The following is a 72,089-nucleotide window of genomic DNA, read 5'->3' as shown; positions in this document are numbered from 1 at the left end:
CAAATCTTTACCAACTTCAACTTTTGAGAAGATGGCATATAAGATTGGAATGCGGAGACTTAAATATTTGAAATAAGGTTTTCATCAGGGGGAGTAAAGTACGCGATGTACTCTTTTTTCCTTATTAAAGTTTTTTCCCACAGGGTTTTCCTTATAAGATTTTTAATGAAGCAGCTAGCAATGCGTATTACTAAATATGTGTACTCTTTTTCCTTCACTAGAATTTTTTTCCACGGGGTTTTTCCTAGTAAGGTTTTAACGAGGCACATTATCTTCTAATGAACATCCAAGGGGGAGTGTTATGAATATATTATATTATGGATGTTCATTTAGTACTCCGTTGTAAATAAGCTTCCTGAAGAAGTTTATCCATATGAGACTCCGCCATAAATATATTTATCTATTTAGTACTCTATTGGAAATAAGCCTCCTGAAGAAGCTTATCCTTTCGGTACTCCGTTATGGATAAATATTACCCATGATAGAAGATTATCTATATCTGGCACAAGCAGCTTACACAGCAGCTTACAAGCAGCTTGCAGAGCAGCTTACACAGCAGCTTGCAGAGCAGCTTACAAGTAGCTTACACAGCAGCTTACAAGCAGCTTGCAGTAGCAGCTTACACAGCAGCTTCTTTTCTTCTATAAATAGAGGAGAATTCAGTTCATTATGTACATAAGTTTGAAGTTTGAATAATATATCAGTTTCTCTATATACTTGTCTTTACTTTACAATCTTTATTTTATAACAAGAGTAACAATGATCGGGACATTTTAAATTTTGCTCTAATAGATAATTGGTTGAATGAGTTAAAAATAAAAAATTTGTTTTCTCACAAACATAAATACTAATGGCAATGGGCAAGTTATGTACAAAAAAAATAAAATTAGCTATGGAAATGGAATTGTCAGCCGCAATCCTAATGAGAGATGGACCCACTAAAAACTTATACGGTTGTCTCAAAATGCTAAAAAGTCTTCGCATTCGAACTCTACTATAGTTAGTGTAGTTATCAACTTATTGGACCAATCAAAGCTCACAACAACATTTAAATGATCAATGACTTAAAAAAGTTACGCATGAAATGACAGAAAGAGGCCTTGGTCGGCAAGCTGGCAAGACAACGCCTAGCTGCTTCCAAGCCTTTCTATATATTAGAAGGGAAAAAAAAAAGAATACTACTTCTAGTCATCATCATTTTGCCAAACTACTTAACTAGTTTCGGTAATATTAGTTATTTTTGTGTATACGGTCAAAATCGGGCTTGCCCCCTCGTATGACTAATCGAGACTAGAACTTGATAGACCAAGGTTCAAACTCGTGTCATATCGAACCATGGTGCGAAGTTAGATTGTCGAGCTCGTGACCTAGAGACCGATCAAGATCGAGATCGGCCAAGATCGAGACTGAGAAAGATTGAGATCGAGCGAGACGAAGGAAAGCTTACCGAGCCAAATAACGGAAAGCCAAAATATCCGCAATCGGACGAGAATCGCGGCGAAAATCCCGGCACATATCAAGAAGAGGCCGACTAATTAGCCTATCATAAGATTCCTTACTGTATTTAGAATTGTATCAAGAGTAGGACTCTCCTACTATATAAAGGGAGTGTGATCATTTGTAAGACACATCATATTTACGCAATACAAAGTAATATACTGCCTTCTTTTAGCTTTCAATATCTTGTTACTCTGTTCTTATATCAGTTGAATCTTCACTTTGTTTGAGGGTCATCAAACTCGAGGGCCAAGGCTATTCGATTCGTTTGGTTTGCATTCATTTCTTTTCACAGTGAATTTCAATATTAATATATATATTTTTTCTCAATTTATGCCAAGTTATATTATGTATCCTTAAAACTGCGTATAAATTCAATTGTTATCCATTTTTTGGGTAAACAGTTTGGCGCTCATCGTGGGGCTAAGGATAATAGTGATTGTCTGGTACTAACTTTCGTAACACACACTATTTTACACTTATTTTTGTGAGTATCTTTGATTCCAAGCTAAAAAACAAAAATGTCAAACTCTCAATCAGCGCCTCTACATATTGACAACGAGTCCGGTCACCAAGGTGAAAATAACAACGTAGTGCCCGGTAACGAGATATCGCCTACTGATCCCGCTGGAATTCCGATCGACGCTAATTCGCATGTGGCTATCGATGCAAATTTACCTACCGACCCCGAAAATAGCGTTCGTGGTGGAGCTCGGTCGGTGACTCGGAACGCACAAAATGTTGAAGGAGACAGGATGAACCTACGAATGATCTTCAAAATATTTCAGGCTCAACAGGCGGTGATAGCTCAGTTACAGAACCAAAACCGGGCACCAAGCAGGGCTGAGCCCGATCCTTCCCGGAAAGTCACCCGCAGGGATGAATCGGTCGTAGAAAGGTCAAACGAACATGAATCAGGGGCTAGCTCCGAAGTTATAAAGATGCTTGAGGAGCTGACGAAATGGATAGAATCAGGGGAGAAGAAGATCGAGGCTAACGATAAAAAGGTGGAAACTTATAATTCCAGGGTAGACCAAATCCCAGGAGCACCTCCGATATTGAAGGGCCTGTATTCCAGGAAGTTCGTACAAAAAATATTTCCTCCGAGTGCGGCTTCGAAGCCGATAGCCAAAAAATTTTGCATGCCTGAGATTCCTAAGTACAACGGAATGACTGACCCAAACGAGCATATCACCTTTTACACATATGCAATTAAAGGGAATGATCTAGAGGACGACGAAATCAAATCTGTGTTACTAAAGAAATTCGGGGAGACCCTGTCAAAGGGAGCTATGATATGGTACCACAATTTACAACCTAACTCTACTGATTCTTTTGCTATGCTTGCAGATTCTTTCATAAAGGCATACGCCGGAGCCATCAAGGTCGAAACTAGAAAATAGGATCTTTTCAAGGTAAGACAGAAGGACAACAAAATGCTCAGAGAATTCGTATCTCGATTCCAAATGGAACGAATGGACCTACCACCAGTTTCTGACGATTGGGCAGTTCAAGCTTTCACCCAAAGACTCAATGTTTGAAGCTCGGTGGCTTCGCAGCAGTTGAAGCAGAATTTGATAGAATACTCAGTTGTCACTTAGGACGATGTACATAATCAGTATCAATCGAAAATCAGGGTCGAAGATGACCAACTCGGGGCTCCTTCCGGGTCTGTTTATCCTATCAGACCCATCGACAAAATTAAGAGGAATATCGACCGAGAACCAAGGTCGAACAAGAATCGATACCAGCCGTATAATGGAGATCGTAGGGGCAACAGACCTGGGCGCGCCCCTGTATGAGGTGAAAGGAGAAATGATCGAGGCCAGAGCTATCGAGGGCTCATGAGCAAGAATGTTTTCGACAGGCATACCGTACCTAAAGAAGCACCACGATTGTCAGAATATAATTTCAATGTCGATGCATCCGCCATCGTATCGGCTATCAGACGCATCAAAGATACTATATGGCCTCGACCTATACAAACCGATTTAACACAAAGGGATCCCAACCAAATATGCAAATATCATGGCACACATGGCCACATGACGGAGGATTGTCGACAATTGAGAGAAGAAGTAGCTCGGTTATTCAATGACGGGCATCTTCGAGATTTTCTGAGCGATAGAGCTAAGAATCATTTAAGAAACAGGGATTCCAATAAACAAAATGAACAATACGAGACCCAACACATCATTCATATGACCATCTGAGGGGTCGATATTTCTCAAGGTCCGATGATAAAGTGCACCAAAGTATCAATCACAAGGGAAAAATGGACTAAAGATTATATACCAGAAGAAACTTTATCTTTCAACGACGAGGACGCAGAAGGAATCATACAACCCCATATTGATGCACTGGTAATTTCTGTACTCATGAATAAAACTTGAGTTAAACGTATGTTGATTGATCCAGGTAGTTCGGCCAACATCATTCGATCGAGGGTCGTAGAACAACTCGGCCTACAGGACCAAATAGTGCCTGCGGCCCGAGTGCTAAACGGATTCAATATGGCTTGTGAAACTACTAAGGGAGAAATAACGTTGCCGGTAAATGTAGCCGGTACCATCCAGGAGACCAAGTTTTATGCGGTCAAAGGAGACATGAGGTACAATTCCCTGTTCGGGAGACCATGGATCCACAACATAAGGGTTGTGCCCTAGACCCTTCACCAGGTATTAAAATTTCCGACACCAGAAGGGATAAAGACGGTTTATGGGGAGCAGCCCACTGCAAAGGAGATGTTTGCCGTCGATGAAGTAATTCCGATATCAACACTCTCATCAACAAAAGACTCAGGTTTGAAAGCAAAACAGAAAGCCAAATAGCAATCATCGATGCCAGCTTTGACCCAATCGGACAAGCAAGGGATTGACGAAGACAACGATTATGGGGTTCCTCGATCCTTCATAATCCCTAATGATTCTGATGCCACCAAATCGACGGTCGAAGAACTGGAGCAAGTCATACTGATCGAACATCTGCCCGAACGAAAGGTATACCTGGGCACGGGGTTAACTCCCGACCTCAGGAAAAAACTTATTCAATTTCTTATAGCTAACATGAATTGTTTCGCATGGTCCCATCTCGACATGATTGGGATCCCACCGAAAATCACCACCCATAAAGTAAGCTTGGACCCAAAGTTCCATCCGGTGAAGCAAAAAAGAAGACTCCAGTCCGAGATCAAGCATGCCTTCATCAAAGACGAGGTAACCAAGCTTCTTAAAATAGGGTCCATCCGGGAAGTAAAATATCCTGAATGGTTAGCAAACGTAGTGGTAGTCCCTAAAAAGGGAAACAAACTTAGAATGTGTGTAGATTACAAAGATATAAATAAAGCATTCCCCACATATTCTTTTCCTTTGCCTAATATCGATCGCATAATCGATGCCACGGCCGTCCACAAGATCCTCAGTTTTCTCGTTGCCTATTCCGGGTACAACCAAATACAAATGAACTCGGATGATCAGGAGAAGACCTCGTTCATCACTAAATATGGAACTTACTGCTATAACGTAATGCCATTTGCATTAAAAAATGCTGGTGCCACGTACCAACGCCTAGTAAACCGGATGTTCGAAGAACAAATAGGGAAATCTATGGAAGTGTACATAGATGATATGTTAGTTAAGTCCCTGTGAGCAGAGGACCATTTGAAGCATTTGCAGGAAACCTTCAGTATATTGAGGAAATACAACATGAAGCTGAACCTGAAAAAATGCGTGTTCGGGGTCGGGTCAGACAAATTTCTCGAATTCATGGTATCCAACCGAGGAATCGAGATCAACCCCAACAATATCAAAGCTATCGAGGACATCACAGTAGTAGACAATGTAAAAGCCGTGCAAAGGTTAACCGGGCGCATAGCCGCCCTGGGGCGATTCATCTCGAGGTCCTCCGATAAGAGCCATCGATTTTTCTCGATGTTGAAGAAGAAAAATAACTTCACATGGACCCCGAAATGCTAGAAGGCTTTGGAAGAGCTTAAAAGTTACTTATCGAGCCCGCCGCTGCTTCACACGACGAGGGCAGACGAAGAACTGTACTTATATTTGGCAGTATTGGAGATAGCAGTAAGTGGAGTCCTAGTCCGGGAAGAACATGGTACGCGATTTCCAGTTTATTATATTAGCCGGACCTTAGGTGAGGCCGAAACTAGGTATTCCCACCTAGAAAAGTTAACGCTCAATTTGATAAGCGCCTCTAGGAAACTAAAATCGTACTTCCAATGTCACCCCATATGTCTTGTAACAACTTATCCACTTCGAAATATTATGCATAAACCCGAGCTTTCAGGGCGGTTGGCCAAATGGGCTGTATAAATCAGCAGGTATGATATCGAATATCGACCCCAAACAACCATTAAGTCTCAAATTTTGACAGACTTTTTGGCTGACTTTACGTCGGCCCTAGTACCCGAGGTTGAAAGAGAGCTGTTGGTAAACTCGGGTACGTCCTCGGGAATCTGAACCCTCTTTATGGACGGTGCTTCAAACGCAAAAAGGGTCCGGACTCGGTATCGTACTAAAACCGCCCACAGGCAACGTGGTTAGACAATCTATTAAAACTGTGAAATTGACTAACAACAGGGCCGAATATAACGCCATGATTGCATGTCTTGAATTAGCCAAAGGCTTGGGAGCGGAGGTGATCGAAGCCAAATGCGACTCCTTCCTCGTGGTGAATCAGGTTAACGGAACCTTCGAAGTTAGGGAAGAACGAATGCAAAGATACCTAGATAAGTTACAAGTAACTTTGCACCGAGTTAAGGAGTGGACTTTACAACATGTGCCTCGAGATCAGAATAGTGAGGTTGATGACCTCGCAAACTTAGGGTCATCGGTCGAAGACAACGAGCTCAATTCGGGGTCGTCGTGTAACTCACGAGGTCAGTAGTCGAAGAAGGCCACACCGAAATAAATTCCACAAACTTGACCTAGGATTGGAGAAATAAATACATAGAGTATTTGAAAATCGTAAAGCTTCCCTCAGATCCAAAAGAATCGAGGGCCTTGCGCACGAAGGCAGCACGATTCACCTTATTCGAAGACGGAACCTTGTTCAGAAGAATGTTCGATGGTCTACTAGCAATATATCTGGGACCAGGAGACACCGAATATGTTCCGAGGGAAGTTCACGAGGGCACTTATGAAAATCATTCTGGTGCCGAATCATTGGTTTAAAAGGTAATCAGAGCCGGCTATTATTGGATAGACATGGAAAAAGATGCGAAAGAGTTCGTTCGAAAATGTGACAAATGCCAAAGACATGCACCGATGATTCACCAACCCGGGGAACTACTCAATTGGGTCTTGTCACCATGTCCATTCATGAAGTGGGGAATGGATATCGTTAGCCCTCTTTCATTGGCACCAGGTAAAGCTCAATTTATTTTGTTTATGACTGATAATTTTTATAAGTGGGTTGAAGCACAGTCCTTCGAGAAAGTTAGGGAAAAGGAAGTCATCGACTTCATTTAGGATCACATCATATGTCGATTTGGGATGCCGTCCGAAATTGTGTGTGATAACGGGAAATAGTTCATTGGCAACAAAGTAACCAAATTTCTCGAAGATCACAAGATCAAAAGAATCCTATCAACACCTTATCATCCTAGCGGGAACGGACAAGCTGAATCGACCAACAAAACCATCATCCAAAATCTTAAGAAGAGGCTAACCGACACCAAAGAAAAGTGGAAGGAAATTCTGCCCGAAGTTCTTTGGGCATACCACACAACCTTGAAGTCCAGTTCTGGGGCTACCCCATTCTCATTAGTTTATGGCGCCGAAGCTCTAATACCGGTCGAAATCGGAGAGCCGAGTATCCGTCTCTGATATGCAACAAAGGAATCAAACGATGAGGACATGAATACGAGCCTAGAACTATTGGATGAAAGGCGTGAAACCGCCCTCATCCGATTGGCCGCCCAAAAGTAACAGATCGAGAGATATTATAATCGAAGAGCCAATCTTCAATATTTTAACGCCGGGGACTTAGTGATAAGGAAAGTCACCCTCAACCCCTGAAATCCGAATGAAAGGAAATTGGGTCCGAATTGGGAAAGACCGTACCAAATTCTCGAGGTTACCGAAAAAGGGTCCTACAAGCTCGAAACGATGAATGGAGAACAACCACTGAGCAATTGGAACATATCTCATCTAAAACGGTATTACTGCTAAGGTACGACCCTTTTCCATTTCCTTTTTTATTTCATACTAACACTTGCAGGTGGTCAACAAGAAATGACGATGTATTTTTTCGGGGAACGGCACGAAGTATTTAGGTCTGAAAGTACGTTTTGCACTCTTTTTCCCTTAGACCGGTTTTATCCCAAATGGGTTTTTTGGCGAGGTTTTTAACGAGGCAACAATAAATCGTGCTAACTTAGAATCAAGACCGATTATGAATCGGCACCGAAGATCAATTCAACTATATCCGAGGTTTCTTTGTAATCAACCTCGAATACTGGGGCCTACCCTCGGATATGCATTGTCTTCGAGTATCAACTCTAGCGAGGAAACTACTTTATAAAGGGAGGGTCTCGAAAAAATGATTTATTGTAAGGGCCAAACGGTCAAAACGAACCGTGCCTATGTAGATTGCTTGAGCCCTGGCATACAACTTGTACGCATGTATGATTGTTTCGATCGAGAATAAAGAGAAGTACTTTCCTTAAAATCATCTCATGTTTTAAATTTTTTCCTCTTTACATCCCTTTAAAGAGCTTAGTACTTCTGAAAAATAACAAGCCCAAGGGCAATGCATAACCAGAATGCGAACGACCACCCCCTCACTCGGGGACTGTCGTCCAACTCAAACAACCCAAGTCATCGGGCCTCAGGGGAAAAAGACCTATTAGGCAACTCCCCGATTTCTAAAGGCCACAGCCACCCCACTCGAGGACTGTTATCTCGGGCAAGCCCGGATGACTCGGGAAAATAAGCCCAATAGGTAGTTCCCGAACTAAAAGGCTATGGCCAATTTAACATGGCTCGGAGACGTTCGAGACCTATAACAAAAACAAGCCTTCGAAAAAGAGAAATTTTCACAACCAGTGCTAAAGGCTGCCCTCGGCAAAGTCATAAACTCAAGATATTTTCGGGGTAAAATCTTCGGTAACATCGAACCCCTACAACGCCTTAACCCAGAAAGGAAATAAAATTAAGATTTGTTCAAACCCTCGAACACAACCTCATTGTTTCACGCTAAGGCATTTCGACCTTTGTGAATACAAGTAATAAAGCAAAGGAAACATTTGAGAGCCGAAAGGGGAAGAAAAGCCTTATATATATATAAAATAATTCCTACAAAGGCCAGATCGGCCTAATACAAAAATTTACAACGGCCAAAACAGCCTTAAAAAGATGCTAAAGAGAGCAAAAATATAAAGGCCTAAGTGGCCTGTCTTCATCGGGGGTAACATCTCCATCCCCGGGATCTTCCCCATCTTCGGATTCGCTTAAGTTGTCGGAGTCTTCCTCAGGAAAGGCCAGTTTCCGGGTCCTGGTTTCCTCTACTTTGGCATTCTCGATTTTGGCCATAATATCAGAGCCTTGAGCAAGAACTCCTTCGAGGGCTTCCCTTCGAGCTTGCCATTTTGCATGATCCACCATGCTCTTGGCCTTCGCCTGGATGGCCTCGACATCGACTTTAAATTGGGCCACTTAAGCATCAACTTTGGTGTTGGCTATGGCCACCTCAGATCTGTCCACTTCGAGTTCATTAGCCAAGTTTGCCTTATCAGAAATAGCAAAGTCCAACTAAAATTGAAGCTCCTTGATTTTCTCGACTTGCACCGAGGCCATCTCTTTTGCAGCTTGGAGTTGGGTCTCGGCTGACTTCAGTTGTGCTTGGATGGTTTCCTTTTGCGAGGCTAAGATGTCCATATTCTTCTTAAATTCTTCAGCCTCGGCTTGTATTTTATCTACTTGTTTCTGAATCTCCCCGATCTGTTCGAGCCTCTGCCAGACCTGTACGATCAAATCGTTAGTTACTATCTCTAATTCTTCTTTACTATCGTGAAGCACTCGGAATACCTGCTCGGCCATCTCGGCATGCTCTTCCCGAGCCGTTACTAAATCAGCCTGAAGCTTCTCACTGAGAAGCTTGTAGGTGTCACTTTTCTCAGAGAGGTTCCGGACCTCGGCTTCATAATGAGTTAATTCCTCCCGATATTGTAGGAAAGCCTCGTGATGCAGCACCGAAGCCTGCAAGCATAAGGGAAGATGTTGTGGTTATTTACAACTTTAAAAGTTAGAATATATGAGAAAGGAAAGACACATAAATTTACCTGATTTAATGCTTGTTGGGCTTCATTGAATAGGCAGGAGAACTAGGTGGCACCCGGCGACGGTTCCTTCCTTGGTACCGGCAGGTCATCGAGCCCAGTGACGTCTTCTAAAGCAGCAGACTCAACCCCATCCAAGAAGTCGTGGATATCGGTCACCCCCTGAGGACTCAACATACCGGCCTCACGGATCATGGCATCCGAAATCTGAGGAGACCTACTGATGTCGACCGCTCCACGTTCGTCAATTGGGGCACTTTCCACAGCTCGAGAACCATCGTCCCTAGTCTCTCTCTCAACCCCCCTAGCTTGGAACGGAATGGGCTCGAATGTTACACCTTATATTTTCGTACATAAAACTGCGTCGTGAGCAAACTAATGTAGGACCAAAAAAAATGTGATCATCTTTGAAAATATATAAAACAAGTTAATCATGTTACCTTGGAAGTTACAAATATTGAATATCATGAAAAACAAGTACAAAGAGGGTTGGAAGGTTCAGAAGCTAAAGGAATTGAAGAAAATAATGTTTCGTCGAAAGCCGACAAGTTGGGAATGTTATAACATGTACTTTTGGGGTGAGACCAGGGTGTTTAACATGATAAGGAGGTTATGTTATGATTTATGTTATTCGTATGATAGTTGTGTGTTATATTTTGAAGTCAAGCGAGTGGTGGAACAAAAGTCGATGAAAGTCATCACAAGTTACGTTCATAAGTTTTACTGAAACTTTGGGTCACATGTAACTGCGATTTTATCCATTATACTTAGAGTTATGGGGTTTTCCACTCATAAAATTAAAGATCTATGAGTCTATTTTCCAACGTATTAAACCGTTTGTCAATACTATGTTGGAGTAGAGAGATATGGGCATTTTTGCGAGACTGCGCATACTGTCACCTACTTGCTTAAACGAGAATCCAAAACTGGGCCAGTTCGGGTCGTCCAAAATTGGGCCAGTTCGGTTCGTTCAAAGAGTCCTTTTTAAAGGCCTATACCCTTCATATATTAGGATGATAATAGGGCAAAATAACCAGACTTAATCTGTGCAAAAATCCTTCCAAAAATTCCCCACAAACCCCAATTGATTTTCTCTCCCTTTCAAGTTCTAACCTAGAGTTTGAAGAACCAAGATAGGATATGAGTTATCCCACAAATAAGGTAAGTTTACTTCTCTCTTTAATCCATTATTTATAGTTGTAGATGCATGGTAAGTTGTTCTATATTTGTAAGAACTCACGGGACGGTGATCGGAAGCCGTGAGTTCGAGTTATTCACTTGTAGCAAACTGTTTGGTATTGCTGTTGGGCTGCGTGATTTACTATTGTTTTTTGGAGTTTTGAAGAATGAAGGGTGTGGAGAAACACCACATAAATACAGGATGTTGGTCTGGTCGTTTGTCGTAACAGTTTCGGGTTGTTGACACTACTACGGTGGTCGTTTTGTGTATGAAAAGATTGGGGTGTGTTGGGCTATTTTGTAGTATTGTGTGGTGTACATAAGGTTGGAAAATAATGTATATATGTTGTTATTGTTGTTTTAGGTGTTGTTGGTGTTATCTTGAATTTGGAGGAAGTAAGGATTATAGGGGAAATGCTGTCCGTTTTAATATAAAATAAGCATGTCGTTCGTTGTGGGATAGTTATACGTTTCGTAACTTAATGATAATATTATTATCGTTGTTGTAGATTAAGGTGAGAAGAGGCGAGTTCAACTTGGTGATTGGAAAGATTGTGATAAGGTATGTTAAGGCTAAGTCCTTCCTTCATTTGGCATGATCTCCTAGCTACGTGTGTTAATAATGAGACATAAAGAGAAGTTCGTATTCATGAATTTATTCACATTATTCTAGTCTCATAAGTTACAGTATTATTCATTATCAAGACTCTATATTCAATTTAGTATTGTCTTCTTCTAGTCAAGAGAGCAGAGGGCCTATACATATACAGTATTATAGTATTTTCACCACCATCGAGCTATAATCGGTAGGCAGGCCCCTATTGGGCAACCTCTGATCAGATGGTAAGTTATATATACCGAGCCTACTATGGCCGAGCACCTATGAGCGAGCCCAAGATGGCCGAGATACAGAGCCTAGTATGGTCGAGCGCCTATGAGCGAGCCTACTATGGCCGAGCAGTTATACGTACCGAGCCTTATAGGGCCGGACATTTATTTTACTTAATATATTGAAGGAGTTGAGTCAGTATCAGCAGGTAAGTATATCTCCAAATCAACTTTGACTCCCACTTACTTCCAATTATTATATTATCAGTTCAGTTTCAGTTTTCAGTTATGTTATTGCCTTACATACTCGATACATTATTTCGTACTGACGTCCCTTTTTGGGGACGCTGTATTTCATGCATGCGGGTTTAGATAGACAGACGGATAGACCTTCTCAGTAGGTGTTTCCAAAGTTCAGCTTGATCGGTAAGCTATACATCCTTCGGAGTTATCGGGTCTAGGTTTTTGTGTACATCTTCTGTATGTATGTATATATATTATGGGTAGGTCGGGGCCCTGTTCCAATCATAATATATCTATCAGTAGAGGCTTGTAGACATATCCTGTTTGTTAGTGCAGTATGTTGGGTTTGTAGGCCTGGTATGTATATTTTGGTGGTTTATCAGCTGTAGTAGTTATGACGGCCTTGTCGGCCTAGCTTTATATTGATGTTTAGTTAGCGCTAGTTTCCATTCAGTTTTATATTTTGCTTCGCAAATTATCTTGAAAGGTGGACCTATGTCCAAATTATGACATTATATGTTCAGAGTCCCTTAGTCGCAATTTGGTACACCAGGTTAGGTGAGGCACCGGGTGCTGGTCTCGCTCCCAGGTTTGGGGTGTGATAAACTTGGTATCAGAGCAGTTCTGTCCTTTGGAGTCTACAAGTCGTGTCTAGTAGGATCTTGTTTATAGATATGTTGTGCACCACATTATATAAGCAGGGAGCTACAGGGCATTTAGGAGTTGGTTGCCCTTCTTTCAAATCTAAATCGTGTTGTAGAACTGAGTTATAGGAAATTTGAGTTAAACTTACGTGGTTGTATTTGGATACATAGATGACGGTGACTAGGAAGACTACGGCTAGCCAGAGGGGATATACAACAACAGGTGAGGGGACCAGCAGGGTACCCCCCAGTAGATGGGTCCCAGTCTGAGACCCAAGGCGAGACCCCTACTCAGCCATTACCGGCTCCTCCACCACCTAAGGAGATTCCTAGGTATACCGCACATCCAGTTGCCCCTCTACTTCCACCAGATCAGGACTTGAGGAGTGCGGTGTATTTGTTGACACAATTGGTAGCTACCCAACAACAAGCTAGGGCATCAGCTAGTGCAGGATCTTCTGAGGGGTCTGGGAGTTCAAGGGTCCGAGAGTTTATTGCTTTGAGTCCCCCAGAGTTCACGCGGTCAGATCTGAGGAAGGACCCGCAGGATTTCATAGATCAGCTTCACAGGATCTTTCGGGTCAAAGGTAGCCAGATTTTATTTTTCGGGTGAGGCAGTCCTTGAATGGGTAGGTAATACAGCAATACCTAGAGGTAGGTTTATTTCCTATCTGAAGGCGAGGAAAATGATTGCAAAAGGGTGCATTTATCATATTGTGTGAGTTAGAGATGCAGATGCTGAGATACATACACTTCAGTCTATTCCCGTAGTCAAAGAGTATGCAGATGTGTTTCCAGATGAGCTTCCAGGTATTCCTCCAAAGCGAGAGATTGATTTTAGCATTGATTTGCTTCCAGGAACTCAACCAATATCCATCCCTCCGTATAGAATGGCACCTGCCGAATTAAAGGAGTTGAAGGAGCAGTTAAAAGATTTGCTAGAGAAAGGTTTCATCAGGCCCAGTACCTCAACTTGGGGTGCACCGGTACTCTTTGTGCGGAAAAAAGATAGCTCGTTGAGGATGTGTATCGATTATAAGCAGCTGAACAAGGTAACTATTAAGAATAAGAATCCACTTCCAAGGATCGATGACTTGTTTGATCAGTTGCAGGGGGGTAGATTCTTTTCAAAGATAGATTTGAGATTGGGATACCGCCATGTTAGAGTTCGGGAGAAAGATATTCCGAAGACAGTCTTCAGGACCCGATATGGCCACTTTGAGTTCCTTGTCATGTCCTTCGGGTTGACGAATGCTCCCGCCGTATTTATGGACTTGATGAATAGCCTATTCCGGCCATTTTTAGATCTGTTCGTGATAGTATTTATTGATGATATTCTGGTCTATTCAAGTTCAGAGGATGAGCATGTGGACCACTTGCGAGCGGTACTCCAAACCCTCCGTGATCGTAAGTTGTATGCTAAGTTTTCTAAATGTGAGTTCTGGTTGAAGTCTGTAGCATTCTTGGGGCATATTGTATCCGATGAAGGTATAAAGGTAGACACTCAGAAGATTGAGGCCGTGAAATCTTGGCCTAGACCTACCACTCCGATAGAGGTTCGTAGCTTTCTAGGCTTAGCAGGATACTACCGGAGGTTCGTAGAGGGTTTTTCTTCCCTTTCGGCACCATTGACGAAGTTGACGCAGAAATCAACTAAGTTTCAGTGGACGGAGGCTTGGGAGCGGAGTTTCCAAGAGCTTAAGAACAGGTTGACCTCAGCGCCAGTTATAACACTTCTAGAGGGTCCCGAGGGTTATGCCGTGTATTGTGATGCCTCAGGTGTCTGGTTAGGATGTGTCCCGATGCAACATGGGAAGGTAATTGCGTATGCTTCAAGGCAGTTAAGGAAGCACGAGAAGAATTATCCAACCCAAGATCTCGAGTTAGCTGTGGTTGTCCATGCACTTAAGATATGGCGGCATTATTTATATGGTGTTCATGTTGATGTATTTACCGATCATAAAAGTCTGCAATATATATTCAAGAAAAAAGAGTTGAATTTGCGACAGAGGTGATGGCTTGAGTTATTGAAAGATTACGATGTTAACATTCTCTACCATCCAGGGAAAGCTAATGTTGTAGCAAGCGCCTTAAGTCGCCGATCTATGGGTAGCTTAGCACATGTAAATGCCGAGAAAAGACAATTAACTAGAGAGATTCATCAATTGTCTTGTTTGGGGGTTTGGTTAGTAGATTCCAACAATGGTGGAGTTGTACTCCAAAACACTACAAAATCATCTCTCATAGCTGAAGTCAAGGAAAGGCAGTACGAGGACCCAGAGTTGGTCGAGTTGAGAGAGCGAGTTCCGCAGCAAAAGAATCCATTGTTAGAGCTCAAGGGAGATGGGGTTCTCAGATACAGGGGTCGTTTGTGTGTTCCAGATGTCAGAGGCACATTATTCGTGGTACTCTATTCATCCTGGGTCGACGAAGATGTATCATGACATTAAGGATGTGTACTGGTGGAACGATATGAAGAAGAATATTGCTGAGTTTGTCGCCCAGTGTCCTAGTTGCCAGCAGGTGAAAATAGAGCATCAGAAGCCTGGAGGGCTAATGCAGACTATAGAGATCCCGACATGGAAATAGGAGGCGATAAACATAGACTTTGTCACGGGTTTACCTCGTTCTCATCATAAGTTCGATTCTATATGGGTGATAGTCGATAGGCTTACTAAATCAGCCCATTTTCTACCAGTCAGATCTACATATACAGCAGAAGATTATGCAAAGTTATATTTTAAGGAGATAGTGCGGCTACACGGAGTATCAGTATCTATTATATCTGACAGTGGGGCCCAGTTTACAGCATATTTTTGGAGGTTATTTCAGAGAGGTCTAGGGACTCAAGTGAATCTCAACATAACTTTTCATCCACAGATTGATGGACAAGTCGAGCGCACAATTCAGACGCTCGAGGATATGTTACAAGCATATGTGTTGGATTTTAAAAGAAGTTGGGATGAACATCTACCTCTTGTTGAGTTTGCATATAATAACAGTTAGCACTCCAGTATCCATATGGCTCCGTACGAGGCTTTGTATGGGCGTAAGTGCATATCTCCTATAGGGTGGTTTGATGTTGGAGAATCTGGGTTACATGGGCCAGACCTAGTTCAGCAGGCGGTAGAGAAAGTAAAGCTTATTCGGGAGCGACTGTTGACAGCTCAGAGTCGCCAGAAGTCATATTCTGACATGCGGCGACGAGACTTAGAGTCTGAGGTTAATGACTGGGTATTCTTAAATATATCCCCTATGAAGGGCGTGATGAGGTTTGGCAAGAAAGGCAAGCTTAGCCCACAGTATATTGGGCCTTACAGGATTATTCGGAGAGTGGGCCAAGTAGCTTATGAGTTAGAATTTCCCTCAGAATTGGAGTCAGTCCATCCGGTTTTTCACGTATCTATGCTATGGAAGTGCATTAGCGATCCTACCAGAATGGTGTCCATAGATGATGTACAGATTACGGAGGACTTGTCATACAAGGAAATTCCAGTTGCCATCCTAGACCGACAAATTCGCAAGCTACGAAATAAGGAGGTAGCCTTAGTGAAGGTTTTATGGAGAAGCAATAATGTGGAAGAGATGACATGGGAAGCGGAGGAAGAAATGAAGTATAAATACCCCCACCTATTTCAAACTGAAGATATGACTCGAGATGGGATGCTACAGCACAACTCTATTCAGGCTAGTAGGTCATCATGTAAGCTCTAATTTCTTGACTTTCAGTATTTATGATTTACGACTGTTTGAGGCAAAGTGTTGTTATTTATAGACATTGACCATGTGTGGCATGCATAGTATGTTTTCTGGCTGCATGCAGGTTGGTTATAGTCTAGTGTACGGAGGAAACTCTGGCAAACTTTTTCCAAAGTCTCTAAAAGTAAACATTCAAGGACGAATGTTCCCAAGGGGGGAATGATGTTGCACCCTATATTTTCGTACATAAAACTGCGCCGTGAGCAAACTAATGTAGGACCCAAAAAAATGAGATCATCTTTAAAAATATATAAAACAAGTTAATCATGTTATCTTGGAAGTTAAAAATATTGAAGATCATGAACAACAAGTACAAAGAGGGTTGGAAGGTTCAGAAGCTAATGGGATTGAAGAAAATAATGTTTCGTCGAAAGCCGACAAGTTGGGAATGTCATAGCATGTACTTTTGGGATGAGACCAGGGTGTTTAACATGATAAGGAGGTTATGTTATGAGTTATGTTATTCGTATGATAGTCGCATGTTATATTTTGAAGTCAAGCGAGTGGTGGAACAAAAGTCGATGAAAGTCATCACAAGTTACGTTCATAAGTTTTACTGAAACTTTGGGTCAAATGTAACTGCAATTTTCTCCAAATATGCTTAGAGTTATGGGTTGTTCCACCCATAAAATTAAAGATCTATGAGTCTATTTTCCAACGCATTAAACCATTTGTCAATACGATGTCGGAGTAGAGAGATATGGGCATTTTTGCGAGACTGCGCAGACTGTCACCTACTTGCTTAAACGAGAATCCAAAACTGGGCCAGTTCGGGTCGTCCAAAATTGGGCCAGTTCGGGTCGTTCAAAGAGGCCTTTTTAAAGGCCTATCCCCTTCATATATTAGGATGATAATAGGGCAAAATAACCAGACTTAATCTCTACAAAAATCCTCCCAAAAATTCCCCATAAACCCCAATTGATTTTCTCTCCCTTTCAAGTTCTAATTGGAGGTAAAGCCTAGAGTTTGAAGAACCAAGATAGGATCTGAGTTATCCCACAAATAAGGTAAGTTTACTGCTCTCTTTCATCCATTATTTATATGCATGGTAAGTTGTTCTATATTTGTAAGAACTCACGGGACGGTGATCGGAAGTCGTGAGTTCGAGTTATTTACTTGTAGCGGACTGTTTTGTGGACTGTTTGGTATTGCTGTTGGGCTGCGTGATTTACTATTGTTTTTTGGAGTTTTGGAGGATGAAGGGTGTGGAGAAACACCACATAAATACAGGATGTTCGTCTGGTCGTTTGTCGTAATATTTTCGGGTTGTTGACACTACTACGGTGGTCATTTTGTGTATGAAAAGATTGGGGTGTGTTGGGCTGTTTTGTAGTATTGTGTGGTATACATAAGGTTGGAAAATAATGTATATATGTTGTTATTGTTGTTTTTTATGTTTTTGGTGTTATCTTAAATTTGGAGGAAGTAAGGATTATAGGGAAAATGTTGTCCGTTTTAATACAAAATAAGCATGTCGTTCGTTGTGGGATAGTTATACGTTTCGTAACTTAATGATAATATTATTATCGTTGTTGTAGATTAAGGTGAGAATAGGCGAGTTCAACTTGGTGATTGGAAAGATTATGATAAGGTATGTTAAGGCTAAGTCCTTCCTTCATTTTGGCATGATCTCGTAGCTACGTGTGTTAATAATGAGACATAAAGAGAAGTTCGTATTCATGAATTTATTCACATTATTCTAGTCTCATAAGTTACAGTATTATTCATTATCGAGACTCTATATTCAATTTAGTATTGTCTTCTTCCAGTCAAGAGAGAAGAGGGCCTATACATTGCGCAGTATTACAGTATTTTTACCACCATCGAGCTATAATCGGTGGGCAGGCCCCTATTGGGCAACCTCTGATCAGATGGTAAGTTATATATACCGAGCCTACTATGGACGAGCACCTATGAGCGAGCCCAGGATGGCCGAGATACAGAGCCTAGTATGGTCGAGCGCCTATAAGCGAGCCTACTATGGCCGAGCAGTTACACGTACAGAGCCTTATAGGGCCGGACATTTATTTTACTTAATATATTGAAGGAGTTGAGTCAGTATCAGCAAGTAAGTATATCTCCAGATCATCTTTAACTCCCAGTTACTTCCAATTATTATATTATCAGTTCAGTTTCAGTTTTCAGTTATGTTATTGCCTTACATACTAGATACATTATTTCGTACTGACATCCCTTTTTTGGGGACGTTGCATTTCATGCATGCAGGTTCAGATAGACAGACGGATAGACCTCCTCAGTAGGTATTTCCAGAGTTCAGCCTGATCGGTAAGCTACACATCCTTCGGAGTTATCAGGTCTAGGTTTTCATGTACATCTTCTGTATGTATGTATATATATTATGGGTAGGTCGGGGCCCTGTTCCGATCACAATATATCTATCAGTAGAGGCTTGTAGACATATCCTGTTGGTTAGTGCAGTATGTTGGGTTTGTAGGCCTAGTATGTATATTTTGGTGGTTTGTTAGCTGTAGTAGTTATGACGGCCTTGTCGGCCTAGCTTTATATTGATGTTTAGTTAGCGCTAGTTTCCATTTAGTTTTATATTTTGCTTCGCAAATTGTCTTGCAAGGTGGCCCCATGTCCAAATTATGACATTATATGTTCAGAGTCCCTTAGTCGCAATTTGGTACGCCAGGTTAGGTGAGGCACCGGGTGCTGGTCTCACTCCCAAGTTCGAGGTGTGACATCGACCTTTTCTGGCTTAGAAGCTTCAACTAGAGCTCTCTCACCGACCTCCTCAGGTCAGGATGTTTCAACCTGAGCGCTCTCCAGTTCAAGAACTTCTTGTACGGTGACACCTGCCTGCACGCGGGCCACCAGTTTGGAATTATCTTCCTTATCTTCTTCTTCGGACTTATCCCTTAATCGGCAGATTGAGTCCGAAGATATAGAACCGGTGTCCTCCCCTAGGCTTGCGAGACCTCCTCGTCGGTCTCTTCTTTTCCTAGCCCAGGGAAATCAGAGCCCCTTTCCTCTTCTTATCTTTGGCCCGCTTCGGAGCAGGTGTGGGGAAGGACTTCTTCGTCACCATATAGGGGCCTTATTGCAACATCTTTCCCGAGGCCTACAAAGGAAAAAAGATGAGTAAGCTCGAAAAGAAGCCTGAACGATCACTGTTCTAAGAAAGAAACTTACCATTATTGCACGCCTCCCATCGACCCTTCGATAACTCTATCCAAGCACGCTCTGAGTACGACCTATATAACACAAGGCCTTCGACCCATTCCTTAAGTTTCGGAACTGGGTCCGACATCTGGGCCACAACTGCGACGCCAAAAAACATCAATGAAGAAAGATATAAGAAGAAAAGCAACGAGATTAAACCTTCAAAGCGAAGTACTACTTACGTTTCATGTTCTATTTCTCGAGAAATGGCATGCCTTCAGCAGGGATCATGTCCGAAGTCCTTACTCGAACAAATAGGCCCATCCAACCTCGGTCCCGAACTTTATCTATGCTCGAGAACGGAGCCTTACTGGCTTGGCGAGCAAGCTTGATCAGCCCCCCTCGATAGAGTCGGGGACTGTAGAGGTGCATAAGGTGGTCGAGGGTAAAGGGACATCCCTCGATTTTGCTTACAAAAAATCGGAGGAGAATCACTATTCTCCGGAAGGAGGGGTGGATCTGGTCGAGGGTCACATCATACCTCTTGCAAAAGGCAATGATGATAGGGTCTAATGGACCCAACGTAAAGGGGTAAGTATAAATACTTAAAAACCCCTACACGTGGGTAGTGATCGATTCCTCGGACGAAGGAACCACTACAAGCTTATTAACCCAATTGCAGTCGTGTTTAACCCTAGTGAGGAGGCCTTCGGTGATTATGCATATGTACCTCGAGACCGGATCACATCGGCCCGATACCGAGGAGGCCTTCTCGACCCTAAAATTAGTAACAGTCGGGCACCCTACCGGAACGAATTCCTCAAGGTGAGGTTCCGTCGTAGCCTCACCGCGGCGGGCCGTGATGAAGAAGCAACCTCCTTTTGCGGTACTGTCTTAGAAGTTTTCGCCACTGAAGAACATGAGAAAAGAGAATTAAGATAGTATGCGGATTGATGAGAATTCAAGAAATTTGGGTGCAAAAGTTGTAAAGAAAAGGAATTTTTGAAGAAAAAGCAAGAGTAGGAAGGGCTTTGAACGTAAAAGTTTGAATGAGAAAAAAGCTAGGGTACTTATAGCTTGCTGGTGACGGTTCAGAACCGGTAGTGGCCGACCAGCGATTGAGAGGCATTTACTACCTTGATAACTGGACCGACGGGACGCTTTGAGTTGTTATTTACGTCATGATCAGGTGTATCAGTGGCGTTCGTCGCTTACGTCATTACCCATCGGGACAGAGCTTGGAAATTCATGTCGTTTCTCGTTTTCTTCTTTCCGAGAAACGAGGGGACTATCTGTATACGGTCAAAACCGGACTTGCCCTTCGTATGACTAATCGAAACTAGAACTTGATAGGCCAAGGTGCAAACTCGTGTTATATCGAACCATGATGCGAAGTTAGATTGCCGAGCTCGTGACCCAAAGACCGATCAAGATCGAGATCGGACAAGATCGAGACCGAGCAAGATTGAGATCGAGCAAGACCGAGGGAAGCTTCCCGAGCCAGATAACGAAAAGCCAAAATATCTGCAATCGGACGAGAATCGCGGTGGAAATCCCGGCACGTATCAAGAAGAAGCCGACTAATTAGCCTATCATGAGATTCCTTACTATATTTAGAATTGTATCAAGAGTAGGTCCCACCTACTATATATAGGGGGTCTGATCATTTGTAAGACACATCACATTTACGCAATACAAAGCAATATATTGTCTTCTTTTAGCTTTCAATATGTTGTTACTCTGTTCTTATATCAGTTGAATCTTCACTTGGTTTGTGGGTGATCGAACTCGAGGGCCGAGGCTATTCGATTCGTTTGGTTTGCATTCATTTCTTTCACAGTTAATTTCAATATATATATATATATGTGTGTGTGTGTATACTTTCTCAATTTGTGACAAGTTATATCACGTATCCTTAAAACTGCGCATAAATTCAATTGTTATCCGTTTTTTTGGGTAAACATTTTGCAATCTGCATACTACTACATTTTTACGGTTTCAAATATTACTAAATTTGCAAATTGTATTTACTTCAAAATATTTAAAATTGTAGAAAAACAATAACTCATTTATTACTGTTTTAAATAATAAATCACTAATGAAGTGAAAAGAGATAAAAAGTAATTTTATTAGACAAATATTCTTATGACTAAAGTCATTATATCTTTCTTTAATTACTGGACTTTTCTCAAATATTTTCTTTTCTTATTTCATCTACTATTACAAATTATGCTTTATATTACTTTTTAGTATTCAACATGTAAAGCTTTATTAAATTACATTTTTCTCCTGTTCTGGTAACAAAACGGTGAACTTCGAACTATAATAATGATATTGTTTTTGAACGATTGATACAACTCGTGAGCGGACCATACTTTCTCTATTATCTCCAGGCTTCAGAGCAAGTTGCTTGGGAATAATGATATCAGTGACGCAGAGGAAAAGATGCTCTGATCTATTACCGAGAGTAGTTTTGTTGTTGGCAGAAAGAATATATGTCTTTGAAACTTGGATGCAGAGGGTAACAAAATTAAGGACCCGTTTGACCATAATTTGTTTTTATGTCCAAATGCTTACTAAAGGTACTGCTGCGCCTTCAATTTCCTTACTGAAAGGATGGTATTAATTTCATTTGCAGTTGCAGAGAGGGTTTTTCATCCTCCTAATCAAAATGGGACTACGCCATTTCTTTTGCTACTCAACCGACCTAATAGTGAAGAGTTCAAATTTTGAATTTAATGCAAATGGTGCGAGAAATATTTTTTGACGAATTTGTTCCTCAAATTTTTGTCGTGTTTAATCAAAGAATAGTGGTCAATCAAACTCGTAATTACTCCATATTTTTGACTGTCGTCAAGCCATTAGGAATTAATTGTAATTATGTTTTTGACTTTCATCAAGATGTTGGGAATTAATTCTCACCAAAATGCGAGGATTGAAAGACTGACAGTTGAACAAGGGCTCTTAGGGAAAGCCAAAGACATGGTACATAAGATAGTACGTAGTATCTGCTATTCCATATACTAGTCTTAAGATACGTGCGTTGCGCGTGTATACCGTCTTAATAAGTACATAATTTTAAAAATTACGTTAATATTATATTAAAGAATAGTCTTTGAAATAGAAAATAGCTACATAAAAAAAAGTAAGTTCTTCAAAATGATTCTTGATCATATTTAGCTAACTCAATAAAGAAAAATGATGACACTAAAAAGTCCTCAATTATCTTAGTCTATATATTCAACTAAATATTTGTTTTATCTTTATATTTTATTATTATTTTTCAAGCTTTCATATTTTTTTTAGCAAGATCACGTAAACTCTTGAAGATTTAAGAATTTTTTCTAATATTTTTTGAATGATATATATTCTTAAGTTCATGACACAAACAATGTCAACTAATTAACAAATTTCTTTTCTCTAGAGCAAACTTCTTTTTGTTTGGTATTAGGAAAGCTAACAAAAAAATAGAGGATATATATATATATATATATATATATATATATATATATATATATATATATATATATATATATATATATATATAGTATTAGCTTCTTTTATAGAAGTTTTTAACTCCTTTTTCTACAAAAAAATTAGTTTTAAAATTCTAATTTAACAAGTTGACCTACAAACAAAATTGGTAGATGAAATCAGTGACCACCCAAAAAACTAAAAGAAAGTGTTCGTGGAAAATAAAAATTGGGATATTAACCGCTTTTTTTACACTCCTTAATTTTGATATTAAAGAATAAGTTTCCTACTTATTATCTATTCCTTTTTTCCTTTTTAACCTACAAACACGGGCGAAGCCACACTTAAGTTAGGGTGGTCAATTAACACCCTTTGTCGGAAAATTACATTACGTATATAAGTAAAATATTAGATTTTAGAGGTACATATCATATATTAAACTCCCTTTGTTGGATTTTGTTTTTACTTATTTCAAGTTTGAACACCCTTCCGGAAATTTATGGTTTCGCCACTGCCTACAAAATTTGACTTTTTTAATAGGGACATTAATTAATGAGTTTTCTACTTATTGTCTTGTTCTTTTTTCTTTATAAACTACGAAATTTTTGACTTTCGTAGTTATTGTCTTATTCTTTTAGCTTTTTTCCTTCGAAATTATTGACTTTCCCTGCAAGCTATCAAAGGACCGACTTTTACCTTCTCTGTCATTAGGGATATTAATTAAGAAGAAGTTTCCTACTTTCTATTCTTTTATTCTTCCTTTTTTATCTTACGGCAACTCTTTTCAAGAAAATATTTTATTTGTATTGACAATTTTATCCAACATATAATACAGTTAATAATAAATATTATATGAACTAATTAAATGATTAAAGTGATATTATAGAAAATAACCATTTTTTCAAGAGTAAAATGCAAATTATTTATTTTTTTAATTAATAATAAATATTATATGAATTATTTTCAATAGATTAGAAAAAGAATAAATTACTGTAGCTCGTTGTATAATCAAATTACATAATTATACGAAGAAAATGAGTTCTGAAAAAGAAAAAGAAAAAAAACACTACTAAACCTAAAACTTTTTAACCAAAAAAAAAAAAAAGAGCTCGTCAAGGACTCTTAAACTAAAATTTTTACAACAAAGAGATAATTATATGATTTTCCATATCAAAGTCCTAAATATTATGCAATTAATTAGATGATTGTCCCTACATATTAGAAAAATAATTAATGAATATTCCTACATATTAGAAAAATAACTAAAATTACTACTTTGTCTAATATAAAATATATTCTTAAAGGATAAAAAAGGCGAACGACATTTTGCTAAGATTTTTGGTACTTTTAATATAGTATAGATATAGATTATTATCTACTTAATTATATTTTAGATGTCAGTAGATGTTAAGGAATAAATAGGGGTTTCGAAACAATTTCCTACGGCTTCTCCAAATTTCTCCCTTCAAACTCGTGATATATGCAAGAAAATTCATAATCGTTCAGCTTATTACTTATAAATTAATAATTTTGATTAGAAAATGAAAATTTCCAACACAACTTGGAGTTCAAGATATCCTATATATAAGTATGTAAATAAAGTACCCTGTTTATGTTATTGACCTACATTTGTTATCAAGAAAGCTAAGATTTCTTATGAGTTGGTAGTCTTAGTAAGGGGCGGCCCAACCTCATCGGAGGCCTAAAGCAAAATCTTAATAAGAGGCTTTAATATATATATATATATATATATATATATATATATATATATATATATATATATATGCTAAGAGATTCTATTTATTTTGTCTTTATGAACAGGGGCAGCCCAACATCATCCGAGGCCTAAAGCAAAATTTTAATAAGAGGCTTTATATATATATATATATATATATATATATATATATATATAAAATTTAATGAACATCATTTTTAAAAAATTAGACAAGTGAGGATGTGGAATTAAAAAAATGAGAACTTAGTTTTATAAAGTACAGAAAATTAAATAAATTTAACGTTGATTGCATCACAACTGAAATGGGAGAACCCGGAAAACATACTTCCTCCGTCCCAACTTAAGTGACTCCTTTTTTTTTTAGTAAGTCCCTTTCTATATTTGGTAACAATTCAACTTTAGTTTTTTCTTTTTACCATTAATGAGATGATTTATAGCCCACAAATTTCTATGATTTATTTAAGATTACAAGTTTCAAAAGCCTTCCTTTATTTCATAAACGCCATGTCCACTCAAACACTTTTATATAAATTGGGACGGAGAGAGTATAATTTATGTAAGGAAAATAAATAATAAGTTAGATTATTAGATATAGTTACGTGACCAACTAATGAATAGAGAAATATAATTAAGTAAAAAAGTAAAATAAGATTGACAGATAACTATTTTAGTTATATTAATTAGAGGAATAAATCGAGTTATTAAAAATTAATATGAAAATAAAGAAATAAATTTATCAATAATAAGAGATAATTCTATAAATAATATGCTACTATATATAGAGAAATAGTAATTTTGGGGCCCTTAAAATTTTGGGGTCTAAAGCAAGTGAGGCGGCCCCTGTGTATATGTTATAAAAGGCACTTGTTAGAAATACACAAAAATTCCATGTCAATTTGGATGTATAAAACGTATTATTCTTTGGTAATTACTCGACGAATAGTGCTAGACTTTTGTCACCAACGAATGTTTATTAGATCCATAACACGAAATGACTAAACATTCGTTCAATTTGGATTGTGAATTCATTCTCATGATTGTCATTATATGCTTTAGTTTCATTGCTAAATGAATGTCGTTTTTTTCCCTGAATAAATAATACACATAAAAAACGCATAATCAAATCAGAAGCCAAAAATATTATGTCCAATTTTAACAAATTGAATCAGGATTATGACTGTCAACGTATTTTGTTGATCTTCCTATAATCTGCGAGTCCATTTCTCCAACCCAGAGCCAAACATAGTTGCTGCAAAGAAAATCAAGAAGACTCATGAGTTGCCTTGTGACTAGTGAGATAGCAGCTGATGTTAGATTATTTTTCGAATAGACGCTGCACAATTTAAATGGAATATTGCCATTTCTTCTTATTGAGAAAAATATCTAGTGTAGATTAGTTTTGCTACATTGTTGGTGTCTTGGTGAAGTTAAAGAAAGTTTGATGGTATTTGAAATCTTAGTCACAATAAATATATTTTTTGTCCTGGAGTTTTGAATCTCCTGTAATTGAGATCATTTGCTGCTTAAAAATTTCAACATCAGGTAGGCACACAAGATGTGGCACACAAATTTCAAAAGTAGGGTAATTTTCAAATAGAACATCAATCTTAACTTTGCCATGTTTATGCTTGGAGTTAAATCATTCAATCTACAAGTGTAAATTTTTAGTGAACATTATAAGGAAATAAATTAATATCTTTTTTGGTTTCCAACCTGATAGGTGGAACCTTTTTTGGGGTTCGATTAATCTGGATTCGTGGATCGAAATCTCATTTTGGATTTAAAATGCTCTTTGCTAAAGAAGACTTTTTTAAGACTTAGTTTGAACTCGTCAATTAAAAATGAAGGGATAATTACTATTTCACCACAATCTTTGATAATATAAACTACTATTTCCACAAAATAGATTCAACAAGATGAGACAAAAAAAGCATAAGAACGTTCATCTTCATCTTCCAAGATGGTATGTGTCTTGTAATTCTTTGTTATTAGAACAGTATAAACTAAACTTGAATGGAAGTTTTGTATTTGCGTATTTGCAATTGCAGAAATGTGGGGAAAGAAAATATTTTTAGTTCAAACAGAAAATGAATTTAGTTTGTTTGTCAAAAATTTAACGAACTATTCCAACACGGCTAAATTTTCTGACAGAATATTATTAGTGACCTTTTTACTTTAGTCCTTCCTGAATAAATAGAGGGAACATAAATTAACGCGTCGAAGTTTCGAAACGAAAAAAAGAAAGAAATACGAACATCAATTCAGGAAAATTAGGAAAAAGAAGTATAGCTCGTTCAACGGTCGACTCATCTATTGGGCCCACTATTACGTGTTTTATTAATCCGACGGCTAGTTATAGAAATAAACGACGCTACAATTGATCCTGACCGTAGATGGTCTTTACTCGGTAAGGGAGTAGCATTATACAAATACCGTATCCAACGAATTTCCAGCAAAATATCTCTGTCTCCAAACCCTAACTTCAACCAAATACAAGTAGGAAAGGTGATCGATCGAAGGTAAAAAGATCATCAAATTGCATCAATAATTCAGAAATTCGAAAGAGCTTATCGCCAGATCTAAGAGCCATGGGAAACACAGAGAAATTGATGAACCAGATCATGGAGCTCAAGTTCACATCAAAAAGTCTTCAACGCCAAGCTCGCAAATGCGAGAAAGACGAAAAATCCGAGAAGCTTAAGGTGAAAAAAGCAATCGAAAAAGGAAATATGGACGGCGCTAGAATTTACGCCGAGAACGCGATCCGCAAGCGCAGCGAACAGATGAATTATCTCCGTTTATCTTCACGGCTCGACGCCGTTGTGGCTCGACTCGATACACAGGCGAAAATGACCACAATTAGTAAGTCAATGGGCAATATTGTAAAATCACTTGAGTCTTCTCTTGCTACAGGTAATCTCCAGAAGATGTCTGAGACGATGGACAAGTTCGAGCAACAGTTCGTTAATATGGAAGTTCAAGCTGAGTTTATGGAGAGTTCTATGGCGGGAAGTACGTCGCTGTCGACTCCCGAGGACCAGGTTAACAGCCTTATGCACCAGGTGGCTGATGACTATGGCCTTGAGGTATCTGTTGGGCTTCCCCAAGCAGCCGGTCATGCGATTCCTACAAAGGACAGCGAGAAAGTGGACGAGGACGATCTTACCAGGCGCCTTGCTGAGCTGAAGGCGCGTGGGTAATTGAGAAATTTGTGATTTTTATGTTAATAATGAGGCTGCACAATTGGTATATTGTGACATAGTATGTGCAGTTCTCTCTATTTCCTACAGAAGAATGAGTTTAATGTGCATTTCAACTCTCTTTTGATTGGTGGAGTTATATTGCTCTACTTAATGGTTTGCAGAATTCGCGTGTTTATACTTTAATGTGCATGTTGGTAAATGGTAATTTGTACATTGTCTGGTAGTGTTGTAACTAAACCTACTTGTTGATATAGCTGCTCATAACTCGTAGTTAGTGGCAGAGCTAGAGGTATGGAAGGAAGTTCAAGTGAATCCCCTGTTTAGGGTTCCTAGTTCTGCCATCCCTCCTAGTATCGCATGACACCGTTTTACCTGTAAAGGCGAAGCTATCCGGTTGGTTTAGTTGATCTGTGTGAAACAGAGAAATTAAATTTGAATGAATTCATGCTCAGTTAAAAGAAACTAAATAGGGAGACGTTTCTTTTTGGAGAGGGAGGGCATAGGTTAATAAGAATGGTTGCACAAGCTTGATCTTTGTCGTGTCAAGCTAATTTTCAAACAGTTTTAATTGTTTTTACCATCTTTCTGGGTGTTGGTTACCAAAATGTCGTGTTCATGGACTTCAACTTTCTGCCATTCATGTTTGTATGATGATAAAGGAATAGACAAATGATGGATAATATGTTACTGAATATTATAACTGAATACTGAAGTTAAATGGATTGACTCCATTATTTTCTGCCAGAGGAACCATTGTTGTTGGTAAGAATCTGCAGTCTTAATGGCCATCCACCTTATTGTTTCACAAATTTAGTGTGCATAGCTTTGAAAGCATTTGTGAGCATGCATGACTCAGCTGTCATCGTTTTTGCAGCTTGACATATTGACAACAGTTCTAAAATTTTGCAGCTGGGAGTTGCAGATTTGTGTGTGGGGGGGTGTTTGGGGTGGGGGGTGGAAGGGGTGCTTATGGATATTGTCTTCACAAGTTTGTACGTGGCTAAAAATCCTGGTTAACTACAACCACACATCAATTTGATATGCTCTCATAGTTCTGGTTGTCCTAATGTATTATATTATTCTCACTATAAAAAATTAGATATACCTTTGCAGTTTTGTTATCTGCCACCTTATCAGTTTAAGCGCGTGAGAGAGAGAAGTGGATAAACATATTACATATATGCCATCTTTTAGTTGAGAGAGAGATGCATCTTATACAGATAACTTTGCTTGGTCGTTCTTTAGGTTGATTGATCTTTTGCAGATCAATTTTTGTTAATTCTACTAGTTAGAATATGTGTGTGAGGGGAGAAGAAGAGCATCTGTAGTTTGTTTCAATGTGTAACTAGGTCCAGAGTATCATCCAGGCAGATAGCCTTTTTAAGTGATAATAATTGCTATTGGAGGTGCTTTCCTTGTGGAAAGAAACTTCCAGGCTCCCTTTGCTATGCTAAGCTTCTGTAATAAAATTATGTTTTAGTGTTAAGGTAGAAAACTGTTTTCATGTAATTCTGCATAGACTGCAGCAGGTACGAAGCGGAGAAGTAAAACAGTGAAACTTTTGGTGCAGTTAGCCATAATAGTGTATAGGGTGAGAAAGGCTTGGAGATGGTTAGAATTTCTACTTGTCAGTGTGCATTTTATGTACATGTTGTATGAGAAATGATTTCATGTATATTTTTATGGCAATCTGTTATAGCTAATTGTTCTAGTATTTGCACATTTGCTTGTAATCCATTTCGAATAGTTCTTTGAGAAATAGGGGCTGCTGATGTGAATTCAATCCATGTTGTATGCCATTCTTGAAATCTTTATAATGTACTGGGTGGAGTCAAGTGTTCCTTAGGTTGGGTTTATCCTTGCACCACTAATTTGGAGTATTTCATGTTGCACAACCAAAACAGAAAGGGATATCGTGCCAAGCTAACTTATGCATAGTTTAATATGCTTGGGGTTGTTGAGCAAAGCTAATTTTTAAATAGGTTTAATTGTTTAGAGTTTTTTTGTTTTTGTTTCCATGTGGACAGTTAAAATTTCCTGTTAAATGACGTGAAGCATCTATCATGCATGAGGCTATGATGATAAAGGAATAGATAAAGCATAAGCATTATGGATATTGATTTTTATAAAATGGTTTTCTCCTGTCTAAGGACAAGAGTGGGTTGCTCTAGTGATAAGCACCCTCCACTTCCAACCAAGAGGTTGTGAGTTCGAGTCACCCCAAGAGCAAGGTGGGGAAGTTCTTGGAGGGAGGGAGCGAGGGTCTATCAGAAACAGCCTCTCTACCCCATGGTAGGGGTAAGGTCTGTGTACACACTACCCTTCCCAGACTTTACTAGTGAGATTATACTGGGTTGTTGTGGTTTTCTCCTGTACCATGCTGAACTCAGAAGTTTAGATGGACTGATTTCATCTTTGCACCATGAGGAAGTCTTCTAACAGAAGTAACGGTCAGCAACAGTTTCCCTGAGTTTACCATAGCTTCAGAAGCATTCGTATGTAGTGCATGACTCGGACGTAATAGTTTTTGCCATATGATATTGATGGCAAGTTTAAAATATTAAACCTGGAATGGGGAGATGGGGCATATGGAAGTTTCTTTGCTTGTCTACTAGTGTCAAAACATCCAGGTAAGTTGCACAACAATCTAATTAGGTTTGAATTGTATAAGAGGAGGTGGGTAACATACATACCTGAATTTTTCTTTGGGAAGTCTCTAGTGGGAAAAACTTCTGATTAACTCGATAATAACTTCATTTCTTCTTGACTTACATTCTACAGCGGTGAGTCGGTGACTATGTTTGGTCATTCTTAATTGGAGGATTGTATAAATGTTCTTTTGCAGTTAATTTAGTTAATTTACTAGTAGGGATTGCACATGGAGGCAGAAGAGCATTAGTGTAGTCTTGATATCATGTAAAAGAGTAGCTGATAACTGGTGGAAGGCGTCTTTGCGGAGACATCCTATGCTTTCCACTGTTCATGTTTTCCCCTGCTCACGTAACTTGAGTAAGAAATCTTTATGTTTGAGATAGAATGTTAGTTCATGCTAAACACTGCAAACATTTGGTATTGTCGGGATTGGCTGTGACAGTGTAGACACAAAAAGGCTATTTAGTTTTGAATATTTTATCGATTAGTAGGTCCAGCCGTAGTACTGTGTGAGTTGCTTTGTTCATCCTCGAGTAAATTGGCGTTGCAGAACTAGAAAAAAAGTGAGGGGGACTTTTGTCTCATGGGTGAGACATGGAAAATCACGCCAGCTCTCTTATACAGATAAAAATCCAACACGCTACACCCAAATGACATCGAAAGCTCATAAGTATAGCTAAATAGAGGAATTCTAATGTTTACTACGATTCAAAGAAACAAATTTAACAGGAATTCTAATGTTTTATTATTCCCTATTGGCAATAGAAAGGAAAATTCACTTTTCATCTAGGGCGTCGGGAAAGGAAAGCTGCTACATTACTCTTGCCAACTTTGAGCCATGTTTTAACGTGTTCAATAGAAGTAGCCAATAACTTGTCCACCCACATTCTGCCGCTGAGCTTCTTCGTGATCCAAAACTCCATTTGGTGTTGTAATTACAACATATCCCCACTGCATGAAGGGAAGAAATCAATTCCTCAATAGGAAATAAAAAATCAGTAATAAGTTCTTGGTCATAAGTTAGAGAAGCTGGTGAAAAACAACTGGATTTTAGAGTAAATGAACCCTAATAATTTTGAATGTCTGCACAACTTCTTTTCATGGAATTTAAATATGAAAAAACAAAACTAATCATTTAAGGTTTTAATAATTAGGATAAAGCAAAACTACACTGAAGAGCATATAGGATAACAGATTAACAGGGACTAAAAAGGTTTACATGTGTCTAGTGAACTTCAAAGCTCAATGATGGATGTAAGCAAGGAAGCAACGGAGTTATCGAATCGTGTGCGCTTTCCTTATCTTAAAATAAAATTATGTTTGACGGACAAGAAAATAGAGAGATAGAAGAGAATTATAACCATAATATATGCACATGCAACTCAAATTTGGCTCCACGCACACACCACAACATGCAGCTTAAATATATCTTATTTTTAAATCCCTAGGCCCAAATCCCCGAATCTCACCTCAAAAACATGTAATCTAGTTGAAATACTCAATGATAATTCAATATTATTGACCAACAATGGTCACAAGTGACTTACCTCAAGAATTCCCGTGAAATCTCTCTGAAAAATCGCCCCAAACCGTGTGTTTGAAGTCCAAAAATGAGAGAATCTCGGAACCCCTCGTTTTAACACTGCCAGTGTTTTCGCATTTGCGATACACTTGGCTCTCGCAGATGCGAGGTCTTCGACACTTCTGCCGACAACAGTCTGCTTCCGCGAAACAGCTGCCCCTTTCCGCGGTCGAACCCTTCGCAGGTGCGATCCGCGACCATTGCCCCTTTCCTAATGTACGTAGTATTAGAATTCTATTCACCTACCATGAAGTTGTTGGTAAATGTTCTTCTGTCCAAAAAATTAATCTAATAACAACCTATTAAATGCCATTAAATTTTAACATTATAGAAGTGAGGATTTCAACTATAAATATGCAACGATTGTTTTCATCCTTTTCATAGCAAAACTAAAATGAAGTTGTTGGTAACTTGCATTGCACTGTTTTTTAGTTTCACTACGGTCCCCCAGCAAGTAATTTCTCAATCGACCACCTATGATAATATGCAGATCGTATTACAATGGGCACCCACATTCTGTGGGAGGAATAACTGCAACAATCGTGTTCCGTCAAGTTTCACCTTGCATGGCCTTTAGCCCGCAAACAGTACTGGATATAGTCTAAAATGTCCTCCACCTCCACACGATACTAGCGTGGTTAGTATATATGTTCTTGAAAATACTTATTAGCATATATAGTTGTTGTTTTTTGATGATTAGTACTAGTATATACTCCCTCCGTTTCAATTTATGTGAACCCATTTGACTGAGCACGGAGTTTAAGAAAAGAGAGAAGACTTTTGAACTTGTGGTGTAAAATGAGGCACATATATTTTGTGTGGCTATAAATCATTGCATAAAGGTAAATTGTTTCCAAATAAGGAAAGAGATCATTCTTTTTGGCACGGACTAAAAAGAAAATAGGTTCACATAAATTGAAACGGAGGGAGTATATTTTTTAACATATATAGAATTCTGCTACCTGGGAGACTGAGCGGGAGATGCGGAGCAAATATCCACACCTATTTGAGACTTCGGGTATGATTCTAAACCCGTTCGAGGACGAACGTTTGTTTAAGAGGGAGAATGTAACGACCCAGCCGGTCGTTTTGAGTATTACAGCCCCGTTTCCCCATTTACTGAATATTTTATGCTCAATTGCGATTATGTGATTTGTCGGGAAAGTTTCGGAATGAATTGAAACACTTAGTTCCAAGATTTAAAGCTTAATTTGAAATAGTTGACCGGATATTGACTTATGTGTAAACGACCCCGGAATAGAGTTTTGATGATTCCAATAGCTCTGTATGATGATTTTGGTCTTAGGAGTGTGTCCGGAAAATTATTTGGAAGTCCGTAGTTAAATTACACTTGAAATGGCGAAAATAGGAATTTGGAAGTTTGACCGGGAGTTGACTTTTTGATATCGGGGTCAGAATCCGATTCTGGAAGTTGGAATAGATCCATTATGTCATTTATGACTTGTGTACAAAATTTGAGGTCAATCGGACTTGATTTGATAGGTTTCGGCATCGAAAGTAGAAGTTGGAATTCGTTAGTTTTCATTAGGCTTGAATTGGGGTGTGATTCATGGTTTTAGCGCTGTTTGATGTGATTTGAGGCTTCGACTAAGTTCGTATGATGTTTTGGGACTTATTGGTATAATTGGTTGAGGTCCCGGGAGCCTCAGGTGAGTTTCGGATGGCTAACGGATCGAAATTTGGACTTAGAACAATTCTGAAAATTTTTCCGATTCTGGTGCAATCGCACCTGCGATGGAATTGGTCACAGGTGCGCGACCGCAGAAGCGACACAATGGTCGCAGATGCAGCTTGGGCTAAGGAGGGCAGTGGTCACAGAAGCGGGCAGGTGGACCGCAGAAGCGAATCGCACCTGCGAAGGTTCGACCGCAGAAGCAGAAAAAGGAAAGGGGCAGTTGTTTCGCAAAAGCGGACAGCTTCTTCGCAGAAGCGAGTTCACAGAAGCGTCGAAGACCTCGCATCTACGCTCTCGCAGATGCGGCCAAGTGTATCGCAGATGTGAAAACACTAGCAGTGTTAAAACGAGGGGTTCCGAGATTCTTTCTCATTTTTGGACTTCAAACACACGGTTTGGGGCGATTTTTCGGAGGGATTTCACGGGAATTATTGAGGTAAGTCACTTGTGACCATTGTTAGTCAATAATATTGAATTATCATTGAGTATTTCGACTAGATTACGTGTTTTTAAGGTGAAATTCGAGGATTTGGGCCTAGGGATTTGAAAATAAGATTTGAGGATTTGAAGATCGAGTTGATGTCGGAATATTGAATGCAAATTTGAACTTTTAGACATGTTCTCGAAGATGTTTGATAGAAAACTATTGAGGGTATTATAATATTGGACAATGGCGCTGCAAACCCAGGTGGCATGTCTAATTGAGAGCTTTTTCTGGTCAAAGATACTTCCTTCTGCATCAATGTCCCACGATAGTAAGATGGCTCAAAATGGTTCTTTTGGAACAGAAAACGATAGCGGAAATTTAGAGCCCGTTTGGACATAAGAAATTTTTTTCTTTTTTCCAAAAAATTCACTTTTTCCCGAAATCAGCGTTTGTTAATTTATTTTCACTTAAAGATGCATTTTGGAATTTTTCGAAATTTTGAAAAACTCCAAAAAACTGTTTTTCAAAATTCACTCAGATTACTCACAAAACTTCAAAAACAACCCAAAATTATATTCATGTCCAAACACAACTCTAATTTTCAAATACCATTTTCACTTGAAATTTTTTTTTACTTTTTTTTGGAATTTTACAATTCTTATGTCCAAACGCCCACGTAGTGTCTACAGACAGAAAAATGGCTGAAAATGGTTATATTTGGATACAAAAAATAATAAAGAGGTTAGTCTGAAGGGAGAAAAGTGACAACAATTGTGGATACTCTTTTCACAGTTCTTGCTAGAGAAGAAACTCAAAGAAAGAGCAGCAGGCTGAGAAGTAACTAGCGAGTGTGGTAAATGGATAGATATATAGTAGTGCTGGTTGGAGTGCAGAGGATAGTATATTCAGAAACTCGTAAAGAACGAGCGGAAATAAATGCCTGGAAGATGTAGTTGTTTGATCTGTTGGTTGGACAAATTGGGCCTAAAGCAAGTGCAGCAGAGACATACATTGGCCCAGCCGTGCCTCGATATATCATATGCAAAAGAACTGCATGATAAAACAGGAAACACCGCCTTAGTTCAACTGCAATTATTTGTAGCACGTGATTGACAGATCTACAAAGGTAAGTGAGTCGACTCTTCTCCAGATCTCAGAAGTCCATGAAACTGCAAAGCTCTGAGTTTCCTTCGGCTAATGAGAATTTCTTAATATGACAACTATTACCGACCTCTTCCTCAGAGCAGCTTTTTATAGAAATATGGAAACAATTCATTCACAAAAAAAAAATTATAAATATGTAATTATGTCTACCTGTAACTACAAATTTTCGAGCTTCCTTCAGGTACAAGAATTTACCATATAAGTAGAAATTTAATCCCCAGCCCCTCCCAACAGGGCAGATTTTTAAACTTCCATTTACAAAAGTACTAAGCAAACATTTCACGAAAAAAGTCAGAATCAGGGAGCAAGAACCAAGAGCAGCTTGTTTCCAGAGCTAATGGTGTAAGCGCCTATGGAGGGAAAATAACTAAATATACATTTGTACTTAACACATAGTAAAACAAGAAATCAAAGGGTACAACCTTCTCTATTTGCACCTTAAACTATGATCAAGATGAGATATTATAGTATATGATATAGATCCACATATTACATGAATACCATACCTAAAATGTTTGAGAAGAACATAGGAAGCTTCACTTGCTGGTTAGAGAAGCTACTATTGCAACTCAAAATGAATATCCTCTCGTCCAGGCCGGACAGCCATCATGGGAGGTACACTTTTTCAGAAGAAGTGCTCAAAATTGGGAATCTGATGAGGTGGAAAGATTCTTTCACAAACTTTACAACTTTACGCAATATGGAGAGGAAGATAACATGATAAAGAAAGGATCCCTCTCGAGCTTTTGGGTGAAGTCGCACAGCATTTTATGTTCAGTGGAAGCGATTCAAGACTCATCTGATCACCTATATGAAAAATTAAGGCTCCTAAAATTGTTGCATCTTTTTGGTGCCATTGAGCAATCTTAACAGCTGAAAAGTTGAGTAGGAGGATATGTATATTGCTAGTTGATGTTGTGTGTGCAAAAGCCATGGTGAGGATGTGGATCATCTTTTACTACATTGTGGCTTCATATTGGGCTTGTGGGCTATGCTATTCTCCACTTTCAATGTACAACATGAACTATCTTAAAACGCCTCTATCAATAGTTTTCGAATGAAGCTTACCACTGTGCCCCGTTTGTACATTTAGTTTTCAAAAATGTAAGAACACAAAAACCCAATAGGATTAATTTAAATTGGGAGAAATTTTAGAGAAAAATGATTTTACTGATAAAGTGATTAAGGAGAAAGACATGTAAGCATAGGAAACATAAACAAAATGTAGGAAATACTCAGAAATGGGAGAATGGTCCAAGACCTAACATATTCAAACAGAGAAAAAACTACAAAGCAGAGGCGAACAGATTAGCATTTGGCTAACAAAGCAATCAAAAAGAGAAATGATATAAAATAGGAATTACATCATACAAAGCAAAGCCTTCAATGGTGCAACTCATAATTCAGAACTCAACAATGAATCAGCTCAGGTTTGATGGCTTGCTTATAACTGATGAGAGCTCAATAGCATGAACAAAAAAGAACCTTACTAAGGGGGAGATCACAAACCTGACGAGTTGGTAGCGCGCGTGTTTTATATTGCTCAATGCTTGCAGCCTTGATATCCTGCCTATAAGTGAGAGCTCGACAATCATTGACCCTTCCAAGCAGTTGAACAGTTATCTTACCAACTCTGTGAGGATCATGTACTTGAAAGTCCTTAATATAACCTGAAAAATGTAATTACAAATTTAATATAAGCAGCCCAGCGAAACCTAAAATCCTTATTTGATTTCTCTCAAATTGGAGGAAGCATCTCAAAAAGGGAATTTTATACCAAAACTTATTGAATGTTTTAGAGCTCAAAACTAGAAGTGTGAAAGAGAATCGTTAAGTAAATACCTCGATATTTCATGATTTGGAGGAAATTAGAAATAACATTAGAGACGGGTTTGAGCTCAGCAGAAGCAAAGCCTCTCTTTTCTGCATTCACGATTGTCCTCAATGCGTCATTCAATATTCTCCTCCCCATTTTCACTATACTGTTTCTTCTCCGGCAACTGTAAAAGTTCCACTTCCAATCTCGACCTTCAACAGCTAAAAGCCTAAAACCCTTGCACAAAACCTGCTTCGGCCATTTTCATTGGTATGACCCGAGAGATACTAATTGTATTTTGATTGGGCCGTGATGGAAAATGGGCTAAGAAAAGAACCCATTGGATAGTTGATTCTCGAAATTGTCAGGTCCATCTAGAAATGATGAATAGAACCCATTTTGTAGATTGGGTAGATTCAACTCCCCCCCCTTTGTTTTTTTTCTTTGTTTTTTCAATCTTGCCGGCTTCTTTGCTTTTTTCTTTTCAGTGAAATACCATTTTAGGGGATTTCAATCATTAATTACATCTTTATTCGTAAATAATAGGATATTCCCTATATATATATATATATATATATATATATATATATACTAGATAGGGGTGTACGTGGACCGGGTTGGTTCGGTTTTATTAAAACCAAACCAAACCAACAGGGGCGGCCCAAGAAGATTGGTGGCCTAAAGCCAATTTTTAATTTGGGGCCTTTCAGAAGGAAAAAAAATTTATTATAACATCGATGATTCATTCCGATATTCCTACACATAGAACAACATAATTTAGCGCAATTGTCGCACAATAACTCACTTAAACCAACAAAATATAGGGCGAGTAATGTGCTAAAAGTATAAAATTTTGGCCTAACATCAGTTGTTAATAGTTTCTTTTATAAATAATTTAGTCTCTCCTAAGATATTGTTGATCTTAGATAATAAAACCAAATTCATATAGATACCTTACTAATGATGTCACTCGAAAAATTTAAATAATGAAAAGTTTTATATTTGTGACAAGGGTTTAGGGGGAGTGATTCTCTTTCTGTATTTTTTGCTCAAACGTTTACATCACTACTAAATTAAAAGTTATCTTGAATTTTTATAAAATATTTTATTTTTTATTTTAACATACCCAATATATTTAGACTCTGCCTCTAAAGATTGTTGTGAGATGTATTTGATCCAACTTACCTTAATTAAATATATTGGGTTCGAGTTCTGTGGTTAAAAAAAATCCCGTTAAAACGTGTTCTCTCTTTTACTAGGTATTACGCGGTACAAATCTAGATTAGTCGGGGTCTCAATACAAATACGAGTAGAAAAACAAAAGAAAAATTTAGGGCCCTCAAAATTTGGGGCCTAAAGCCTTTGCTTTAGTGACTTTACTGTTGAGCCGCCCCTGCAAACCAACTATATCGGTTTGGATTGGTTCGATTTTGTCGGATTTTTCGGGATTTTTTTTTACATGAATAATATGTCAATCCTACTTTGTTAAATTTTTGATAAGTAAATATATGTTTAATAAAAATTAAAAAAATTGACAAACATATGATCTATTAAAATATTCTTATGGGAGAATTTTCTTAGTAACACATGATAATATTTTTTTAGTTGTGTGATAATAAATTTTCGTTGATGTAGACTTTCAAAGCTAACCGAATTTAATAATTAAATATAAAAAATAATACGATACCTAAATAATAATGTATGTTCTATTTAATTTTTAATTGTCAAAATACAACTTCAGATTCGAAAAAGATATAAGAACCTAATAGATCTTGACATATGAATATGAAAAAATAAAAAGGTTGACGCATTTCAATAACACTTGATAAGAAAGTGATCATACAACACATTATTTAAAGTTAATAAAAATGGAGCACTTCATATTTTATTAAATATTACTTCCCATAAGAGAATCCCAAATATCTATAAAAATTATTTAAAGAAAATTCTATATAAAGCCTTATAAGTATATATAAAAATTATATATTTATATGTCGGGTTGGTTCAGATTTTTTTATTCAATACCAAACCAAACCAAATCAAATCTCGTCGAGTTTTTTAATAGGTTTGGTTTGACTTTTTGGTTTGGTGCGATTTTCCGGTTCGCTTTGTACACCCCTAATACTAGATACCGTTGGCCCGTGCACGGGCCCAACAACTTATAACACTATCTTTGAGTTAAAATATTTTGAGCAAGTCACACAGTTGGGTGATTATCAAATATAATTATATTTGCTAGTCAAATACATACAAAAATATATTAATTATGAGGGATTTGCATCGATACCTAGCTTTTGGGTCACATTTTAACTTATACCCGCTTTGCAAAAAAAATTGCAAGCGTACCCACTTTTCGGGTAACTTCAGACATATGGGCATGAAGTAGCAAAAATTTATATCTGAAGTTTGAATTTCAAAATGTTTTGCCTGAAATGTAGCCTTATCAAAGCAAAACTTTAGATATTTTTGCCTAAAGTTTGGCCTGACTTTCAAAAGCAATCACGCAAACTTCAGTTCATAGTGCAATGGCAAACTTCAGTTCAATAAAACTACAACATGTTTTGGCTGAAATTTTTGTTTTGTAATTGCTAAACTTTAGCATTCTAGGAGCTGAAATTTTATTTTGTAATTATTGAACTTCAGCATTCTATGAGCTGAAGTTTTGTTTTGTAATTGCTGAACTTCAGCATTCTAGGAGTTGAAGTTTTGTTTTGTAATTGCTGAACTTCAGCATTCTAGGAGCTGAAGTTTTGTTTTGTATTTGCTGAACTTCATCATTCTAGGAGCTGAAGTTTTTGTTTTATATTTGCTAAACTTCAGTAGTCTTAGAGCTGAAGTTGTGTTCTACATTTCTTTAGATGGCTTTAAAATATAACTTAAGCCAAATTGTGCTGAAGTTTTAACTAATTTTTTTGATAATGTTTTGAAGTTATTTTTTCTATCTTTTATTTTTCAGTCCCGCAGCCCTTTTCTGTTGTTTTTCCTGCGGATGATATCATAAAGCATGGGGTAAGCTAATTCCAAGAGATCGCGAGAGCAACTATTGTGTATAACAAATTTTACATGCATGTGCCATTCTTGTGGCAGATTACTTGGAAGAGAGAACATGTATTAGTCCGTTGATGTTGTATGTTTAAGAAGGATGGATCAGGGAAAAATACAAATCACACATACTTTAACCAGCTTGTGGAGTTTTATTTACTCGTCCTTCAACATAGAATATGGTAGTTGATAAGATTTAATAAAAACTTTACAAATCCAATCAATAATACTTATACAAAATCTCATGTGTTTGAGAGAGAAAAGAAGAAGAGGAAAAGAAGGGGAGGAAGAAAGAAGCGCATAGGTCAGGAGGAAGAAAAAGAGGCGTCTGAATTTGTCAAAATTAGGGTATAAATTAAAGAATTTTAAAAATATGGGTATAGGATAAATTAGGACGCCTCGTACAATTTTTACATTAATTATATATAAAATATGTATATTTTATATTAATATTCAAAAAAAATATATTTGTCAGCTATCACTTTTTAGAGTGGCTATACTATATAGTTTTTCTAAATATTTTCAGTCTTTTTATCCCTTCGAGATCATAATACGTAAAGTCTGTGTTACATATTTTTTGTTTCTTCTTCATCCTCTTTATTTCTCTTTACTCATTTTTTAGAACAGATTTTAGATGTAGCTTTGGGTTTTCATCCGATTTTTTTGTCTTCTTCTTCTTCTTCTTCTTCTTCTTCTTCTTCTTCTTCTTCTTCTTCTTCTTCTTCTTCTTCTTCTTCTTCTTCTTCTTCTTCTTCTTCTTCTTCTTCTTCTTCTTGCATAAAAGCCCTAATTTTATCAAGAGACCTTTTAGAACGCATTTTTCTTAACTTCCTTTAAGACTTTTTAAAATTCACATCTTCGTGAGGATGGACAACAATGTTGGTTGAGGATTAACAATAATGGCTACAAAAATGATATTAACACTAAAATTAAATTTTATTTTTTACTCATATTTAACGACACATAATTTTTTATTAATATGTGTAGTGTCTCTTGGCAAACTTTTTAGTGTTATAGGAGAGTTATATATAATATTGAGTCGGGGTGTTTTAGCTATGGAAAGTTATAATACATGAGAATAATAGAAATACCGGAATAGTTCAAATATGATACTCAAAACAGGTGATATACAGTTTGTGAGGTTTTTAAATTATGAAGCATTTTGGGTTAAGTTTTGATCTTTCTAAGTTGTTTTCAGCTTTAAGCATTATATATATTGATGTGCAACAAATATGATAGTTTCAACATATAGACCAAATATGTTGAAACTTAATCCAGGATTCGTGCAATGGATGAGCTCTCCCTCTTCTTGTTTGACATATATAGTGAGTGGTTAATGAAAATGAGACTTATTTTCTTGACTTACAAGTACAATCTCAAGTATAGGACCAATATTAGTACTAATCCATCTCCAATTACAGATGTTGCCACATGAAGTTGCTGGAACCATTGCCCTCTATATGGTTTCTGTAAATAGAGTCTAAAGTAAAATTACAGCTCAGTTAATAGGTTACACATGTAATTAAATGATTATATGAAAAATGTTTAGGTGGAACCCACTTCTATCATAATTATGTAGTACGTGTGCAATTCAAAGTTTGATGGGCCCTTTTTGGTCATTTCATGTAGCACAATTTTAATACGTGCTAACTCTACAATGTCCTGCACGTGAAATCTGCCTACAACTTGAGGTTGAGAAGGACAAGTGACCGCTTCAATTTTTATCTAATTGTTTGCTCTGCTTTTCTCTTCCTTGTACTCTGTTTTTCACGGACCGTAAATATCATCGAATACCTTTGTTTCTTTGTTCGATCTCTGACCCTCCGGCCAAATTACTTGTACGTTTCTCTTTCATCCACTGAATTATAGTTGTTTAGATTACGAATTTTTAATATTTAGTTAGTAAATTTCTGAATATTATGTATTTTGAAGAAGATGAAATGTTTATCAAGGTCATTTATTTCGGTCATTTAGCAAATCTTTTGTAGTGATCTAATCGCATGATTTTTATTCCAGAGTTAGATGGGATTCTGAATTACTGTATTTTCAAAATTGTAAGATCTCAATTTACTTTCTTTTTTTCATATGTGTTTGAATTGAATCTGAAAATAGAGTGAAAGGAACAGTCATTTAGGTTTGCATATTTGCTCAAGTTCCAAGGATTTAAGCCTATGAATTTCACTTACCATGGCAAACGCATTAACATTTGTTTTTTCTCTCCATTACCAAATTTTTTTTGAATATATTTAATCAAGTTTTCAGTTCTTTCTGTATTAAGTTTTACTGGATCATTGAGTTTAACATTTCAAGACTGAGTTTGATGAGGCTGATAGGATGTTTGCTATCAGATGTTGTATGTGTTATAAAATATAAGTCAATCAGAGGCGGACCTAGGATTTGAGCGTCGCCGGTGCACCATTATCTTTGACATAGATATGTCAATTACTAGCGATCTGCACATATGAGGCGTTGCAGTGTTTTGACGATGACAACGATATTTTCTGCTTCCTTCCCTATTCAATCTGTCCTGTTCCTTTTGCTTCAACTTCTGCGCTGCTTGTTTTGTTTTCTGTCAGTTTATTTGGTAATAACTGGGGGTTTTGGGTTTTGACATATCTTTTATGGCCTATGTGTATTTGAGACGAATTCTTCTGCTATTTCCATAATTCATAGACTGTTTTGGCATATATTTTTTGTAATTAATTTTTGCCTTCCTAAACGATCAACTTGGTGGTTAAATACACGTACACCAAACAGGAAGAAAAAGAAAAACTAATAACACATCAGGTATATTAGAGGCTCACTTAAAGTGATGGGTTTCATATACTGTAGGAATGTTCGAATATTTGATGCTACTTTGTCTGCTCTGGGTCTCCGCTTATATATTGTCTTTAGGGATATTTGTGTTCTTTTTTACTTTCTTCATTTTGCAATGCATTTTACAATACATTTTTGCTCATTAGTCATTACTGATGGTCAGATTAATTGCTTTTTGATTTGTATTAGAGATGTCATGTTAAAAATGTATAAATTATTCAAATACAGATGCCTACTGATAAAAAAGCCACAGCGCCAAGTTGCCGCCTCCAGAAGAGGAAGCGGCATTACTCAGCAGAAAGAGCTTCTAAAATCAAGCTCAGGAGACATGATGTGTATACAAATCAGTCAGCTGATAAAAAAGAAATACTTTTATCACAACGACGATCGAAAAATATTGAGTCGACAAGCCAAGGTCTCTTGGTTGAACATACTGAAGTAGCATCATCTTCTGAAGCTGCTGTTGAGTTACCTAGACAGAGAATACTAACTATAGGGGAATCATGTTGCCTTGCTGAAAAAGGTTAGGAAACAAAATATAACTCTACGTATATAGAACTCTGGATGTTGTTTTTGGGATTTTACCTAGATATGTATTGTTAATGTTAACATGTGTTCGCTTCTATGTAGCCGATAAATCCTGCGCGGACGACACAACAGTTTGTTCTAACAAAGGGAAGAATATAATTGGCTCCTATTCTGTATTCGAATATGGTTAGTAACTATTAAAATGCAGTTCCAATTTTTATTCACTTGAAATATTTCATATATCAGTTATAATAATTTGCATATTAGGTTCCACATCAAATACAGTCGTCATAAAAAGAGGTTTGTCTTGGTCTACTCTTTTAACAATATTAGCCATATATCTTTTCTCAATACTTGTATGATATCCAACAACTTATATACACAGGTTGTAGATCAAAGATAATAGGTTGTTGGAATTTCAAACAGTTGCCCAGTAATGCAACCATTTTGAAAACTGTACCAAACTGTAAATATTGTGGAGCTAAAAGGTTTGAATATGAATCAACAGGATTTTGTTGTAGCAATGGTTCGGCTAAGTTGACGTCATATGAAATGCCCAATGAATTATTAAATCTCTACTTAGGCAATACTGAAAAATGTGAACATTTTCGTACCTACGTTAGACTGTACAATAATATGTTTGCTTTTACTTCACCTGGGGTGAACTATGACAAAGTACTAGCAAAAAGAAACCACGGAATTTACACATTTAGAGTGCATGGTCAAAATGTATCACTTCATAAATGATTTAATTCCGACAAATCGACAATCAAGAAATTCACAGCTGTATTTTTACGATGAGAACACAGAAATATTGAATTGAATGGCTTCCTCGGGTATACTTCGACAATCGATCATTGAGAAGCTAATGGATATACTAAAGATAAATCCTTACTGTATTTTCTTGAAATCTCTGATACATATCCCAGAATTATCAAACTTTTATATTGCGTTAAGATGTGGTTCTGGCTTAGATCAGAGAGTATATAATCTGCCAACTGTGCCAGAAGTAGCAGCATTATGGCTAGAACAAGAAACGAACAACAATATTTCTTCACCGCATATCCGAATTTACACTCACAGTAACAAAAGTCAAATAATAAATTACTATTATGGTTGCTAAGATCTTTTGCAATATCCGCTTTTACTTCCTTACGGTCAAAATGGGTGGTATTGTAGTATCCCAAAAATAGTACAGCATATGAATAAATTGAAAAAACGAGCTTACTATGAGACTGAGCAACTTCCGAGCCTTTATAACATGTGTTCAATTGATGGACTACTTGATATGGAAGCTGATGTTTTGCAAAAAGGAAAACGAAAAAGGAATAATGTTTCTTGTCGTGAATACTACCGTTACAAACTCCAGATGAGAGACAATGAGGAAAATGGAGTTTTACATTCTGGCAGATTATTTCAACAATACTCAGTTGATGAATTCATAAAAGTAGAAACTCAGAGATTAGATTTTGCCTCATTTAACCAAGATTTATTTCGGGTTGATGTATTACAAGGACTTCTGGATATCCTAAGAGTTGGTGAAAGAGAAGCTTCTAAGATAGGAAAACAAAATTTTCTTCCGACAAGTTTTACGGGAGGTCCGAGAGATATGCGCTAGCGTTATATGGATGCTATTGCATTAGTACAACATTTTGGAAAGCCTGATATATTTCTGACCATGACATGCAATCCCTCTTGGCCCAAAATAAAGGAACATTTGCTCACAACAGATGAAACTCAAAATAGGACTGATTTAATTAGTCGAGTGTTCAGAGCAAAAGTAGAAGAGATGAAAACAGATATATTAAAAAGAAAATATTTGGAAAAGTTGCAGCTTTTATATACACTATAGAATTTCAAAAATGCGGTCTTCCACATGCTCATTTTCTTGTTATACTTACTGATGACTACAAATTATTGACGCCCGAGGCTTATGACAAATTTGTTAGTGTTGAGGTGCCTGATCCTGATACGAACTCTTACTTGCATAAGCTTGTTATTAAACACATTATGCATGGGCCTTGTGGTCATTTGAATCCTACAAATTCATGTATGAAAAGAAATGAGTGCAAATTTAAGTACCCCAAGAGCTTTGTTGATGAGACAATGAAAGAAAAGAGAAACAATTTCTTGATAACTCATGGGTTGTTCCTTACAATCCTTATCTGCTCTGTAAATACAATTTCCATATAAATGTAGAGGTTTGCTCCGATATTAAAGTTGTCAAATATATATACAAATATATCTGTAAAGGACATGATAAGATTTTGTTTGGCTTACACGAAGATAACACAAATTTACAAATAGATGAGATAAAAGAGTATCGATCTGCTAGATGGGTGTCAGCTTCGGAAGCTATGTGGTGCTTATTTGTCTTTCCTATTAGCGAAATGACTCCAAGTGTTTATCACCTGCAGTTACATCTTGACGGACTACAGTTTGTCTCTTTAAAAAAACTGACACAATAGACAGTATCGTAAAAAATCCTATGATTAAGAAGACGATGTTGACAGAATGTTTTTTGATGAATGAAACAAACAAAGATGCTAAACAACTTAAATTGTTCTATAAAGATTTTCCACAATACTTCGTATGGTCATCTACCTGTAAAATGTGGACTCGACGACAACGAGGTAATGTTATCGACCGCGTTGTGACGTGTCATCCAACAGAAGGAGAAAGATATTACATTAGATTATTACTAATGAATGTGAGAGCACAAAAATCATATAAAGATCATGTCAGAGGCCGCTTGTTATCAAATGCCATATAGTTTAAGACGTTTATTTGCTACAATATTAGTATACTGCAGTCATGATAATCCAAGAGAACTATGGGAACAATTTGAAGATTTAATGTCCGAAGACTTTAAGAGCCTAGCGAATCTAGGGCCAAAGGATATCCACCTTGTTGTCTTGAATCACATCAATGACATACTACATTCTATGGGACGTGATATTAATGAGTTCAACCTTATTTCAGAAATGATCACATCTTCAAAAATAGCAAATGAAGCAAAGGAAGTGTATTTCGAAAGAAACATCATTGTGAGCGATGAAGATTTATTGTTACATAGAAAATTAAATGCTGAACAAAAAATTGCATGCGACATAATTCTCCAGAGAGTATTTGCCAATAAATCTGGAGCATTTTTCATTGACGGTCCCGGAGGAAGTGGTAAGACATTCTTATATTGTGCCTTATTAGCAACTGTGAGATCTACAGGATTTGTAGCGTTAGCAACAACTTCTGGTGTCGCAGCTTCGATCCTGTCAGGAGGACGAACAACTCATTCACGTTTTAAAATTCCGATTAATATCGATGAAATATTTTCTTGCAATATCAGCAAGCAGAGCTCACTGGCATCTTTAATTCGCGATGCAAAATTGATTGTATGGGATGAAGTATCGATGGTAAAAAAGAATATGATTGAAGCTTTAGACTCTCCTAAAAGATATAGTGGACACAAATGTGCTTTTTGGTGGAAAAATTATTGTATTTGGAGGAGATTTTAGACAAACTCTTCCTGTGGTTCGAAGTGGAAAAAAGGAAGACTTCATTCGGCAAAGCATATTGAACTCCGAAATATGGAATGAGCTTGAAAAACTCCGATTATCAGAAAATATGCGTGCGAAAACTGATCCCTCTTTTTGTGAATATTTGATGAGAATTGGAAATGGAACAGAAAAGAGAAACGCCGATGACAAAATAGAAATTTCGGACATCTTTCATTGTTCCTTATATTACTGAAAAAGAATCGTTGGACCTCTTATTCAACATAATATATCCCGATTTGCATACGTCTTTTCATGATACTTCCTTTTTAACATCTCGTGTTATTTTGACGATAAAAAATGACTTTGTTGATGAATTGAATGATAGACTTAAAACTTTATTTCCTAAAGATGCTAAGACATTTGTTGCCACTGATGAGACTATTGAACCGAATGATCAAAGCCAGTTTGAGGATTTTCTACATTCATTGAACCCTGCTGGTTTGCCTCCTTACAAACTAATCTTGAAAGAAAATTGTCCTATTATATTTTTGCGAAATTTAAATCCTTGTGAAGATTTGTGCAACGGTACACGATTGAGATGCTGTGATTTTAAGAGTCGTGTTATAAGCGCTAAAATTGCGAGTGGTGATTTTAAGAATACACATGTATTTATTCCTAGAATACCGTTGTTATCTTCAGATGATGAGAAATTACCTATCCCATTTAAAAGAACACAATTCCCACTACGCCTGTGTTTCGCTATGACGATAAATAAAGCACAAGGACAAACATTAGATTATGTTGGAATTTATTTACGCGAACCAGTGTTCTCTCATGGCTAATTATATGTTGCTTTATCCAGAGCAAAGAGTTCAAGCTGTATAATATTAATATGATCACCTACGGCAGATAACAATGATGACCAGTCTACATATAACATAGTGTATAATGAAATCATTCAAAAAGCCCTTCTATAACTTTATAGCTTCCTTATTTATATTCCTTATGTGGTATATATTTATCTTGCTGATTGCTGCTTCTCATTCACTTATTCTTAGAAAATGAGGCAACAACTTATAATGTTCTTTTTCTAATTGTTCTACTTATTATTTATTCCAATGGTTTCCTTGGGTATTGAAATAATTTTCCTGCAATTTGGTAGGACGTAAATAAGAGTTGGCTTGTTTACCTGCAAATCATTGTAACACTTTTATTCTTCTGATATAGTTTTTTTATGCGCAGTATGCAGATAAGAATGTTTACATTGTAAAACTCTTCAAGAACCAATCAGTGAAAGCATTAGTGTTAGCAAATTTAAAAATACAACGGGTTATTACATATTTATGTGATTTTGTAACTCTGTAAAGTTGATATGCATGATCCTCACCTCCAGAAAAAATTATGCTTTTAACTCCGCCTGTGTTCAAGTTATACTGTGACATAGCCGGTCCCAAGCCCGGATAAAGGAGGAGGGTTTGTTGTTTATTAGCAATGACACTTGTGTTTTTATTTTTTGATTCGACTGTACTCACTGTGAACTCATTTAAATTTAATTAGTATCTTCATCAGTTCCCTTAGATGGACTGTTTTCCATTTATTAAAAAAGATTTCTGAATCTGTTATATGTTTTCCTCAGTCTTGCTTATCTTTCAGGATATCATAACCAGAAAAGTTGTAGAGACAACAAAGACTATTGCTGTAAATTAATGGGAATGGAGACAACTGATCAGGTAAGTTAAAAATTCTTTATGAGTAACTCATGTTGGTAATAGCTGTAACTTTGCAAGGAAAGTTTTAAGCTCTATTGTTCAAGACTTGTAAAAGAACTTGTGAATGAATTATTAAAAAAAGAAATTGACGAATCGCAATATGACTTCAAAGTGGATAGAAGAATTTTTCTATCGTATGATTTTGCTATTATTGGGAAAAATTGCAATGAGGCAATATCCATATCAAAGACAAATTAACTGGAACCATTGCAAATTGAAACAAGAAATCCTTACCTATATTTTCAAGGTTACATATTTAAATTTGTTCAAGATTTGCAGGCAGACCGATAATTCTCTCATAACATATACTTGTTAATAAAGATTTAAACTCCATAACTCAAGTATTCACATGTAGAATTATTCAATCTCAATTATTCCATGAACCGGCGATTTGCTTTAGGTAAGAAGTGGTTGTTTCTGTATAACACTACAACTGATTACCCACTTGAATATTTTTGATCAATTTAAACTCAAAACGCATTTGATATTCCTTCGTAGAGTGTTCACTGAGAGGAAACAGGAAGACTTGAAATCGATGTTCGATTCGCTAGCTGCACAATCTCAGAGCAGTGGAGAATACATTCTTCATGGTTATTAGTATTTAAATCAGACTTTTCTTTTTTAGAAATATGTTGTTCTTTTTTCATTATTTTAGTATATGATTTTATTGAGTTTTAATTCAGAATGTTTATGTGGGCCTTCCATTAAGCATTAGTTGTGATTGTAATGTCTAGAGATGTCTTGATATATCTGAGGATGAGGGTTGTTTGAGTTGGTGAAAAGAAAAAGTGAACCAAGTGTCAAATTTTGATGATTGAAGAAGAACCCAAGTAGTTAAATAAATATAGCTTGTATCTCTTTCTGATGCACTTCTTTCTCCCAGAAAGAAGACGTGTGATTAAATGTTATCTGTACTTCTATTTGAAGTGAAGAATTTTAAACCTAGCATGAACATTGGCTAACTACATCCTCGCTAAGAAGAAAAAAGGCATACCTTGTTAATTGAAAGTTATAAAGAATGTTATCAAGTTGACAATAAATATTTTATTATCTTTGCCTATTAGTTGAGCGTGAGCACATATAGTGGAGGTTGGATTTTGGATGGAAGTAGGGTTAGATTGAGGAAGATGGGCAGAAAATATGACGATAGCATCATGTACGATCATACATTTTGTTTAAAGCTAATAATGAAGTCATTCCGCCTAATTTGTGGTATTTTATACAACAGTTACATATACTTATCTTTTTGTTCTTTTCGCTAAGTATGTATACTTCGTATGTATACTTCTGAGCTCTTATTGCTACTATGAACAACACAACTCTGACATGCAAATTAGTTACTTTGGCGGTGGAAATTATATGATAATCTGACTTACTGAGTACAATCCTACTCAGATTTCTATACCATAAATCAAATGTGAATTGTATAGATGATTTGTACATTTGGTGTCACTCTGGTCAAAAGTGGTGTGTGATGTCTTGCCGTAAGGTCTTTGTCAACTGTGATGTTTTATTTCCATCTGTATTTTTATTAGAGCATTTATGCTATTTGTCTAATATTTGCCGGTATAGCCAATGAATGCCTTCAGTAATGAAGGACAGCAAACGAGCTTCAGAGTGCTATCATCATGGTGAATGCAAAAAATATTACTGAACCTATTATTAGGGAGAAAATTCTAAAGTATAAATTGAGTCTGCTGAATTTGAAAAACTGACTTTGGAGTCCTTAGCACCTGCTCTCCAAGGTTAGTGATTTCTTAATGGTCATTAATAAACTTAGTTGTTGTGCTGCTTTTATTTTCAGATAGTGTTGCAACTTGCTAGAAATTAAAATTACTGAAGATAATATTTCTTTTGCTGCATGCTTCAGTAGAGGGATGACCTCTTTATCATGATGCTATATTGTGTGATTACTCCCCCGAAGGAGGATGTTTTTGCTTGTGTTGGGACATCAAGGAGTTATATGTTATGCTTCTACAACTTGAGGAGAAGAGAATAAGTGTGACAAAGACTATGCCTTCTTGCAATTGGTGTACAATATGGAAATTAAAAAGAGGAATCTTAGATGTTTTGAAGACAAAGCGGAATCCATCAGCAATATCAAGTTTTAGTTGTTTTTCTGTTGTCCTTTTGGTGCAAGACAGAATGTTTAGAAAGTGGTGTAAATCTAATAGCATTTCATTAGTTCATTTCAGAGTTGGGAATCTGAAAATGTTTTACTGTAGTTGTATATTATTATACACCGGGTGGTTACTGGGCACAACATTCAGAAATATATTAGCTGAATAACCCTGGTGTTTACCTTGGTGATGTTTATTGATGAAATTTATATTTCCACAGAACCTGTAGTAAACTTTTCTTTGCTGCTAACCTATATTATAATAACTTTACTTTTGTTTGACCCACCATTAATAAACTCATTGCTTCTAAAATATTCATACTTTCTAAGGACTTTGTACCTTGATATCAATGATTTGCTACTATATCCTTAACTACCTTGCTACTATTTATTTTGTAGGAATTTACTAGCGATAGATGATCGATCGGCTTTCATTTAAATGACTAGTTTATACAATAATAAATCAAGTCATTTTCTCTATAATCATGTGCAGAGGTGAGTGACATTTTACAATAATATTAACAACAATACCAAATAGCCCGGGCTAACTCTCACTAGTATATATATATATGTGCATTATTTTTGTTAAGTTGAATATTTATTCTCAACTTAGCATTTATAGTATTTTTCTTGTTATAAAGAAAAGCAAGATAATATTTTATAGGAAACTTGCACAAATGTCTCAAATAAGTCCCAACTTACCAACCTCTAGCCATTAGTCATAAACTTACCAAAACTAGCCAAGCACATATAAAAATTGAAAAACCAAATAAATAAGGTTCTTTCTCTTAAAGAATCACATGCAAAAATCTCCTTCCATATTTTTAAATGTGATTAGCAACATTAGAAGCAAGATGGAAAGGAAATTTCATGGATGAGGTAGCAAATAAGGTGATGAAATACAAAAAAAAAATATTCCAAAAATCTAAGCAAAAAAGGAACCTTTTCAATGGGTATTGAAAACATATAGTTAAGTCAATATACAAAATTTGAGGAAGATTGGAGGTGATTTGGACTGATTTTGTATCAAAATTCGTAATTAAATCGAGTTCAAAAAATGCTTCTGCGACACATGTATCAAACATGTATCACGCATGTATCTCACACAGGTATATATGTGATACACAATTGATACAAATATGATACACAGTGTGATACACATAATTTTTTTCATGTTCAGTTTTTACTTTGAATTTTCAATTCAAACCACCTCAAAACTTCACCAAATCATCCCAAAACTGAAATTTAAGCTCCTTAAGATGTACCCAATCTATTCTAATAACACCCACTCAAAAAAAACAAAAATTTGACCTTTTTTTTTTGCTACAAATAGCTAATTGGCTAATATTAGTAATATTTAACTAATATTAGTAATATTTTATGAATTAACTAATTTTGATAATGAGCTACTTATAAATGGACATAACTGATAGTTTCCCTATTTTATATAAGAAATTGTTAAAATCGTAAAGCATGTAATAATTCCAATCTGTTTACTAAAACATGTACATAATATTACAATCTACGTGTTTCATTGTGACTACAAAACGTCTAGTAGTTATCTACTTTAAAGGAGCCTTACAAATTGGATCAGAGTGGACAAAGATATATCCACCTTATGCAACAGTTGTATCAAAACTTGGTAACGATCCTATGATGACAACACTATGGAAAATTAGCCCTTAGGGCGATTCCTAGAATCAGGAGTCAGTACTGTACGTATCAGGCACATTAAAACTTCCATAAATAATTTACACGAGAATGTACTGGGACACAAGCCCCGCTAAAGAATGGGAAAAAAAAAGGAAAGAAAAAAGAGGCACTCTACATTTCTATTTACATCCATCGAACTGTGACCAAATCTTGTAGTAACCCTTCACCCTATTTGCGTTGCTCCAACTGTATCTTCACATTTTCTGTCAACTCTTGTGGTGTCACCATCATTCATTTCATCTACAAATGGGACAGCGCACTTTCTGCTTGCCCCTCCACCAAACGAGTTAACCACCACATATTATAGAGGAGATAATCCCCGAGCACTCCGGGTTCCCCAACAGGCCAAAAATGAGTTAGAATTCAATCTTTTTGGTTACCGATCTCTGGCATATGAAACAGCAAAGTCTTTGATCATCTGCTTCAAATGCTGCACAGCAAGTTGAAGCATTCAGAAATTGTATAGAAAAAGAGCTACTACTAGGGATCATAGGGAAATGAAGCAATAAGGTTCAAAAGTGATGGTCCGATAAGTACCTTCAGTTCCTCATGAAGCACAATAAATATTTTCTTCAGTCTTTTATGTCTCTGCATTGTTTAAATAAAACCAATGAGTCAGACATCACAAAGAAAGTACAGTTATAGTATATCACCCTAAGACACATGGGTAAGTGGACAGATACTTCTAATAAACCAGCTCAAGGAGTCAAATGAAAAAGTAAAGGGTTATCCAAGTAAACAGGACTATGGAGAAAGTGTCTCTCCAGAGGGCATTGAAACTATTTCGGACATTAGGCAATCTGTCATCCAGAAATAGCCTGCGGAAAGGCACTTAATACTTGCATCCAAAAGCATTGAGAAAAATGCAGGAGAGATTTTTTGAACTAGTGAACTAGAGCTGGCATCACCATTAGTCTAGAAACATAATAGACATCAACATTAAAAATGTTGAGTAGAATCTCCAACTGCTTATCCATGACCACAAAACATATTGAGAGGAGGAAACTTACTGGTCCACATTTGCGATACGAATCTTTTAACTGTCCCAACATGTCATAGAATCTTTGCTTGTCTCTTCCTCTAGATACCTCAAGCTCCTTGCCGAGTGTCATGAACTCATTCCTAAAGAGTTGATCCCAATAATTATTAGACTAACTAAAACTGAAAATAAACTGTTTGCAAAAGGTGTTGGTTAAAAAAGTTGAGAAGAAATAATCTCCATTAAACTTTGAGAAATAAGCATAATTATATTCTTGTGACAAACCTGTAAGACTCCAATGTTTTGTTTATAGAGCAATAACTATCATATTTTTCCCGATACTCCTGCACATATTCTTCATACCTGAAACATGGATAAACTGATATATGAGAAGCATCAAAAATAAAGATTTCCAGCAAAAAGATAATAGGAAGTACAAAAGGCATTAATAACTTCAACACAAAAGGCTCTACTCTTTTTTATTGGTTTAGAGAACAAAAGTCTCAACAATGAAGACGACCTCAATTATCCAACATATTTACTACTTGAACCCTACACGTGTACTCTCTTTTTTCAGTAAAAGGTTTCAAGAAATAAATTTTTCAGCAATGAAGACGACTTGAAGTATATCACTTGAAAACTACATTTGTGTACTCTCTTTTATGTATTAATTGAATCTGAGAGTATGCCTGCATGTTTCAACAAGCTCCAAAGTGCTCTCCACTACTAAAGTAAATGTAGAAATACTTACTGGGCAAAATTCTCTATTGGTCCCTTTAGCTCTGCTTCCTCCTTTTCATACTTGGAGTACAAACTCATCTCATCAGGAGAAGACTCTCCCATCCTTTGACGACCTTCAGAGCTCACGAGTAAAGAAGCATCCTTATGCCTATCATTTACCTCAGCAACCAAACTGGACTTTTGCCCTTTGTTCTCCTTGGCAGATGCTGGAAGTACACCATGTTTTAGGTCATGCTGTTCTCGTGCACCAGCAGAAAATTTTCTGCGAGCGTCACCATGGACCTCCTGACCAGTCCCTAATCTCCCTTCTACTTCAATTTGCCGACCATTATGCACTTCCACTGGTTGATTATATTGGGAACCAATATCATTCTGATTAATTCTAGGATGGGGGTGTTGAGGCTGAGGTTGTGAAACCTTTTGGTGAGGTCTTGTAAAATCTTCAGCATGACGTTCAGGGGTCCTCCTCTTAGAAAAGCCATTTGGAGCCCCAGAAGGCACAGCGCTTGACTGGATAGGAGATGATCTTCTAAACTCTGCTACATTCTTCTCTGTAGTTCTTCCTTTAGTTGACTCAAAATTCCAATAATCTGAACTTGTTGGTCTATTCTCTCCTTTAAAAGAACTTTTCCTCTCAAACTGCTTGTTTAACCCAGCTGTTTCCTGTGGCGGAGGCTCCCGAAGTTCTCCTAACTCCAAGTCTGAAAGCTCTCTTTGAAGCATGTGTCCACGTCCATTCATGAAAGATGATTTCCCTGTATTACACATTTTATCCTTTGGAGAATTTCGTGGCAGTGGGCTGTCATACTTACTGAGGTTCAAATCGACTGATGTTCTTTGCTGGTCCCCAACACCATCTTTTGGAATTTTTCTTTCCCTTTTATCACTAACAAAGTCGTATTCATCTTGTGACTCTCTACTAACCTTGTCTCTCTGTGAGGGGAGCCCTTCATTCATTTGAAGGCTTCTTTCAGTGTACTTAGTGGTATGCCCTGAGCTTTCACCTTGTTTTATTGGCCTCTCAGAACCAGTAGGAGCTTTGCCCCTTGCAGTGAAATCAACAGATCTCCGGTCTGGCTGCAAAAGTTCAGAAGCAGACTTCCTGGAAGTTCTATCCATCTGCTGCATATTAAGGCCCTTATAAGGCCCTTCTGAAGGCTTATCAGGAGATAAGTGTGAACTCTCCACAAAATTAGAGTTCCTATGACCAGAACTTTGATGCTGAATAACATTCTGAGTTTTTACTCTCTTATTCTTGTCAACTTTATCAACTAAACGTTTTTCATCACGCACTCGTTTAGATTTACTTTTCCTACCCCCAGATGGCTCATGCTTGAAGCTATCCTTGTCGACACTTTCAATTTCACTATGATGCTTTTGGTAACTAACAATGTGTGCTTCATGATGAAGCTCACCCATTTGGACCTGACTTTGTTTATCCTCATGCCTATCAGACGATAAAGGTCTGATTTCTTCTACAGGTTTTTCATCATCTCTCATAGGACCTGAGCCAGGAATAACAGCCATTTCAGCTACTTGGTCGCCGTGAGGCAAGTCCTTCTCAATTTCCACAATATCCGTAACATTAAGATCGTCCCTCTCACCTACCTTAAATTGACCTGGCTCAAAATCCAAAGTTCCGCATTGAACCTGTTCAGAAGCTCGCGGTTTATGATTTGTCTCTTTGTCATCATCGCTCATGATATCAACATCCTCATCAGATGCCTCCTTACTATTAGAAGAAGCATCACTGTCACTGTCACTGCTACTCCCACTGGCTACACTTTTACTTGGGCTTCTGCTTCTACTCTGACTTCCACTATCGCTTCCACTGTCGCTGCTCTCACTTTCACTATCACTAGAGCTAGAGCTAGAGCTATTAGCCAGCCCTACACTTCGATCAGGTGAATGATGGAGGATATCAATTTTTTCCATGGCATCAGATGCTTCTTGAGGTTTAGAATCGCTCACTGCCCCCTCTTCCAACTCACTGCTATCAGTTTTTAAAGGTAAGACCGGTTCTGGAGCAGGTAGTTTGTCAAATTTATCGGGGGCAGATAATGGCTGACAATGATCTTCAGGAGAACTGTTAAGAGCAGAAAACATCAGGGTAAGGGGACTTTCAATTAACATAGAATCAAGCATTTCAATCAAAGAATAAATCTTTTCAGAAGAATGATTTTCCTATCAAAGGCATAGTAGAGCTAGTAGTCTGGTCCTCAGCAGCACTAAGATAGAAGAGATATGTTAGAACGAGAAGTTAAATTGATGTCTGCAATACCTATAATAATCAAAAAGGTGATACTGGAAACATATTAAAGAGCTCAATCTAAAGCAAAAGCGATTGGGTTACAAACCAAAACCATAAGAAAATACATCCTGACCAATGTCCGCCTGTGTGTGCATAGATGCATGAATTTTTTTTTTAATGAAGACAGATCTTTTTACTGTGGAAAAGATCACACGTGCGTGGATCTTTTTACTGTGGAAGGAGGTGTTCTGCTCTCAAGGAAAATAGTTCATGACCACAATACAGAGGATCATCAAATGAAACATGAATAGGAAATAAAAATAATCTCTCGATCAGAAAATAATCTTCCCACCTCTCCACCCTCCAAGGAATTTGGCCAAAAACAAATACATACAGATATGATCCTCGTACGTTAGTGTCAAAACATATAAATTAGCATCCCAAACAAGGGCAAAATTAATAAGCACATTTTAACCTTTGTAACGTCAAAAAGATGCATATGTTCCTTGATAGTTTTAGCTCAAAATGGATGTAAAATGCCAAGGTCTTTTTGTTTAATATCATTTTCACAAACATCTTCCAAGTTTATCCCTGGTAGAAAGTTCCCGTGCTCCTCAGGTACACATACCGAGACTTTAGTTTAACCAGACGTGCTGAATGCAGATCAGCTTTGTCTCTGACAGTGACAGATACTATTTTAATTTCAAATAGAAGAGACAAAACAAAAGAACAAAGAGCCCGAAATTTTTTTGTACCTTCCACTTTCAGGGGCAGGTTTCGGGAAGCTTTCTATATCCACTCCTGGTTTCAAGAAGTATCTTCCTGGAGCTTGATATATAGCAATCTACCACCAGAAATTCATGTGTAAAATATTACAACTATTGAATATTATTCACTTATCTTTTCTTCTTTCAGCAGAACTACAGCAATTTCATCTACCATTTACCTTTTTTATAATGGGTTCAATTTGCTTGGCTGAGTTCGGGAATGTGTCTCCAACAGCTTTCTCCAGTGCCTAAAACCCAGAAGATATTTTAAGGGGAAAAAAACAAGAAGCTGATGCGGTAAAGAGATGTACTTAAGAATTTTTAACAAGTACTCCATGTCAACAAAAAAAAAACAATAAACCAAAGGAAAATGGACATCTTTGCTTTAAACTTACACTCTACCTCCTACAACACAATGCTAAATTAAGAAAGGTCCAATTTAGTTCACATGCTTACCTTAAGACTCATCCCCTTGGACTGGTTCTCCATAAGTAGAGAAATCAACATGCTACGCAGGTCGGTAGACGTAGCGCCTGCATGCCTTTTATGCCCTACTTTATCATGTGAAGAACTTGTGGTCACCTTGCTAGGAATTTCTTTGTCAGAGCTAGTAGCCTTAGCCATGGTTTGAGCTGGTATCACATCATCCACAGCAATTTGGCCCTTCAAAAGATTGGCATTGTCAAATGGAGATGCTGGAGCACCAGATAGTTCAGGGGGAGAAGACAAAGGTGAAGCAGAAGGCTTTCCCTTTGAATGAGTTGTTGCAGAGGAGCCAGATTTGTAAGCAGATCCGTAAGCCCCCCCTGCAATTCATAAAGTTCAATGAAAAGATAGGAAACATAACACCACCAAAACAGTGAAATTATATTCAAGACATCCCTCCTTTCCAACACCTGGACATGAAATATACTGACTGGACTACAAGCAGAAAACATCTAATAAGAAACCTCTAAACTTCAGCTCCCAAATTACCTGGAGGTGGTTCTGCCTTTCGCTTTTTGAAAGGAGGCTCTTTCTTTTGCTTGAAACCCATCCTCCATGGATTGGCTGAAGAGACAAAGAGTTAGATTTACATCAAACTGCAATATCAGAAATTAAACATATACCATCATTATAGATCATTCATCCAGAGAAAACTAATGTTCTCCATAGTATATGTTCAATAAACAAAAGAGACACTCCAGAAAATCAAGCTTACACATCATCATCCTGAAGATCAAGCTTACACATCATCTGCTTAACTATAGCGTTTAAGCGACTGCTGTTTCATAAGTTACTAAAATTGATTCTTCTTATAAGCCACTGTTTCACTATTGTGTTAGCTATTGCGTTTAAGCTGTTGTTTGATAAGGTACTATAATTTATCTTTTACACCTTTAACAGATGCAATAAGGTTCTTTTTTCTCAAAGCATCACTAATTGCCAGTAGATTTGCTGCCACATAATGCTATGAAAATTGGTTTTAGTAATATTGCTATTCTCGACCTTCTTTAACAGCCCAGAAATGAGAGATACCTATATTGGATAAAGTTGATATTGGATAGCAATAGAAGTTTCCCAAGACTCCGTAACTTTGTAGTTACCTATCTCGTTACCACACAACAACAGTATCTGAATCCATGTAAACCAAACACATACATCAAAAAGAAGTTTTATGTTATAGCTCCAAATAACGAGTAGCACAAGATACTAGGATAGCATGAGCACTGAACACCAAGAATGATAGCCGATACACCACTATTAGAATCTTCATTTTTTCTTTCTCAATATTTCATTCATTGATTATACCAAGTTGGTGTGAAAAATAAATATAAAGCAAACTCAACAATGGTTCTCGAACAAGCTAATCCAATGATCTAACCACAGATCCCACAAGTATTCTTTCCCTACACCAACAAATGCATTAAATAGAAAAGATCTCCTTATACTACTAATATCTCTTTTTTGAGAAGATAAACTACTAATATATCTCTCATAACTATGGATCAATCTCCTACTCCTTTCATTCCACATAAAGCCAAATATACATAATGACTACCAGATACTTCATAGTCGATTACACCAATTTTTTTCTTTTGGCTCATTAAATAGAAAGTCAAAATGGGATATCAGAAGCATCCCTCTCTCGTATACCTTCAAGTTGATAATGCACACAGCCCATCAAATATTCTGAGGATTTTGCATTACTAGGTAGTGTTATCCTCAAATGAATACCAGAATGATATTCATTTAAACCAAACACATACATCAAAAAGAAGTTTTATGTTATAGCTCCAAATAACGAGTAGCACAAGATACTAGGATAGCATGAGCACTGAACACCAAGAATGATAGCCGATACACCACTATTAGAATCTTCATTTTTTCTTTCTCAATATTTCATTCATTGATTATACCAAGTTGGTGTGAAAAATAAATATAAAGCAAACTCAACAATGGTTCTCGAACAAGCTAATCCAATGATCTAACCACAGATCCCACAAGTATTCTTTCCCTACACCAACAAATGCATTAAATAGAAAAGATCTCCTTATACTACTAATATCTCTTTTTTGAGAAGATAAACTACTAATATATCTCTCATAACTATGGATCAATCTCCTACTCCTTTCATTCCACGTAAAGCCAAATATACATAATGACTACCAGATACTTCATAGTCGATTACACCAATTTTTTTCTTTTGGCTCATTAAATAGAAAGTCAAAATGGGATATCAGAAGCATCCCTCTCTCGTATACCTTCAAGTTGATAATGCACACAGCCCATCAAATATTCTGAGGATTTTGCATTACTAGGTAGTGTTATCCTCAAATGAATACCAGAAGCATTTCTACCTCCAATAACCATCAAGTTTATAATCCTTTCAATATGCAGAAGGAATCATCAACTAGGAGCAATCTACCAAGACTTTTTTTTTAGAAGGTAAAATGTTAATTACATTGGCATCAGAGGATGCAAAAAATGTACAAGAAAATGATTGAATCATATGTGAAACTTAAGGGCAATCTAGCTGACTTTAACCAAGGTAAATTAGAAAAGCGATTATCAAATGCTTAATTTCAGTGTTCATGACGATGTGTACCTTCAGCTGCAGCCATTGCCTTCACCTGACTCTTCATGGATGGATTGCCATGGTCCAAAACAATGGCTCTGTTTTAGAGATGCAAAAATATCAATATACAAGACAGAATGAGAAAATCAAATACCAGCTAAGGTACAAACAACAGAGAATCTTTTATTTATTTAACTAGAACGAAACTTCTCCAAAGCATCGGAAAAGCTAAACATTTTTCCTCAGCATTGCATCATCAGAAACAGTATTGCCAAAGGCTTGCTTGAGGCACGCATAAGCCCTCAAGCTAGGTGCAACACAGGCTAAGCAATTCACCTCGCTTAGACCACGCTTTAGATCATGTACCAAGGTGCTAAGATGTACATTTGATCAACCATAGGAGCTAATTTCTTTCAACAAAAGAAAAAACTGAGTGTGGGTTAGTGATATGAATGTTGTTACTCCAACTATAGTGGTCATCTATTGGTTTATCAATCATACTTTTCTGTTAACTAGTTATTAGCAAGTTATTTAGCAAAATTTGAGACAGGATCTTTCTCTCATCAAAAATAAATTCTAACTGCAAAATGCTTAATATTTTAAGAGAAAGACTTATTTTTGCAAGCCTATAATTTTTTCTTTGATACCATAAGCTTTTAAATTATGTTGTGGACAAAACAAGAGATGGAGGATTCTCCCAGCTTCCATATGGTGGACAAAGCAGAGATGCTTTGAAGACAAATCTAGTAACATCCAAAAGATGAAGATGAAGCGTTTAATTCTTATATACTTTTGGTGTAAAGGAAAATTTTTGAAAGATCATGAATCTATTTTTGATGTTTTAGAATCCTTGTAAGAAGACAAAGGATTAGGAGTTATATTTTCCTACATTCCACATTGTAATTATGGGTGACTTCACAGCTTTTGTGTAGTCTATATTTTAATATGCAAATATGTTACCTTCTCAACCAAAAAAAGAAGCCTTTAAATTAGTCTTCTACTTAATCAATACATCCCAACTCGTGATCAAGGAAGTGAGCTGCTGCATCTTAAAGACAATTAAACGTCGATAACAGTGGTACCGCTAGCTCAACACAGTATCACAGAACTTCAGCCTAACTAGATAGAGTCGAATAAAGAGCAGCGGAGTCGAATAAAGAGCATGTAAAATGAGTGGACGAAACCATTATCATGTGAAATTCGCTAAATGAGCTTAAAGTGACCTTGCCTAGACACTCACTCCAAGAAAGAGAGCACATCAACCCACATAGACATTGAAGCATACAAGAAAACAGGTCAGGAAAGCCACATAATTAGATATGAACTTGATTGTACAAGAATTAAGCGGTAGCTGTGGTAGACATCCCACCTTGAATCCTAAAAGTGCAAAACTCAATCCTCATTAAGCCCTTAATCATACCCTTCCCCCTTCCCAAAAAAATAAAAAGCACTCAACTTTATATATTTGCATATCATTAAGTTGAGAACTATCATGTAGAGAAATCTAATATATCTAGCTACAACAATCAACCATTTCATGTCATTTTAGAGTTGGACAATAAATCCTTATCCAAAAAAACAAAAGAGTTTAACAATAAACATACTTGCGTGATTTAAGCTTCTTCTCAGCTTCTTCTGACCGCATTTTAACATGGTTTTTAAATGATTCATCCAGAACGCGCTGTACATTCAACTTTCGCCAAGCACCACCTGACTCAACAAGCAAACCATTTCCATCTTCACCACTTCGACGTTCTTCATATATATCACATAAATCTCCAGGTTCCCGCGACCATGTGAATCTGAAGTCTTTACTACCAACATTAATGACCTGATACAATGTGGGCAAATCACATCCAATTATACTTAACTAAAGTAACATTATTGCCAAGCATGAGTTCAAGATCAAGTCAAAGGATGTCGAAGTTCTTTCTTTTATAAAAGTGAAAGAGGTCATAAGTTCTTAATGAGGCACTCATACATTAATTCAATAAGGAGCACAACCAAACACCTCAAAGCAACTAATACAAAAGTGCATATTAGAAAAGGGACAAACAGAAGTGACGTTTGGTGGCATTTCAATGGTGGACCTGTTGGGTTTTTCTCTCCCCAAAAAGGCCTCAGACAGGGAGATCCACTGTCACCTTTTTTGTTCATTCTTGCTATGGAAGGCCTAAGCAAAATGTTAGACAAAGCTAACCAGCTCCATTGGCCGGAGGGTTTTAAGGTGGGCAATGAAGAGGGCAATTCTGTGATGGTGTCGCATCTGCTATACGCAGACGACACTCTGATTTTTTGCGGAGCTGAAAAATCACAAGTTCTATATCTTAATCTCACACTAATGATCTTTGAAGCTATTTCAGGCCTACACATGAACATGCTGAAAAGCACCATCTATCCGGTTAACACAATCCCAAATCTGGATGAGCTTGCAGAGGTTATGTATTGTAAAGTGGGATCTTTCCCTACATCATATATGGGGCTCCCATTGGGAGCTAGATACAAGTCTCAAGGTATCTGGAATGGAGTGATTGAAAAATTTGAAAGAAAACTGGCTTCCTGGAAAATGCAATACCTATCCTTTGGAGGCAGACTTACACTCATCAATAGTGTGCTAGATAGCATACCAACATATTTCATATCCTTATTCCCAATCCCAACTAAGGTACAAAGGAGACTTGATCAATTAAGAAGAGATTTTCTATGGGAAGGCAACAGTAACACTCACAAGTTCCATCTGGTTAAATGGCCAAGAGTTATTCTTCCTAAGAACCATGGAGGGCTAGGGATAAAAGACCTTGCTTTGCATAACAAGAGTTTATTGATGAAATGGCATTGGAGGCACAACATGAAAAGTTCAGGGCTATGGAAAACAGTAATTCAAGCAAAGTATGGGGTGGCAAACAACTGGTGCACTAGGCAGGGGAGAGGTCCACATGGTTCAGGCCCCTGGAAACACATTTCAAAGCTTTGGGGAGAATTCAAGCTCAAGTCATCACTCAAGCTAGGGAACGGGGCTCATATATCATTTTGGAAAGATAAATGGCTAGGTACAGAGACACTGAAAATTGAATTTCCAGCTTTATTTTTACTTGCTAGTAATAAAGATGCAACTATCTCACATGTTTGGCAAAATAGTGCTTGGGCTCCACATTTCAGAAGGGACATCCAAGATTGGGAGTTGAATGATCTGTTGGGTTTGCTCAATAAATTATCAGGTGCTAATGTCAATTCCCAGGTGCAGGATAGGTTGGAATGGGGTGAATCAAAAGAGAGAACCTATACTGTAAAAAGAGGATATGACAACCTATGCTCCAACAAGGAATTGATCGACAAATGGCCATGGAAGCTTATATGGAAAACCAAACTACCTACAAAAGTAGCTGGCTTTATGTGGACAACATTGTATGAAGCTAGTCTTACTCAAGACAATCTTATCAGAAGAAGTATACCGACTGTGAATAGATGTTATATGTGCCAAATGGAATCAGAGAGTGTGAGGCATCTTTTTTTGCACTGTTCAGTAGCAACTGATATTTGGAGTATGTTTTTATCAGTTTTTGAACTTGCCTGGGTTATGCCAAACAGTATCAAGGAAGCTTATGAGAGTTGGTGTTCTTGGAGAGTTGGGAAATCCATCAAAAAGACTTGGTCAATGGTACCTGGTGCTATTTTTTTGGAGTATTTGGAATGAAAGAAACCGTAGATGTTTTGATGGGATTTCAACTCCCAACCACACTCTTAAAGCCACGTGTTTAATTAACTTATTTAGTTGGTTCAATCAGGCCCCTGTAAATAGTGTTGAACTATTTCTTGATTTTGTCTGCTCCTTAGTTTTCCCGTAAGTTTTCTGCATATGAGCAGACAATACCTTTATGTTGTAATTTTTGCTATGCATTTTCTTGATGCCTTTTAATGAGATTCCCTTACTTCATCAAAAAAAAACGTTTAGTGGCATTTCAGATGCAAGTCAGGATATATAATTATGGCAGTGTAGTATAATATCTAGGAAACACAATCACTAAAATGTAACTGCCAGTCTTATCATAGGATCACTCTATGAATAGGCCTATTCTCTATGACCTTCCACCGTTCAAGACATCCCTTGCTTCTCACAGGAATGGCTCCTCGGTTGAGTTTTTAAAGAACAAATACATAATTACAATTTAGAAGATAGATAACAAAAACACTGGAAGCATCATGGAGTAAATAGTTTGAAATGGACCCCTTAAGAAGCACATATCCCCATTTCAAAGGCCTTTAAATCATATTGCCCAAAATTAGGGTATTCTGTTTCTTCATTTTCCTATTCTGTTACAGAGGAAATCTAATAAAGAAAACAGGCAAACAAGGTATGGAGTGATACATTTGGTAAGTGCATAGCTTTCGAACGAAAGGTAACCTACGAACCGCAGTGGCGGAGCCATAAGGGAATTACCAAAAAAAATAGAATGTCATAGTTGGGATTCAAACTTGTAAATTAAAGCAACTGTTTATATATAACCTAAAGATTTGATTTTTACCTATTTACCTAATATAAATATTCGATGAAGGGGATATAATTGAACCCCTTCCTCTCTTACGAGCTCCACCCCTGATACAAAGTCTTATTGTTACGGGTAAGTAGGTAACCTGCAAGCCTTGAAAATAGACGTAAATATAGACTCGCACCAGTCACTAGAGGTTAAAAGTGCTACAAGCTTTTTTGCTGCACACCAGCAGTACAGTGTTTATGTTCCATCTTCATGTAACATAAGAGTCAGTTTTTAAGCATAACAGCCCATGGCAAAGTTTAAACTGAAAATCAACAAATGCTTTTAGCAGTCTCTCATATTCTCCACTGCACTATAAGTATCCAGTTAAGCACAATATGTTCAACTAATCCAACTTAGATAAAACCTAAAAACAAAAGGAAAACCATCAAATAGCAAATAAATATGTTGCACACAGATCTGTAAAACAAAAGTGAACAAGAAAACTCACATTTCCGGAGGAATTATTGGCATTGGTATCAAATTTGATCCTAGCTGTACTACCTTCAGCTTCTACTCGCTTGATCTCTTCCACCAAGTCTGGCGCCAGCCGAATTATCATTGCAAAATTCAAAGGGTTCCCAGTGACGAGGCTAAAAGTCTCCTCCATTCCATTAGAGGAAGTGGGACCCGTCGCGCTGTTGTTGTTGCGGTTGCGAGGTGCGGCAGCTCCACCGCCGCCAAGTGACAGGCGACCGCCAGTCGCGGCGGTTGACCTGTTGAGAGGCGGCGGTTGGAACGTGGACTGGATGTTGCGCTTCCCAACGCCACCTCCACGGCCGCCGCTGCCGCTGCCGCCACGGCCGAGCTTTCCGGAACCTCCGTACATTACGTTTGGAATGATGCGAAAATAGATTGACAAAAGGGGAATCGGAACTTGAGATACCGAATACCAGCGATATTTGGGGGAGCCGACGACGATTTCACAAATTTGGGTTTTGGGATTTTAGTTTTAATTTGGGCCCACAATTCTTACTCTAATTTTAGTTTTAGATAAAATCAATAAGAATTTTTACTTCCTATACAGTACAGTATTTGAAACTTTATTATCATCCCTACTCAAGTTTCAATTTAATTATATGGTCATATAAAATTTATCAATTATATACAAATAAATTTTAAATGAGTATCATTTTATATTAAAAATTGAATAAGGAATATCCCTTTATATTTCTTTGCGAGAATCCCTTCATATTACCGTATCCCTTTATACTTGCTCACTCTCTCTCCGTCTCTATCTGTCTCTGTCTCTCTTGCAAAGCGTGGAGATTCACTTAGCTTTAGTTGGTCATATGCCTCTCTCTTGCAAAGCCGGAAGACTCATAAGGAATATCAGTTTATGATTTGAAAAGACGAATGCAAGGAAATTAAAATTGCAAAGCCTAAAGATTCACTTTGCTTTAGTTGGACTATAACATGTGCGGAGACTTTAATCTCTTCTAATTCTCCGTAGGATTATAAATTTTAAAGGTGTTATGAAATTTTAGTAAAGTTGTATTATAATTGTATGTAAATTGTATTCTGTTGTAGTTATATATATTTTTTTATTTAAATGTTGTATGAAATTTGAAAAATAGTTGTATAATGTATGAATCGTTTTATAAAATTTGTATTTAAGTTATCAATACTATCTTCTTACATAAAGTTGTTGAAATATATCAAAATTGTATTAAGAGAGTAAGTTTTGATTGGAATTTTAGAGAGAAAGAAGCACACACCATAGATAAAATATATACAAATCAGATACAAAATATATACAAAAGACATATTGTATACAATTTATATAAAGATTATATTTAAGTTGTATGATATTGTAGTTGTATTTAACTAGGTAGAAATAATGTATGAAAGTTGTAGATAAGTTGTAAATAAGTTGTATAATATATAATTAGTTGTATGAAATTTATTTTTACTATGTATAAATCAGATACAAAAGACATATTGTATAAAATTTGTATTTAAGTTGTATGTTATTATAATTGTATTTAACTAGGTAAAAATAATGTGTGAAAGTTGTAAATAAATTGTATAATATATAATTAGTTGTATGAAATTTATTTTTAAGGTGGATTGTATATATTTTGATCTAAGTTGTAGATAAGTATTGAAAAATTTGTATGTTGATGTACCATACATTGTTCTTTTTCTCAATTGATTTATTAAGGAAAGAAAAGTAGAGAATTCCAAATCGACTCATGTGCACTGATTCATATTTGTTTGAACGGAAAAACTTGAATATTGATGGGAACTGAATGATTTGGGTGGAGAAATTTCGAGTTTCATATTAAAAGCGCCATCGTCGCACTTCGGAGAAATTAAGTTTTATGTGAGATTTGAATTTTGTGTGAGAAATTAACTGGGTAGCATATATTCTTGTTGGAAATACTAATACAAAGTTGAATCCGAAGTTTGGAGGCGATTGACTTTAATTTTTTCCCACTCGAAAGGCCTTGGTATAAGTGAGTTCCAAACGACCCAATCTTTTGGGTTCACATAGTATAATTTTTGCCTCCTAACTAAGCCAAATATGAAATAGAAACAAAACGTCTGTTCATATATTGCTATTTCAATATTGAGTTCACAAAACAAATTGCAAATTATGGTGAGATTGAATTTAATTTGAAATATGCTAAAATTTTGAATCTACTCAATTATGCTTTTTACTTTTTTGTAACTGAAATTCCGTTTGTTATGGATTAAAATAGATAATACACAACCGGAAGGAGTCTTATTAAAAAAGGAATGGAGAGAAAATATGAAAAGGATATAACTAAATCATCTAATTTAAGGCACTAATAATATATTGTATATAATTTGTAAATAATCCTTATTTAGAGCGGGTAATATACAAAATTAGGACAATTTTGATAAATAACTTTCAAATATTGTATATGAAGGAAAAAATCTCCACCGATAACTCGTGCAATTTGAGAACTGTACAGGGAAAAAACTGATTATTCTATTTTTTTTTTTATCATTGATAGGTAAAGACTGTTGAAGGAAACTGAGGAGGCTAGTAAAATTTAAACGTAAAATTAGTATAAAATGCACTATCTTCTCTCGATTGGTGTTTTTTACAAAGAAAAAGGTGCACATTTGTCCACATATTAATATAAAATTATATAATTTGCTTTTCGTTATAATTTTGGTTTGGTCGAATATTTATCATTAGTAAATCCGCTTTTATTTATTTTTCTATTAAAAGTACTGGCGTGAAATTGATTGATTCTTGTCACGACCCGAAATTCTCACTTTCGGACCGTAATGACGTCTAACATTTCACTTGCTAGGCAAGCCAACGTTAGAATAATATTATCTATTTTTAAAATAATTTTTAAAGTTATTAATAATCAAGGAACAAATGCGGAAGTAAAGTCTAAAATATAGTGAATAATCCATAACAACGATGGTGTCTAAATACCATCCCAGAATTGGTGTCACAAGTGCACGAGCTTTTAGAATAATACAAATAAAGGTCTGAATAAAATAAAGTTATTTGGAAATAAACACACAGCTAAAGTAAAATAGACGGGACTTCAGAACTGCGGACGCCATGCAGTTATACCTCAAGTCTCCTCTGAATAGCTGAAATCCGAGCAAGTCTATGGCATGCCGTTGGGACCAACTCCGAAATCTGCACAAGTAGTGCAGAGTGTAGTATCAGTACAACCGATCCCATGTACTGGTAAGTACTGAGCCTAACCTCGACGAAATAGTGACGAAGCTAAGGCGGATCACTTACATTACATGTACGCAATATTAGTAACAACAACAATAATAGAAATAAATCAGGTAACTCATTTATAATAATTGAAGCTAACTCAGCAGTCATAACCAATTATCATTTCAACCAATTATGTTGCAGCGTGCAACCCACTCTCGTAATATATTCCTTTAATCGAATCTGTTGCGGCGTGCAACCCGATCCCCCAATATATATATATATATATATATATATATATATATATATATATATATATATATATATATATATGTCGACTTTTAAATAAGTATGTTGCGGCGTGCAACCCGATCCTCCAATATGGACTTTTAATAAGTCTGTTGCGGCGTACAATCCGATCCTCCAATATGGACTTTTCATAAGTCTGTTGCGGTGTGCAACTCGATCCTCCAATATAGAATTTTCATAAGTCTGTTACGGCGTGCAACCCGATCCTCCAATATATTCATTATAATTAATTCTTTTGCGGCGTGCAACCCGCTCCTCCAACATATTCATTTACCAATTCTTATAGAAGAAATTCCCTCAATAAATGCAACAATTAATATAAAATTATAACACAACAAGCATACAATGATTATAATTTAATTATGAAACAAACAATGACAAATAGCAGATTATTATGGAAATCAAGAAGAAAATAGGCAGTTTAATATTTAATATGCTAGATGTCAAATAACAATTAAAATACATATTTCAAATAGCATGTAACAATTAATGCAGGAATTCAAGAATTAATATTTGACAAAGAATATGAGAGAAACAGTTATTATAATAATTAATTTATGATTTAAAATAATTTATGATTTTTCAAGTAAGCAGGCAAACAATTAATTTGACGACATATAGACACTCGTCACCTCGCCTATACGTCGTTCACATGCAATTCACATAACAATTAAATTAAGGGTTCTATTCCCTCAAGTCAAGGTTAACCACGACACTTACCTCCCTTTGCAAATTCCCATCAATTATTCAACCAGAACTTTCCCTTTTAAATTTGTCTCCGAAAGCTTCAAATCTATTCACAATAATTCAATATACTCAATATGAATCATAGGAATTAATTTCATATGAATTTATAAATTTTACGGATAAAAATCTGAAATTTATTAAAATATTCGGCAGTGAGACCCACGTCTCAAATCTCGAAAAAACTTACGAAGTCCGTCATCAGGTTCAATAAGTTAGCCCGTCATATTCCTACTTTGCTTCCTACAGCCAGAGAGCGAGTCCACATAATCATTAAAGGACTCAATTATGATTGTAAAATTTTGTATGAATCGGGGGCTACAGGCTGATTCTTCATTTCCACTAGTGGTAGAAATTACCAAGATATTAGAACGTGTTCGGGGTGAGGTTCGGAAATAAGGGCAAGTTGAGTCCTAGATATATCGGATCCTTTGAAATTCTTGAAAGGGTGGGTAAAGTAGCCTACAAGCTTGCATTACCACCTAATTTATCAGCGATTCATCCGGTATTTCATGTGTCTATGCTCTGAAAATATCATGGTGATCTGTCCCATGTGTTAGATTTCAGCTCAGTCCAATTGGATAAAGATTTGACTTGCGATGAGGAGCCCGTGGCTATTCTAACCCGGCAAGTCCAACAGTTGAGTTCTAAGAGTTATCCTTCAGTTCGAGTGCAAATGAGAGGTCAGCCGGTAGAGGCATCTACCCGGGAGTCCGAGTCGGATATGCGGAGTAAATATCCACACCTTTTCTCCAGGTCAGGTACTTTTTCTAACTCCGTTCGAGGACTAACGTTTGTTTTAGAGGTGGAGAATGTGATGACCCAAAATGTCATCTTTAAATTTAATAAGTAATTCTGTGTTCTAAGACCTTGAAAAGTACCATTTATCATTCCTCGACTTGCGTGCGCAGTCCGTGCAATTTTCGGAAAAGTTTTTATGTGAAAATGGATTAAAATATGAAATAGAGCTTTAAAACTCAACTGAGTTGACTTTAGTCAACATTTTGAGCAAACGGATCCGAATCAATGTTTTGACAATTCCGGTAGGTCTGTATCGTGATTTGGGACTTGGGCGTATGCCCGAAATCGAATTCCGAGGTCCCTAACTCGAGATATGGAATTTTGATGAAAAATTAAAAGGTTGAAAGCTTAATGATTTTTAAGAAATTACTGATGTTGGACTTATTGACCTCGGGTCCGTATTTTGGTTCCAGAGCCCGGTATAGGTCCACTATAATATTTATGACTTGTTTGCCGAATTTGGTGAGAATCGGAGTTGATTTGACGTGATTCGGACGTCCGATTGTAAAAATATAGGTTTTAAAGTTTTCTTAAAAACTTCCTTTGATTTGGTGCTAAATTCGTAATTCTAGGTATTATTTTGGCGATTTGATCGCACAAGTAAGTTCGTATGATATTTTTAGACTTGTGTGCATGTTTGATTTGGAGTCCCGAGGGCTCGGGTGAGTTTCGGATAGGCCACGGGATGTTTTGGACTTTGAAAATCTGGTATTTTGCTGCAGCACGTGTTCTGGCATGTCCTTCTTCGCGTTCGCGAAGGTACTCTCGCAAACGCGAAGAGTAAATTGGAAAGCTGAAGTTTTCTTCTTCGCGAACGCGAAGGCTTGGTCGCGAACGCGAAGCGGTGGGGGCATTACCCTTCGCGAACGCAACCAGCTCCTCGCGAACACGTAGTGTTAGGCACACCTGGGGGAGGGTTGATCATTCCTTCATCGCGAACGCGAAGGCCAGGGAGAAAATTCTTCGCGAACGCGAAAGCCACAGACTGCTACTCATCGCGAACGCGACAAGCCTCGCGAATGCGAAGAAGGCCTGACGCGTGTGACTTAAAACATAACCAAAACGGGATTTTTCCCATTTTTCACAAACCCTCAATTAGAATTCAGCTTAGGGGCGATTTCAAAGGAGTTTTTCACGATTTCGAACTGGGTAAGTGTTCTTTATCATATAGTGATTGTATTTCATAAATCTAAGCCTATATTCATCATTTATTTCGTATTTAGATGGAAGAAATTATAATTTTTGTAAAAGTTTCCAAAAACGAAAAATTTAGATTTGAAGGTCCATTTGACATCGGAATTGGATAATTTATGTATGGTTGGACTCGTATCGGAATGGGTGTTCGGACTTCATAAATTTTTTCGAGATTTGAGACGTGGGTCCCATTGCCGAATATTTTAATGAATTTTGAATTTTTATCCGAAAAATTTATAAATTCAT

At 37.0% G+C, this 72,089-nt stretch overlaps 4 protein-coding genes across 14 annotated transcripts; 2 read left to right on the top strand and 2 right to left on the bottom strand.

Annotated features, from left to right (window-relative positions):
• The first annotated feature begins 27,230 nt into the window (after nt 1-27,230).
• LOC107826467 (ESCRT-related protein CHMP1B) lies at nt 27,231-28,167 on the top strand. Its single transcript, XM_016653454.2, has one exon. It carries the CDS (start codon nt 27,370-27,372, stop codon nt 27,979-27,981), a length of 612 nt encoding a protein of 203 aa, XP_016508940.1. The 5' UTR covers nt 27,231-27,369; the 3' UTR covers nt 27,982-28,167.
• A 3,057-nt stretch (nt 28,168-31,224) lies between these two features.
• LOC107826466 (small ribosomal subunit protein uS8mz) lies at nt 31,225-37,595 on the bottom strand. Its single transcript, XM_016653453.2, has 3 exons — nt 37,348-37,595; nt 37,015-37,175; nt 31,225-31,587 (listed from the first exon to the last, which is right to left on the bottom strand). The coding sequence occupies exons 1-3, from the start codon at nt 37,475-37,477 to the stop codon at nt 31,489-31,491; spliced, it is 390 nt and encodes a 129-aa protein (XP_016508939.1). The 5' UTR covers nt 37,478-37,595; the 3' UTR covers nt 31,225-31,488.
• Nucleotides 37,596-42,020: 4,425 nt separating this feature from the next.
• Nucleotides 42,021-51,311, top strand: LOC107826464 (uncharacterized). 11 transcript variants are annotated; one of them, XR_001657283.2, is made up of 7 exons: nt 42,021-42,201; nt 43,409-43,703; nt 43,811-43,894; nt 43,976-44,008; nt 48,859-48,935; nt 50,547-50,719; nt 50,845-51,311. XR_001657283.2 is itself a non-coding variant. In XM_016653447.2 (6 exons), exons 2-6 carry the CDS (start codon nt 43,409-43,411, stop codon nt 50,845-50,847), a joined length of 492 nt encoding a protein of 163 aa, XP_016508933.1. In that variant the 5' UTR covers nt 42,021-42,201; the 3' UTR covers nt 50,848-51,311. The 11 variants fall into 11 exon arrangements, 8 of the variants coding, with proteins under 8 accessions (XP_016508933.1, XP_016508931.1, XP_016508935.1 ...); XM_016653447.2 differs by lacking the exon at nt 50,547-50,719; XM_016653445.2 differs by having other exon boundaries at nt 50,547-51,311.
• A 1,258-nt stretch (nt 51,312-52,569) lies between these two features.
• Nucleotides 52,570-66,067, bottom strand: LOC107770251 (uncharacterized). Its single transcript, XM_075251314.1, has 12 exons — nt 65,586-66,067; nt 62,207-62,433; nt 60,633-60,700; nt 58,520-58,594; nt 58,001-58,350; nt 57,724-57,792; nt 57,533-57,621; nt 54,537-56,612; nt 54,071-54,148; nt 53,817-53,928; nt 53,344-53,394; nt 52,570-53,236 (listed from the first exon to the last, which is right to left on the bottom strand). The coding sequence occupies exons 1-12, from the start codon at nt 65,961-65,963 to the stop codon at nt 53,183-53,185; spliced, it is 3,627 nt and encodes a 1,208-aa protein (XP_075107415.1). The 5' UTR covers nt 65,964-66,067; the 3' UTR covers nt 52,570-53,182.
• Nucleotides 66,068-72,089: the final 6,022 nt, after the last annotated feature.

Source organism: Nicotiana tabacum, chromosome 4, assembly GCF_000715075.1.
Source record: "Nicotiana tabacum cultivar K326 chromosome 4, ASM71507v2, whole genome shotgun sequence".
Classification (NCBI taxonomy): Eukaryota; Viridiplantae; Streptophyta; class Magnoliopsida; order Solanales; family Solanaceae; genus Nicotiana; species Nicotiana tabacum.
The sequence above is the reverse complement of the archived record's forward strand: the minus strand, read 5'-3'. Positions and strand labels throughout refer to the sequence as shown.

Bases quoted from the DNA above. Each gene is read 5' to 3' on its own strand.
- LOC107826467 (XM_016653454.2), top strand. From the start codon at position 27,370: ATGGGAAACACAGAGAAATTGATGAACCAGATCATGGAGCTCAAGTTC.
- LOC107826466 (XM_016653453.2), bottom strand. From the start codon at position 37,477: ATGGGGAGGAGAATATTGAATGACGCATTGAGGACAATCGTGAATGCA. The intron at 37,176-37,347 runs GTATTTACTTAA...TACATTTTTCAG, and splicing joins CCAAATCATGAAATATCGAG to GTTATATTAAGGACTTTCAA. The intron at 31,588-37,014 runs GTTTGTGATCTC...CCCTTCATGCAG, and splicing joins GCGCGCTACCAACTCGTCAG to TGGGGATATGTTGTAATTAC.
- LOC107826464 (XM_016653445.2), top strand. From the start codon at position 43,409: ATGCCTACTGATAAAAAAGCCACAGCGCCAAGTTGCCGCCTCCAGAAG. The intron at 43,704-43,810 runs GTTAGGAAACAA...GCTTCTATGTAG, and splicing joins ATGTTGCCTTGCTGAAAAAG to CCGATAAATCCTGCGCGGAC. The intron at 43,895-43,975 runs GTTAGTAACTAT...TTTGCATATTAG, and splicing joins CTATTCTGTATTCGAATATG to GTTCCACATCAAATACAGTC.
- LOC107770251 (XM_075251314.1), bottom strand. From the start codon at position 65,963: ATGTACGGAGGTTCCGGAAAGCTCGGCCGTGGCGGCAGCGGCAGCGGC. The intron at 62,434-65,585 runs GTGAGTTTTCTT...ACATTGTATCAG, and splicing joins CCAATAATTCCTCCGGAAAT to GTCATTAATGTTGGTAGTAA. The intron at 57,793-58,000 runs GTAAGCATGTGA...TCTGGGTTTTAG, and splicing joins CCAAGGGGATGAGTCTTAAG to GCACTGGAGAAAGCTGTTGG.